Here is a 67,500-nt window from a genome sequence, read left to right as displayed (position 1 = left end):
TGGGTCATGTAAACGAGGAATACTTTTATTCAGTTTATAAAGTAAATAGCCGACTCTCCCGTGTAATGAATAATAATAATAAATAACAATAATTCCTTTTAACAGGACGTTCATGAAAGTCCTTGCGGGCTTGTTTCCAATGAGGGCTGTGAGCAATTAGGGGTTAAGAGTCTTGCTCAGGGACAAATTTCATTTCATCGACACATATGCTGGCGTGGCCTGGAATCTTACCTGGGGCAACCAGGGCCTCTGGCTCCCCTAGGCGGGCTCACTAACCACTCAGCTATGGCCGAAGAGAATAATACGTTTGTTTACAGTTTAACCTCACGACCAAAGGCTAATAAAACTTGGAATGGATATCATATTGTTACGTCCCCGTCTAGGGGAAAAAGAGATGCAACATAAAGTGGGAGTGAAACCCGTTTTTATTTAGAACTTAATGTATATTTACATGAACTTAAATAGACTTGAACACGTGTGTGCGGGGCTGCGGGCAGGGGTGATGGCCTCCATAAGATGAATCTGAGGGCGGAACACACATGCGTTGCATGATGAACTACATGTAAAAACGTCAGAGGCTTGACATGTTTGACATTTCAAATCCGTTTCAATATGCAAATAACTCGACCTGTATTGTTAGAAGGTGCATTCCAGTCAGATAATTTAAGGAGTGCAGATGTGGGAGTGCATACATCCCTAGGTATGTGCAGAAACCGGTTTATACTTAATTGCATGGTACAGTAAATTATATCATGACGCGAACATGCGAGCACAATGCACATGCAACGGCCACGTGCCATGTGAATGGCAATGACGTGCCTACAGCACGTTAAGTTACAATTCTTTGATAAGACTTTCCAGAGGTTCTCTCTCTCTCTCTCTCTCTCCCTCTCTCTCTCTCTCTCTCTCTATGCCAGGAGATAATAAAACACCTTTCTATCTACGCAGATAACGCCCAATACAAATCCATTAACATTGATACATAATTGTTTTCTTTTAAATGTTCTAGCCTTGACGACCATGCAGTCTTATGCAAACGTTAAAATGTAAATTAGATTAGTGCATAGTTAACCGTTAATAAATGCATGATAAACTATGTTATAAAGTAACAACACAGCTTAATAAAGGTTGAACACTGACATGATAGGTAAGTTAAAGAGACTGAATAAATGTGTTTGTAAGGCTATTATAAACAACTTCAAGAGACTTAAGGCTTATATTTAAGTTGCTTGATTCAATATAGATATTTGATATTCATTTTTATCATAACATAAACCAATTGTAACTCCATTTTAACCATGTTAGACTCAATAAAAACATGATATTTCCTGCTAATGCGTGAGGACACTCTATAGCAATTATTGTCAGAAAATAGTGTTTTAACCTTTAACAAACAACATTTTGTTTTAGCAAAAAAATATAACTTAGAGCGCCTTTATGTATAAACCTGTCCATACATTTTTTCAAAAATGTAACCTTTTATTACATGCCAAGTCTATTGTCACACTCCTTTTGTAGGATTTTAAACGGTTCCATGGCCCATGTAAAAAATATGTCTATCACTTTTCTTTGTATCTTGCTAAAAATATCTCATGACAGACAGGAGCTAAAATGTTACCCCATTTTACCAATCTGAGGGAACATAGGACTGAGGGAACATAGGGTCTAATTTGGGATGGGGGATAAGGCTGAGGGAACATAGGGCTGAGGGAACATATAGGGTCTAATTTGGGATGGGGGAACATAAGGCTGAGGGAACATAAGGCTGAGGGAACATAAGGCTGAGGGAACATAGGGCTGAGGGGGCATAGGGCTGAGGGAACTTGAGTACGCTCCCGGTTCATTGGCAGCAAAATTAGTTAATATAGCGTCACAATAATTTACTTTAACCATATATTTTATACCTTGGCTATTCAAAAATTAGTAAATCTACAAGCTCATAGTGCATGAGCTTGTAGATCTGCTATGTTTGTAAAAATCCCTGGCACAAAATGTTTTGAGATGGGGGTCCGCAGCCAAATACAATTCATTTTGGGGGTCCTTGACATGAAAAAGATAGAGAACCACTGGTTTAAGTCAAGGAGCATGGTTTCATATATCGTAAATAAGAACTTTGGCCAAAGTCTTGCGTTTATAATCCACGTGTTCTTGTTTACATTTCCTCCGTCATGCTGTAGCCCATGGGGCCAGTTGCACCACCTCACACTAAGTTCAAACTTAGCCTAGTTATGGCTTAAATGGCTTTTAAAAAAGCCATTTAACCCATTTAGCCGGGAAAGTATGGGTCATTTTTAGATTTATTTGGCTATTCAATTTTTTTTTTTTATCGTGAAAATGTGTGCAAATCTTTGGGAAAATATTTTTTTAACATTTGTAAAATATTTTTGTTCCAGGGACCCCCAGAAGCAAAGATTTGGGTTACAAATGTTTTCTTTAAAAATATATATTCAAAGATTTGCACTCATTTTCACGATTTTTCAAAAAATAGCAGATCTACAAGCTCATAGCACTCGGTGCCGCGCTATGAGCTTGTATATCTGCTATTTTTGAATAGCCAAATAAATCTAAAATGACACAGACACTTTCCCGGATTGAATGTGTTTAAGCTATAACTAGGCTATGTTTGAACTTAGTGTGAGGTGGTGCAACTGGCCCCCTGGTCCAGAGCGTTAGTGAATTCTCTCTGACGTGCCAGGCGCTCGGCTCTGCTCATAGACAAGGAATTCCACTGCCCTATGAGGACTCCAACTGTAACTTTTTTGGGCAGAAAAGAAAATATTTTACCGGAAGGAAAAAATATTTTTGGTTGCTCCACTGCGCCCTCTACAGATCTGGTCAATGGAATTTTTATATTGACCAGATTTTTCCTTCCGGTGAAATATTTTATTTAAAAAAAAAAATGAAATTTGATTAATTTGAAAATGTAAAATTATAAATAAAAAATAAATCAAATAATTTAGCCTAGCCACTTAGCCGGCTATTTCCTGCAGAGACTAAACGTCTGATCAGCACAGCTGATCTTTATATTTTGATTAGTTTCATAGTATTTTTGAGCAAAATGCGAAGGAAAATTAAAGCCTGGAGAACGAGGCTAGTTTCATAGAGAATGGCTAGGTGTGCTGTCATGCTCGTTGGAGCACGGGTAGAGAGCCTATTTCAACCGGTTAATCAGATTGCTTGAACTGCCTATTATGTAATGGAGTTTACTCCTCGCTACTTGGGATCTCATCTTAAACAAGCTCAGTGCTTAATGAGACTCCCAGTTTAGTAGACCTTGTATTGTGAATTTGTACTTCCATGTACTGCCATTCTCATGTCTTACTAAATAAAGTACATCAATCAATCAATCAATACTCTTCACAGGGTGTCAATTTACTGCATGCGTTGAGTGTTCATTCAGTAGGCAAACAATATTTAAAATCCAGTAGTGGTGTGTGAGATGGCACACCTGGCCTGAGTCAAACTATAATTGGGACTCGTAGACGTTTATGATTCTGACGTTTTCAATCTACAAGAGTTGTAGGGTTGATCCCCCATGGCCAGCGGGACTTTCAGCACTATACCCCGTAGACGTAGACTCTCCAAAAATGTACAAATTGAAGAATAAAGGTGCTTAACCCACGCCTCAAATGTTAACTCTTTCTACGGCATAGTAGTTTAATGTAATAATCCATATCTTTCAATAAAGAAGTGTGTTAATGCTGTCTGTGGCCGATTCTGTCGGAATTTTCCAATGGGTGGTATTGACGGGGCGTATCCGGTGAAACCCAGAATTACACTCAATGTAAACAGGAAGTAAACGAGGGTGAAAAAATGGCGTTCGGCCACAGACGGCATTAAAACACTTCTTTATTGAAAGATATGGATTATTACATTAAACTACTATGCCGTGGAAAGAGTTAACATTTGGGGCTTGGGGGTAAGCACCTTTATTTTTCAATTTGTACATGTTTGGAGAGTCTACGGGGTATAGTGCTGAAAGTCCCGCTGGCCATGGGGGATCAACCCTACTAACTCTCGTAGATTGAAAACGTCAGAATCATACTGTAAATACGTCTACGAGAGTTGTATTCTACAGCTAATTGGGACTCAGACCTGTTGTGAATCAGAACACAGGAGCTCCACCTTACATTTCTGATCTTGATTGATTGATTTTGTCACTAAAAGTGACCTGGGGCGCCGCTGACCTAGCGGTCCAGGCGCATACCGGCTGGTCATCCAGCCTGGCAGCATGTCGCGGGTTTGACTCCCGATCCCGACGACCTATGCTGCGTGTCACCCCCAGGGGTCATCACCATGCCAGCTTGTGATGGACATTTTTATCAATATTTTGTTTTTGCCACAGACGTACAAAATACGTGATCAATAATTTGACCACAAATACATAATGAACTCCTAATATGCCATAGTGTCTATGCCAATGTGCTGCACATTTTACAATGATAGTATTTCTGCATTAATCAGCCACAAATAAATATACGTTTTTTCTTTATTTATACAACACATTAACACCATGACATGTTGAGAGCTTGTAGTTTTCAAAACATTTCAGAAATTGTTCTGTTTATTTACTTAGCCTATAACGCCATGCCCAAAATGGGGATGCCAGGTGTAAAAGAGTTAAGAGGTTACCTAGTCTGAAGAAAACCTTAAGACTGGCAGGTGGCTAAGACAGGCATTAAATGTGGCATGGTGAAAGTCTATTCCGTATTTAGGGTTTCAATAACTGGGTCTTATCAGTACAGTTAGTGCTTCCATCGCACGTTACATGAGCAAAGGGCCATTTAGGTGCAGAGGTGAGTGGGTGCGTGTCATGTGGTTATTATAGAGATTGCTGGCTTTTCGGGGGACAGGACAGTGTTACTTGAGGTCAGGAGGAGATCAAGTTCTACCAGTTCTACCGTACCAAACTGATAAGGAGCTTCGATAGTTTGATAAAAAAATAAAGATGAGAGTGAAAACCATAATGTACCGCACACAATGAGTAGATAATGATAAATGGCATGACAGGATTTAAAGGAATGCAGTGTCACAACTAGGTTCATGCAAGGGCTCCTAACTTTGATCAGAGGTGAGCAAATTCTAAGCTGGAGGTCTGATGGTGATTGTGGACCCCCAGGCTGTGGATAAAGGGTTTCCACAGATTATGATTGTGGAGTGTTATTATAGTTATATATTGTTATTTTTGGACACTTTGAAACTTGTTGAAAACGTTTCTGCCCTCCTTTGCTTTTGTACCAAATAGATCCTTCTGAACAGATCTCTTTTCCTGCTAAAAATAAAAATGGACCACGGACATAGACAAGTCTTGCCACGGACTAATTTGTCCGTGTACGGACATGTTGATGACCCCTGGTCACCCCCCCAACTTTCTCCCCATTTCCTGTCAGCCTACTTTCCAATCAATAAAAAACTACAGGTGACCTTTAGGGTATTTTCTGTTGTTGCAACCCAGACTCTGGAACAATCTCCCATCACATATTAAAGTCCAGTCCCACCATTGAAATGTTTAAATCCAACCTAAAAACTCACCTCTTCTCTATTTCTCTTAGCTCAGTCTGAGGGCAACTAACTCATTGTCTGTTTTGACCACTGAATGACATTAATGCTTGTGTTTAGATCATTGTATTGCTTTCAACTATGATGTTATTTTGAATGGAAAGCGCTTTGGGTCAACTTCTGTTGTTTTTAATACATGCAAATAAAGGTGACTGGACTTGACTTCACAGGATAAATCAGTCATCTCCACAAACATTCAGGAGAGCAGATCCAAAGATTTAATATTTAACTCGTGTACAGGAAGTGTTATGTCCACATAACAGTTGTAAGAATGCCATTGAATGTGTTGTGAATTAACGCAGTGACAGTGAAAGGGAGAGAAAGATAATTACTTTCCCTGTTACAATTGTTAGAGGAGAGGAGAGGAGAGGAGAGGAGAGGAGAGGAGATTGGAGGGGAGGAGAGGGGAGGAGAGGGTAGGGTAGGAGAGGAGATTAGAGGAGAGGAGGGTAGGGGGGGAGAGGAGGAGACAATATGAGACAAGAGGAGATTGTTTGGAGGTAGGAGAGGAGGGGAGGGGAGGGGAGGGGAGGGGAGGGGAGGGGAGGAGAGGAGAGGAGGGTAGGGGTAGGGGGGGAGAGGAGGAGACAATATGAGACAAGAGGAGATTGTCTGTAATGACATTTACACAGCTGAAACACTGCAAAGTCTTCTTCTCCTCCATGTGGGGCCGTCTGGGTAGTGGTGACTTTATCACGTAGGAGGCAGGAGTGCAGCCCCTCTACAGCTCTTTTTTGACCCCTGAAAACCCAACGCAAAGAGAGAAAACACCCTTTAGTTCACTCTAACGTCGTGTCTCAGATGTCAGAATTTAAAATCCTTGTATTTCACATTGTTAAAATAGATACAGTACTCACAGAAGCCATCTGTCCGCTGTGGGCAAACCTGTGGATGGCGTAAGCACACAGGAGAACAGGAATCACTACAGACCTTCAAAAACATCTATATTCACAGTACTTCACTGTGTTGCCAGTGTGGGTAACTTACAGGAGAACAGATGGAGGCTGTCGGGTCACACAGGCCGATTTGGAAGACCTGAGCAACTTCTGGGCCTGGCAGGTCTGCCGGGAACAGGTCTGCTCTCCTCAGGACAGAGAAACGAGCTCGGTGGGAAGAGCCGTTCTCCAGCATTGTCACCTCAGGGATGGCAGGACACCTGGAGAAAAGAAGGCCCAACCTCACTATTTCATCCTTCAGTCTTTCACTCTTACTTAACACTGTGTGATGGCATAAAGTCCACCTACCACACAGACATACTTTCGGTCAAATTGACCTTTTTTTCCTGCGATTTCATTGACCGCTGTCTCTGAGACAAAATGATTTCGGTCAATGAAATCGCAGGCTCCACACATTCTCTGTCAGCGACGGGGCCAGACCTGAAAAGACTGCTGGACTGAACATGAAACCTTCCTTTGGGAACATAGATGTTTGGGAAGCACATGTGTATAGGGCACACAATTGACAGGTGCGTTGCGATTGGTGTGGGGTAATTAATCACACCACCTGCCAATTGTGCAGCCCATACATTTGTGCTTCCCACAGGACGTCTTGATATGTTCAGTCCTGCACTCATTCCGGGCCCCACGCCCGGAGAGAATGTTGTCCGTGTGAAGCTCAAGCTCGTGGAAAAGTGGAGATATTTTACTAAAGCTAAATTTCTGCCTGAACTTTCAAAAATAATTTGACTTGAAATGTAGCGTTAGTTAGAGTTAAAGTTATGTGCTGGCAAAAAAAACTAAACAAACAAAAACAAAAAACTTCAAAAATGTGCTAATGATATTCAAGTAAATGGGTAACCGGAACGCTCGCCCCCAAACACGCTCGCCCCTATTTTTTTCCACGGACCGCTCGGCCCCAGCGGTGATTGTGTTTTGGGCGAGCGTTTTGGTATATTCAAATGTACTTAGTTTACTGTCCAGCACTGCTAAAGCAATCATCTCTTTCAATTATTGTGGACAGACTGGACACACACAACACAAGCCATCTGCTCTGCAGACATATAGACCTACTTGTCTCGAATGAAGTAGAAAAGTGCGTCCGTGGGGTCGTGGGAGCCGTAGGGGTGAGCTCCCCAGCAGTCGATCAGCACGAGCACGTACCCAGCTGGAATCACTTCCTCTGCATTCAATTGGACTTGGACGTACATGACAGAGCCACATGGGACCGCCATTGATGGGTCAATAGGTTCAGTGAAGCCAGGGTCTCGGAAGAAGGTCACCTTGGTGATGGAGCCATCTTCATTCCCAAAAATATACAAGATAAATTTGGAAAATAAATTAGTAATATAATAATGATGATAATAATAATAATAATAATAATAATAATAATAATAATAATAATAGTAATTTTTATTATTATCATGATTTTGACTACATTTTACCAAAATATGTAATTACTGTATTTATTAAAATAGGCTACTGCATCACACAGCAACACAACAGACAGTGTGGTGTCTCCATAGATAGCCTGACTTGCCCAGAATGCCCACAGGGTGGAGCTGTTGGCCAGCCAATAACACAAGACACCATGTATAAGCTGTTGTTCACCAAATGCAATATTTCTTTTCACATATATGCTTGTATTCTTTGTACAGTAAGGTAGTCATGCTGTTCAGAAACTGTACTGTTCGGAACTCTGCACTGAACAGATATGTGGTATCATGAAAAATATTAGAGAAAAGTAAGGTTGTCTAATATGAACTATGCCAGCATTTAAAGTTTGATGCAAGTCTTATGGTCACTGAATAAACAAACAGATGTTCATATGAGGACATGAGAGACAGTTTACCTGTGCTGTTGTTAGGATCAACAGTTGGTATGAACGCCATGAAGAGAACAGCTGAAACAAGTACCATGGGCTGCATCCTCACTAACCTGTTGAAAATGTAAAAGTATAAAAAATTAAGTGTTTAGTCTGACTGCAGCATTGTAACACAGAAACACACAGAACCCAACATCACAGGTTCATTGCAAATGTAACAGATTGCATTTTCAAGATGTTATAGCACACAAATGACCACTTCAAACTTTGAAGGCCAGAAAATACTCTTACCTGGCTTGCAATCTTCAAGTTGAGGTTCTTTCCTCTGCTTAAAACGTTAAGGCCGGATACTGCAGGATTTCCGCAAGTTCTGAGATTTTATAAGACTGTGTTTCAGTGAGGAATGGGAGGTGTGGTGAGAGTGTGAGAGCATGTGAGAGGGTGAACGTCATCTCCTACACCTTGCAAGCATGTACTGTAGCCTTTTGCCGGGCAGGGCTGGCACAGGAATCTCACCATCAAGGCCATATCGCCACCGTGGGCCACGTTTGGCCTCATGCCCTTCAAAAACGGATCTGTACTGATGAACTTTGTCACAGGGACACATTAAGACTTAAGCAGGCCAAAGACCCCTTTGCCGAGAGAGAGATGAAGCAGGGACCTCCCCCCACTCACCACATATTGCATAACATTGTGTTGCAGATTAAACTTTTTCATAGATTTCATAGATGGCTTCATAGACTTAATTTGACAGCACTATCATCAGTGTTGTGTAAATTCATGTTTTTTGTTTTTGTTTATTTCAGACATTTAACCACTTAAATCGCCATTACTTTAGTAAACATGACCTTTGGCTCTGTACTTGGTTTGGCTCCGTTTTCCCTCTACACCAAACCTCTTTGTCGAAAATAGTTGATCTACAAGCTCACAACACACACACACTCTAAAAACGAACACAGGGTTAGTTTAACTCTAATAAGATGTACAATTGGAAACCCCCCCACCTTCCTTCTCTCTCTCTCATTGGCCGAAACTTCACAGCCAAAAAAATGTCATTTACATTCTGAGGATTACCGCAAAGGTAAAAATAAAATGAGCATTATAACATTTGTACACTCTCAGAGTTTACGCACGGAGTACGGACACACTGTTCTTACTTTCCCCAAACGTGGTTTCCTGGGGTAATGTAGGTGTAGCGAAACATCATGCCCCCTCCAACCAGCGGGCTAGACCTGGGCCCTGCGGGTGGCAAGTGCTCTGAAGGGGGGCAAGGAGGTATGTACTGTTAGTTTAAAACAGTCATTCTCAACACTTTTTCATTCCCAGGACCCCCCAGTTTGATGTACAGTAGGCCACGGACCCCCATTTCTATCTCTGGGACCCCAATCTATACGGTAAAATCCTCTGTGTTGATTTAACTCTGCGAGTGTGTACACATTGGTTCCATTTGTACACTGGTACGTACGGGTCCATTTGGTTCCTAACCATCAATCAACCCCCTCAAGGATCCTTGGGGGGTCCCCGGACAAACAAGTGCCTTAAAAGAACAGCTAGAACATAGAAGGTGAAAAGTGCAGTGTTGTGGTTTCACCCTGTGACTCTTTCTAGACAGATGGCATACACAAACTGCCCCCCCCCCTCATACCTGAATGTTGCAAATAGAAGACATTTAGTTCAGCAAAAGGAGACATACTCCCTAATTTCAAATAGAGATAACCATTGTTCATTGTCCGTGAACTGGTTCAAGGTCTCTCCCTGCTCAAACCATGACTCAGCAATTTTTTGCACACTGTATGTGAACTGCCAAACACAAGTACAGCACATCGAGGATAACTTTATGTAAATTGTGATTTACGTTGTTTGAATACGTAGTGTATGTATATATATATATATATATATATATATATATATATATATATATATATATCCAACAACAGTATATAATATAAACCCTCCCACACAAATACAGAACAAAAAGAAAGACAAAAAAGCCAGTGTTAATTTATCCATCTGTATCTCAGAGTTAAATGAACATCCAACATGTTACTGTAAACACTGTTTATGCAACATTTTATTCTAAATTAAATAAATTAAAGCCTGGGAGTTTCTTAGCGTCTAAATCACAGTTTCTCAACATTGGGCCTGGGGACCACCAGGGGTCACAAATAGACCCTTTTTGTTGCTTTGGTCTTTGTTTTGTAAAGCAGTGTGAGTTGGCTTTAGTTTTCTTTTTTTTAGGGTTATGACTTATCAATCACAAAGTAAAGCAGCCTACAAGTCTAACCTCTCTCTATAGTTTAATCCAGTGGTTTTCAACCTTTTTCATGCCAAGGACCCCTAAATTGATATACATTTGGCCGCGGACCCCCATCTGAAAATGTTTTGTTCCAGGGACCCCCAGAAGCAAAGATTTGAGTTAAAAATGTTTCGCGCTATGAGCTTTTTTTTTATATAGCCAAAGCTAAGTGGTTAAAATGATTGTGACACTACATTAACTAATTTCGCTGGGGACCCCCTGGTACCTACAAGCTCATAGCGCGGCACCGCGCTATGAGCTTGTAGATCTGCTGTTTTCCAAATCCGTTTGTTGCTCAGTGGTGATCCAACCTTTCCACGTCAAGGACCCACAAGATCATATGTACATGTATTTGGCTGCAGACCCCCATCTCAAAATGTTTTGTTCCAGGGACCCCCCAGAAGCAAAGATTGGAGTTACAAATGTTCGCTTTAAAAATATATATATATTCTCATAGAAAAAATATATGCTATTTTTTTGTATAGCCAAAGATATCAAAAAAATTACACAGATGCTTTCCCGGACTCTAATAATCTAATCTGGAACCTGGTCTAACCTAGTCTAACCTAGTCTAACCTAGTCTAACCTAGTGTAGTCTGGAACAGCTCTATATAGTGGCTCCTCAACAGGCTCTGGTTCCAGTCCAGATCCTGAGCTAATAAAGTCTTTGAGTTGGTTTTCTGCAGCGACATAGTAGACCGTATGGCAGGGGTCATCGCCATGTTGGCTTGTGGTCAGTGGTGTAAAGTAACTAAGTACATTTACTCAAGTACTGTACTTAAGTACAATGTTGAGGTCTTTTTACTTTACTGGAGTATTTCCAATTTTCAGTAGGCTACTTTTACTCCTACTCCACTACATCTCAAAGGCAAATATTGTACTTTTACTCCACTACAATTATTTGAAAACTTTAGTTACTAGTTAGATTTTGATACATTTTATACATTTGAAAACTTGGGAAATGGGACATTCTGCACAATGAGTACTTTCTACTTTTGGTACTTTAAGTACATTTTGATACCAATTATTTTGTACTTTTACTCAAGTAAAGACTTTTACTTGTAACAGAGTATTTTTACATTGCAGTATTGATACTTTTACTTAAGTAAAAAATTTGAGTACTTTTTCCACCACTGCTTGTGGTGGACATTTTTGTAAAAATTTAATGTTTTGCCATGGACATATAAAACGAGAGGACAACTAGAAAAAGTGCTCCTCGGAGCACAGGTCTCCGCCAGGTCAGGTAGGTTATTGTGGCCTCCTGGTGGCGCTATAATAGGCCAATGTGAAAAGGATGCGATTTGTTCTTAGGCTTTTCACTGCAATCGGACACATTCATCGCATCGGCATTCATGATTTTTGCGTTTTGCAAAATTAGACCTGATGGTGGCGCTATAACAGGCCAATGTGAAAAGGGTGGCATTTCTTCCTCGGCCTAATAGAAATGTGCGTGAAATTTAACGGAAATCGCAAGCTGCGTTCATGATTTGAGGCATTTTGTTGAAAACGGACCAATCCTGCAAACTTTGGAAGCCAATCTTAGGCAATCAGGATGGAATATGGGAAATCGGATAGATCGGTGTTGATCACATGAGTATAGAGATACTGTGTACCGATTTGTGTGATGTTTGGACAAAATCTGTAGGAGTAGTATCAATAAATGTGTTTTGCACAAATCGGCCTCCTGGTGGCGCTATAACAGGCCAATCTGAAACATTTGGGCCAAAGGTTCTGACTTGGCATCCAGGGAGTGTGTGTGCACAGTAACTCTGAGAGTGTACAAATGGAACCAAATGGACCCTTACAGGTGTGTAACTCTGAGAGTTTACGAATTTTTGTACACTCTCAGAGTTATGGGGGTTCATGATAATAAAAGGTGTGAGAACCACTAGTAGTGGACTCATAATGTGTCATATAGTGTCGTAGTAAATCAGTGTCATACATATTCTGAAGAAAACCTGGAGACTGACATTCAGTAATTGGTTCTTATGATCAAAATAAGAACAATAATGTTATGTAAAACAGAGAATCTAAACTTTGCCACGGACACATTGATGAGCCCTGCTCCAACGTAGTTATTATACATGACCAATGAGCTGTGGCCATGTTGTCATGACAACACTATGAATATCAATACACAGGAACAACGACAGACTGTCGAGAATACATTTATTAAACTATTCATACTTCTACACATGATCATACAATAACATGTGAAGAATGAGAATAATATCACATTCATATTCAATGAAAACACAATAATGGAATGAGTGAGGAAACAATGATGTAATAATGAATCAATGAATAAACAATGATTGATTTGAGTTAATTAACACATTTAGTAGATGTTTGAATCCAGAGTGATTGACAAAGTCCAAGATGAGAGTCAATGACATGAAGTCTAGTCAACCAACAACATGTTCACAGCAATAGGAGAGCAGAGAGAGTGAACACATCAACCCTACAGTCACTATTCTGGACATGTCATAATAGATGAGAATCTAATGAAGATAGCAGATGTACAAGCTCACAATCACTGTTATATTTGTCGACTAAAACTATGACAAAAAAATGTCCGTCGACGGAAACTAAATAAAAACTAAATAAAAACTAAATAAAAACTAAACAAAAACGAAATAAAAACGAAATAAAAACGAAATAAAAACTAAATAAAAACTAAATAAAAACTAAACAAAAACTAAATAAAAACTAAATAAAAACTAAATAAAAACTAAATAAAAACTAAATAAAAACTAAATAAAAACTAAATAAAAACTAAATAAAAACTAAATAAAAACTAAATAAAAACTAGACTAAAGTGTATTAGTGAGGGACTAGTGGAGAAGAGATCCAGTAGAACTAAAAGACAAATCATTTTATGTTTGGTTGCGCTCGGGTGTTGCACTCTGAAAATAGCCAATCAAAAAGCTCACAACGCGTCACAGACACATATGTGAGCTTGTAGATCGGCTATTTTCGGCACACAGCTAAGTATAAATCAGGCATTACGACGCTATCAAGGCCCTCAAATTACATTTTAGTCGACTAAAATGTATTAAACTAAATCTATCTAAATCTAAATGCATTAGACTAAATCATCTGTAGATTTAGTCGACTAAAATCTTATGATATTTAGTCAACTAACACTAGACTAAAACTAAAATATTTCAGAATGTCTAAAATATGACTATAATTTGCTGTATAAATTAACACCCTGCTCACAATGTGTCGCTTTGTGACGTAGATCTTAGCTAGTACATAGCTTGTAGATCTGCTATTTTCACTCAAGAGATTTGGTGTAGAGAGGGAAAAAGCAGGGGACCAATTACAGAACCCTGGGGGACCCCAGTCAATAAAGTATATGGGGTTCAAGTGGTTAAAGTATAAAGGTTTATATATACAAGAAACAATATCGATACTATGAGAATTACATGATCAAATATACAGTTTTTCTAGGTTCATTGTGTAAAAATGTCAAAAATCAATCAATTACATAAAATATGAGTTTGTATCATAAGAGACACACTATGACACTGATATTTACATCATCATCATCATCATCAGTGTTGATGGACAGTATTTATGATACATATTTATAAATGTATGGAGTGGAGGTTTGTTCACTTCTATCTAATCTAAACTAAGATCTAAAGCTCCCTGTGGTGATGACTCATTTTATACCAGAGTTTGACATTAATATTGATTTGACCAGGGACCCCCATTTGAACATATTTGTGCCAGGGACCCCCATTTGAACATATTTGTGCCAGGGACCCCCATTTGAACATATTTGTGCCAGGGACCCCCATTTGAACATATTTGTGATCTACTGGAGCTTTAATGTGTGACTGTCACTGTGCTGCTTATTACATCATCATGATGATGTCACCGTGATGTCATGATGAGTCACTCATGCCCAAATATGGAGTCCATGACGTCAGCTATCAGCTATCATGGAAACAGTGGTAACCATGACAACCTGCACTCACTCAAACATGTTGAGTAACCATGGTGACCTGATGTCATCCTCACATGGAGACTCTATCTCTGCTCACACAGACACACTGAGGCGGAGGGGGACCAGACCCTGAACCCAGCATAGAGAGGTTCAGAGAATGTGTTCTGGAAGGTGTACAGGTGTGCCAGTGAGTCAGAGGACCCTTTATAGAAGGACAGAGTCCCAGCAGGCCAGTCCAGATACACTGCTACTCTGTTGGAGCCAGAAGGACTGACAGGGAGGACAGTCTCCTTCCCATTGTGTCTGACAGTGTAACTGTGACCATGGAGAAAACCACCTCTACAGTCCAGACTCCAGGACTTGTCATTGGATCCAAGCCTACAGTCATCACCACCTCCTTTCCTGCTGATCCCTCTGTAAGTCACTGCTATAGAAACCTCTCCACTCCACTCTACCTCCCAGTAACAGCATCCAGTCAGACCCTCTGTACACAGAACCTGAGGGAAGAGACCATCAAACCTGTCAGGATGTTCAGGATATGATTGATAATGTCCCCATGTCACCTTTCTGTTGTTCTCAGACAGAGAGAGGGTTCCGTTTGCTGTGTTTGTGTCCAGTGTGAGAGGATGGAAATCTGATGAGAAAAACACCACAGTAAACATTAAATACATCATTCACTGACACACACACACACACACACACACACACACACACAAGTTTATGTGAAATTACATCAACTAGACCATACCCGGTGAGGTGCGCAGGCAAAAGTAGTTGCAAACGTGGGGTTATTGCACGTCCTGTTGCGCGTCCCGTCCCGTAGGCCCCCCCCCTCCTCTCGCGTGTCCCGTTGCGGCCCCCCCACCGGAGCCGTCCCCCGTCGCCAACACACACACACGCGCAACCCGTCGCGAGCACACACACACACACACGCGCACACGCACACGCACACACCCTCATGCGGCCAGAGCTGTCCCCCGTCGCGAACACACATACGCGGCCGTCGCGCGAACACAAATAATGTACATTTTGACATGTGCCTCCCCAACGTGCATACATGGCCGCGGAGGCGAGTGTTCTGTGTGTGCAACAGTGTAACGCTGTGGGGCTGTAGATGCGACGCATGCGCACACACAGAGCCAGCGTGTGTGTCGCGGCTGGATTGGATGCGACGCATGCGCAGTTTGATCGGGCACAGGCGACCCAAGACAGACAGACAGAGGTTACTCAAATTATAGGAGGATGTGGAAAATACACAGTGGTGGAAAAAGTACTCAAATGTTTTACTTAAGTAAAAGCATCAATACTGCAATGTATAAATACTCTGTTACAAGAAAAAGTCTGGAATTCAAAATGTACTTGTGTAAAAGTACAAAAGTATTGCTATTAAAATGTACTTAAAGTACCAAAAGTAGAAAGTACTCATTATGCAGAATGTCCCATTTCACAAGTTTTCAAATGTATACATTTAATAAAAATCATTTGAATAGCAGAATATATGAATAGCAGATCTAAAAGCTGAAAATGCCTCGCGATGCGACACATTGTGAGCTTGTAGATCTGCTATTTTCAAATGGCCAAAATGTATATAGGGCTGAAGTGGTTAATGTATGTTTTGTAAAAATAATCAAAATCTACAAAGTAACTAGTAACTAAAGTTTTCGAATAATTGTAGTAGAGTAAAAGTACAATATTTGCCTCTGAAATGTAGTGGAGTAGAAGTAAAAGTACTGAAAATTGGAAATACTCCAGTAAAGTAAACTCCAGTACTTGAGTAAATGTACTTAGTTACTTTACACCTCTTAAAATACACACATCTGTTACATCAAAGGTTCCTAAACTTTTAAGGCCGCCCCAAAATAATTCTAATTGAACTGGGGACCCCCCAAAATAATCATTTGAACTGGGGACCCCCCAAAATAATCATTTGAACTGTGGACCCCCCAAAATAATCATTTGAACTGGGGACCCCCCAAAATAATCATTTGAACTGTGGACCCCCCAAAATAATCATAATTGAACTGGGGACCCCCCAAACTAATCATTTGAACTGGGGACCCCCCAAAATAATCATTTGAACTAGGGACCCCCCAAAATAATCATATTTGAACTGGGGACCCCCCACCCTGACAAGCACTTGTCAGGGTGGGGGGAGTTGTAGGAGTTGAGGAGTCATTTAGTTTGACTCGGTTCCAAAGATAAATACTGTGAAAATAGCCGATCTGCAAGCTCACAACGCCTCAGCGTTGTGAGCTTATAGATTGGCTATAGCCAGGTCATTTGACCGGCCATTGACCGATAAAATATTTAATTGGCCGTTAATTATAAAGATCACCACCGTGGCCGATTGGGAAAATGCTGTTATTAGTGTATTTCTGTCTGCAATGGATAAAGTGGTGAAAGTTGGTGACACACATACATTGCAGGCAAGTAATGAACCTTCCTTGCGCCATCATTCATGATGACATAATTAACATTAACAAAACAGAACAAAAGCTATAGGTTTTGCATATTAAGGTTGAATAAGATGTAGGGCCCAAAACATATATGAATGTGTTTATACTGTGTGACGTAGTCGCGCTAACGCCCACTTTATTCAGTTATTTTTAGGAAAGCGACTCCTCTGCATGATAGAGTAGATAGATATTATTTAGTTAACTATCAAAACAGAAACAGATTGCATCTGTGATAAAGTGGAAAGAAGCTCAGCGCTAACGTAACAAGGTGTAACTATCAGGTGGGTGAATGTATCTGCAAACACAGATGTGACGTTAATTATAATATGGCCGATTAATGTATTCTATTCAAGGTGGCTGGCCCAAACATTGCCTTGCGAAAACCCTGGTCATGATAACGTATTGTGAGTTTGTAGATTGGCTCTTTTTATGTTTGAAATACAGCTGATCTACAAGCTCACAACCTGTCTTAATGTGACTCGTTGTGAGTTTTTAGATCTACAAATTTTGTTTCAAATATAGCTGAACTACAAGCTCACAACCTGTCTCAATGTGACACGTGAGCTTGTAGATCGGCTTTATTTTAAATATTGCCGATCTACAAGCACACAATGTGTCACAATGTGAGGCATTGTGAGGAGTTGTGAGGCATTGGGTTTCATTCACTAAGCTCAGGTCCTCACATATTTTATACTTATGTGCATATACGTGACTTCCCACGTTCAGTATTCAATCTTTTTTTGACCGTGAATTTGGGAGGACACTCAAACTCACGTCTAACAGACTTATATTATACAATCAATGACAATAGTGCCAAACCTCAAATAATGTTTTTATGTGCTCATAATGTGTCAACACATTAAACAAACATATGTCAAAGATCTACTGCTTGGGTGCATATGGTAGACATGATGCAAATTCAACCAATTTGTATTTCTTTTCAGTTGACACATTTAGAGCTGAATTATTAGGTCCCTCTGCGTGTTTTCCGTTTCTGAAAATGTGGCCACAGTTTCACATATTGGACTTTCATGCCAACATGTCGTGCTATTAATTTATAATATTGACCACATCACATCATGTTATGTCTTATCATCTGATGAGGATACAGTATGGATGAAATCTAGCTGTGTCCATAATATCCATTCACCATTCTGACTAGGACAGGATATGTTGTTAATCCAAAGGACAGGTTTATCCTCAGTAATTAATAAAGTGAGATCTGGTCCATAATCTATCGAATCTCTGTTTCCTCAGTCAAATGTGAGCATTATTTAAAAGAAAAGGCTTCTATAATATCCTTTCCACGTTTTATTAGCCTATTATTTGGTGGTGTGGTTAAACATTGTAACTTCTTATTCTCATTATGAGAGCATTACTTTATTAACGTTCAGCTGATCCATCGTGCGATCGAGGGACTCACTTCCAGACAGAACAGATGTACAAGTTGTCAATGCGGTGCGACTTGACACGTTTGTAATTTTGCAGATCAGTTTTTTTTTCTTCACGTGGGTTATTTATGGTTGCCTTTTATGGTGTTAAATGGGGCGTGGAACAATACAAAGGATCTACACGGGAGGCGGGAGCACACTAGGGACTTTAGAACACAAATGAGATACACCTGTGATCCACACAAATCATGGCTCTGAACCCTCTTTCATGAATCACACGTCAGAATTGACTTTCCCAATATACATGTGTTATTTATGACCAGGATATACACCTTATTTATGACCAGGATATACACCTTATTTATGACCAGGTTAGTGAATGAGGCCCATTGTTTATGTCAACCCACGACAACTTTTGTTTTATTCAACAAAAATAAAAGATTCATGTTGCTATATATATATAACAACATGTAAAATGGCACAGATGCTTTCCCGGTTTTAAAGGTATAACAACGTATAGGCTTTCCAGGTCTTAATGGGTTAAGGAATTGAATTCCCTGGAAGCTCTACTGAAGAGTTTTCAGGACAGTATCTGGGGAGGGGCCAACCCACTATAAAACAGTGTATAAAATGTTAATGTGTGATATTGACACAGACAGACAGATACTCACATTTCGGAATCTTGTAATTAAGCCAATCTTCTCCTCCATGTTTCACTCTGTAGGAAACAGAACAACAATGCATCAATGTCTAACTGTCTAACACAACGTCTCCACTACCTGACACTACAGTGTTTCTCCTATCATTATCTTGGCCCTGCAGCCCATCCAGACATACTCACTGCTGCCCAGTTTGGATCTCATCACCTCCTCAGACTCCACCTTAACCCCTAGTGTAACAGGAGTGTAGCTTATGTAGCTTATTGACAACATAATGCACCCTCTAAATATTTTGTTCATGCTATTTTCTCTATAATACATTGTCTGAACAACATCGCCCTCCGTTGGTAGACCCACAATTCACTGTGGTCAAATGTGCGCACATGAAGTTGCTCTTTCTTCCGTGTTGGATTCCATGAGCAACGGTATGCTGGTGTTTACAACTCCAATCCATTTCTATGATATAAAGTATTCTAATCCTGTATTAACTGTAATCTGTACACACTGTTTCACATATGAATGTGCAGGAGTTGATTTAAGCTAACTTGTAACATTTGACTCATTGCATTTAGCCTGTAATAATTCAATGTTATTGTGTTTGTGTACAGGAGCTGGAGTATTGTACCCATGTTGCCATGTCTGACATGAACATGTTGTCTGTCCCCACCAGGTGTGTGTTGGGAGGGGTTTTGTATTCAGAATGTATGAGAAACGTTTTCAATGGGAATTTAAATGTTACTGTTTGTTGGGTACAGTGTGCCTATATTTACATTTACATTAATTATGTGTGTTTAATTAATCCTTCTTCCGTGTTGGAGTCAATGAGCAACAGAGCTGGAGTATTGTACCCATGTTACAGACATTTGACATGCATGTTGTCTGTCCCCACCAGTGTCTACAAATAAATGGTGAACAGAGGCGAAGCATTGTATGGTTCTTCTGAGCAGCAGACCGAACTAGAGGGTTTCACTAGCACTTCACCCTCCCTTTATCCCTTCTTAATGCAAGTTTACTATGCAGATATATCTTGGATATGTCTTGTTATTTCCCAACCACAAATGTACAGAATGTTATTTAGATAGCATGTTGTTTAGACATACATATACATAGACCTGAACCCCACAGATAATAGATGTTGTATTGTCAAGAGGAAGGTGTGAGGCACTAGACTCAACAATACAAATGAGCTTAAGGCTGCTATCAAAGCAAACCTGGGCTTCCATAACACCTCAACAGAACCACAGGCTGATCACCTCCATGCCACGCCCCTTTGATGAAATCATTAGCTCAGACCAAGTATTGAGTGCATAAATTAACATACTTTTCAGATGGTTGGCATATCTGTATTATATATCTTTTTTTCATGCGCAATGAATCTAGAATATATGAAAGTTTCACGTTTTGAATTATATTACGGAACAAAATGAAAAACTTTTCCACTATACTCTTATTTTTTATATATATATATATAACCTTATTTGTTTGTTGGTTAAAGTATTAACTCATTCTCTGCCAGACTTATTTCTGGCTGTGTTTGCCCACTGCCAGCGATTTAGTGTTTTTTATAACTTTAAAATGTTCACAACATTTTTCTTTTCATTATGATTGCAAGTCCAATCGTTTATAAACACACCGGCGATACGTGCACGCCGCTCAGACAACAGACATTCCGATCGGGGCGGAATCTCTGTCCACCAGCCCAGCGTAAAAACACCATGTTTCGCCATGTGAACGGAAAACGCACATACTTTTTCACCTCGCCACAGACCTCGCTATGATCGCATGTTCAACTGTTTGTAGACACACAGGGTAGTTGTGTGAGTGGCCCAGAGAAGAAATTTTCAATCGGCGACATTCCATTTTGCAGTAGTAGCAGTTTCTAAACAGCGTTTCTAAACAGCGTTCCACGGCGGAGAAAAACAAAGCCGAGATAATGGCGATTTAGCGGAAGGTTTAGAGCGGCGGCAGGCGGAAACGGAAATCTTCGATTGACATCATTTCCGTATCCGGGTGTGCTACAATGAAATGTGTCACTTCGAGAGATGAAGGACGGTGAGATCTTTTAACTAAATCTGCACACATAATTTGGATCTATTTGTGACTTTGTGTCAGAGTGAATACACCGTTAAGGGACACATGAGGTAAACACCAACATGGACACAGCCCAAGTCTACTCACATGCAGTTCTCCAGAACTGAATCATTCACCATGTTGAGACTCAGGTCCAACTCTCTTAGGGAGGGATGAGACTTTACAGCTGAGGCCAGAACTTCACAGCATCTCTCTGACAAGCAGCACTGAGCCAGTCTGAATGAAGAATGAAACACCAGATGAAAAAATAATAAGAATAAATGAAACATGTTATTCCTGGATTGAGAACCTGGACCTGGCCGTGATGGACTGTCAGGGTTTTGGACTAGTGACCCAAGAGGTGGAAAGGAAAAAAATAAAGGAAAAAAATGCAACAACAAAACAAGAAAGAAAATAAAGACAGATTCTTAACATAAAGTTCAGTTCACTTGTCCCACTAATGCATTTGCAGAGTTTAATACAAGGCTGTTACTAACATCAAACAATCATTGCAAAATCATCTGCAAATTGCTACAAATGAACAAGGCTATCCTAATGTTTCTCACAATGTAATTTTAAATGTTTGAAGATGTTCCTGCTCTCTGTGCCTCATAGGTCTTTGTCAGGTCTTGCTTGAGTTATTTGATCCTTTTTAAACTTTAGACCAAATAATAAACTATATCAATGAGAAGTTCATCAACCCTAAATGTTCTCTCCATCACAATGGTGAGAATTAGGAATTAAGATCTAGAGTTCTGAAAGATGTTTCATAGGAAGGAGAAAAATACCACATGCTCATCGAGATCACCTTTGTACCTGCAAAACGTTTTAAGGGTGGTCATCTAGTGAAATGCGTATTATTGAAATGAACGCTTGCACCCATTAATATCAATATAAATAATCAAAACTAGAAGATGATGAAGATCTGACAAAATACATCCAACAACATCCAGCATGGCAGGACATGAGGTAGGCTTGGGTTCCCATTATATCAATCTTATTAATGCATTCTCACCACATCATTCATATTATATTCACATAATACAGTACATAATACAACAGAATTGATCAAAATAAATAAGGTGAATTAATCTTACTTTAGAATCTCCAGTCTACAGTGCAGACTCTTCAGTCCAGCAGAGAGCAGCTCCAGTAGTCCTGATTCCTGCAGGTTGTTTTTGCTGAGGTCCAATTCTCTCAAATGAGAAGGATTAGAGCTGAGAGCTGAAGCCACAACTTCAACCTCTGTCTGTCTGAGGTTACAGCCAACAAGTCTGTAAATACAGATTAAATAAGAGACTATCAAAACAAATTATACCTGGTTCACTGTCACGGAACTTAACTAAGAGATCTTCTACTGTATCTAGTTATACAGACATAAACAGTTTAAGTATGATCAGAGAACAGGGAAGTAAACAACAGATGAAAAGTTAATGTAATGTACGTAAATCTAAGTAACCAAGCTCCTGTTGTTCTGTGTGTACTAAGGTTGGGAGGTTGGGTTCAAATATAGCCAAATTAAATGTAAAGCACAATACAAAGCGTGCGTGAAATGTTAATCAATTTGGGCCATTCTAATAATGATTGATGATGATGATGAAGGAACGCTCTTGTCGCGCTTATTTCCGATGAGTCTAGTTTACAAAATTCAGCCCCCTCCCCGGTAGGTAGGTAGGTAGGTAGGTAGGTAGGTAGGCAGGCTACTGAATGGAGCGGAGGGAAAATTGGGCTTTGCCTATGGCCCATTCTGAACCCTGAGTGTCAGTGGAATAAGATGTTCTGAAACCAATTTGTATATTTGTTTTCTTTCTGTGAGATACTTTTCGATCCAGCGCAAGTTGAGCCGGTCTGAACGACTGACCAGCTCCCCTTAAAGTTTAAACCATAAAATGGCATGTTGTATGGATCTTCAGCCAAATTATTGTGATTGAAAACGTAGGCCTGCATTCTCAATGTTCTCACCTCAAAGTAAACACTAGATTATTTCTTCAAAAAAACGTATCACAGAGGCAGTGGGCAGTAGCCTACGAGGTAACATGGGCGATTCACATCCAGGTGTTTATATTGGATGTGATTTCTCCATCACAACGCTTTCCCATCAAACAAAGTCATCCAAACTTTGCTCTTTTTGCAAACCGACAGTGTCCGTCTGTAGCTTGAGTAGCTAGATTCACTCACTGCACTGGGAAGTGAACGATGCCAGCTGCAGGTGACCAGCACTGTGCAGATCAGAGGGACAGGCCCCGATAATCACCCTTCCCTTGGTAATACTTATTGGCATACCGTTATAAATGTGTTCGCATATCAGTGCACCCAGCACCACAAACAGCTACGCGACCAAGTTTAACCCCTTAATGAAGAGACTAGAGTGTTTACTGTGAGATGAGACCTTTTCGGACAGGCGCTAACCTCTCTCACTCGCTCTCTCTCTCCCTCTCTATCTCTCTCTACGGCTTTGAGAGACGGGGAGAGAGAGAGGCGGGGAAAGATGTTTCAAGTTGTAAAATTGTATTATAAGACTACCAGGTATCAGTGCACATGTTATAAAGCATTTTAACCGTCCGACCAGCGCATTCCCAGTGGGTGCTCGCTGTCTCCCGTGGGTGCCCGAGCCCTAGTTGATCGGCCCCTGCTTACTTAGCTTGTTAAAAGCATCATTTTATTAAGACATGACAGCAATATGGGAAAAAACATATATATCTCAATTAAACATATTAAATACAATAACCAAATATTATTTTGAAAACGATTATCTGAGCACACCCCTAATAAATCGGGTAAATGTATCTTACCTTAGAATGTGCAGACTTTTCAGTCCAGCAGAGAGCAGCTCCAGTAGTCCTGATTGCTGCAGGTTGTTTTGGCTGAGGTCCAATTCTCTCAAATGGGAAGGATTAGAGCTGAGAGCTGAAGCCACAACTGTAACCTCTGTCTTTCTGAGGTTACAGCCAACAAGTCTGTAAATACAGATTAAATAAGAGACTATTAAAACAAATTACACCTAGTTCACTGTCATGGAAGTAAACTAAGAGATCTCCTACTGTATCTAGTTATAAAGACATAAACAGTTTAAGTATGTAAACAAGTAAGTAAACAACAGATGAAAAGTTAATGTTGTGTAAGTAATCTGAGTAACCAAGCCCACTGTTTAAAAAGCCATCCTCTGTACACCCCTTCACTAATGGTATGGTCCATTTCTCATTTGGTATGGTCTGTTTTCATGGTAGAATAACTCATAAAGAGGACACATATGAATAGTTTGAGGACTTGAGTTCTCCTGTTGTTTTGTGTGTACTAAGGTTGGGCGGTGGGGTTCAAATATAGCTAAATTAAATGTAAAGCACAATACAAAGCGTGCACAAAATGTTAATTAATTTGGGCCAGTCTAATAATGATTGATGATGATGATGATGAAGGCACTCTCTTGTTTGTGTTTATTGCCAGACCCAGGGGGTCGGCCTACAGGAGGCTTTGTCTGTCGGTCGGTCTGTCTGTGCCTCTTTTCCTCCCCAGCCATTCAGGAACGCTTCAGATTTCAACCACCAGGGGCAACAGAACAGGTCTGGACAGGTGAATGTAATCAGACTGGAAGGTTTGCTGGTCTAGCCTATACACAAATCTACAACTAAATACCCCTGTACAGAAAATGATACACACACACAAAATGCCTAAAATGATTTATACTTTTAACTTATAAAGTGGTTTGTAGGTGTGTTGCCTACTAGGAATTTGTTCCTTCTAGGTCTGGCAGAACCAGGTCTCCTGGTCTTGTTTCCTACAAGTCTAGGCTACAAAACTCAGCCCCCTCCCCGATAAGTAGGTAGGTAGGTAGGTAGGTAGGTAGGTAGGTAGGTAGGTACTGTAGGTAGGTAGGTAGGTAGGTAGGTAGGTAGGCTACTGAATGGAGCGGAGAAGAGCATTGCTTTCCTAGTTGTCTGTTTATCTTTCTTTCTTTCTTTCTTTCCTTTTCCTTTATTTATTCAGGGAAACCCATTGAGAGCAAGGTCTCTTTTTCAAGGACGCCCTGATAACAAACATTTGAATCACGTTACAATGTCACAACTTTGACAATAAAGCAAAAAATCACACCCAGTGTGAAGTGGGCGGTGTGGTCACAGTGGTCATCACAGAGATGGAAGTTCACTTAAAGAAAAGTAATATTGTGGACCAACACCCCTAACTTAAAAAAAACACATAAATGTGTTTTTTTAAGTGCATAGTCCTATTTATAGGGCTATGCACAATTGTCATGTTTCCCTAGCCAATCACAGTCCTGAATAGACTGTGATTGGCCAATCACGGTGCAGGGTTAGGGGGGTACACTGGTGGCCAATCACAACGCAGGATTTGGTGTGCAAATATCCAAACCTCACATATAGGGGCGGTTTCACCGCCCAAAAAGAAAAGCAGAAGCATAAAACAACATTAAAACTAGAAAAAGTGCTCCTCGGAGCACAAGTCTCCGCCAGGTCAGGTAGGTTATTGTGGCCTCCTGGTGGCGCTATAATAGGCCAATGTGAAAAGGGTGCCATTTCGTGCCTTGCACGACAATAGGACACTGCATTCATGATTTGAGGCATTTTGTTCCAAAAATGTGGTTTGCTAAATTAGACCTGCTGGTGGCGCTATAACAGTCAATGTGAAAAGGGTGGCATTTCTTCCTGGGCCAAGTGGGAATCTCTGTGGAAAATTTCACGGAAATCGAATGCTGCGTTCATGATTTGAGGCATTTTGTTCAAAATGAACCAATCCTGCAAACTTTGGAAGCCAATTTTAGCCAATCATGTTGGAATATGGAAAATCAGACAGATCCGTGTTGATTACATGGCTATAGAGATACTGTGTACAGATTTGTGTGTTTTTTGGACAAAATCTGTAGGAGTAATAGCAAAAAATTTGTTTAGCAAAAGTCGGCCTCATGGTGGCGCTATGACAGGCTGATCTGAAAAATGTGGCGCAAGGTTCTGCTGTGGCATCCAGGGAGTGTGTGTGCGCAGTTTCACAGCGACTGGACCAACGGTGGTGGAGATTAGCTGGTCACAGACAGAAGGACGGACACACACACACACACGGACGGACGGACAGGGGTAAAACATACTCTCTCGCCATGCCTTTCGGCCTGGCGGAGACAATAATCGCAAAAGGCGGTGAATCAGACAATACAGTGAGGACATGGATAACAACACAGAGATTTAAAAATCAGATGCAAACTAGAAAAAGTGCTCCTCGGAGCACAAGTCTCCGCCAGGTCAGATAGGTTAGTGTGGGCCAGCAATGTTCGGAATTCAAAAATCAGGCTGGAATGTGTAAAATCGGACGGATCGGACGGATCCGTCTTGATCACTTGCCTAAAGAGAAAATATGTACCAATTTGCGTGATGTTTGGACAACATTTGTAGGAGAAATATTTAAAAGATGTTGTGTAACAATTGGCCTCCTGGTGGCGCTATAATAGTGCAGTGTTGAAAGGGTGGCATTAGTTCCTCAACGTAGTGCGAATGTGCGTGCAAAGTTTCACCGCAATCGAACGCTGCATTCATGATTTGCGGCATTTTGTTCAAAACGGGCCAATCCTGCAAACTTTAGATGTCAATCTTAACCAATCAGGATGGAATATGAAAAATCTAACAGAACCGTCTTGATCACATGACTTTAGAGATCACGTGTACCGATTTGTGTGAAATTTGGATACAATCTGAAGGATTAATATCCAAAAATGGGTTTTACATAAGTCGGCCTCCAGGTGGCGCTATAAAAGGCAGATGTGGTTTTTCCTTTGTGTCTAGGGAGTGCACATACAAAGTTTTACACAGATTGGTGCAATTATGGGTAAAAACACGAATCGGCCTGTTATAGCGCCACCATAAGGCTGATTTGAAACATTTAAAGTAGCATGTCTTCCTCAGCCTAGTGGGAACGTACGTGCAAAATTTCACAGAAATTGCATGCTGTGTTCATGATTTGAAGCATTTTGTTCAAAACGGAGCACTCCTGCAAACTTTGGAAGCCAATCTTAGCCAATCAGGATGGAATATGAAAAATCTGAAAGACCCGTTTCGTTTAATGACTAAAGAGATACTGTGTACCGATTTGCGTGACGTTTGGCCAAAATCTGTAGGAGTACTGTCCAAAAATGGGTTTTTGCAAAAAACGGCCTCCTGGTGGTGCTATAACAGGCCCATGTGAAAACTTTGGGGCAAAGGTTCTGAATTGGCATCCAGGTAGTGTGTGTGCACAGTTTCGCTGCGATCAAGCCAGCGGTGCCGGAGATTAGCTGGTCACGGACGGACACACACACACACACACACACACACACACACACACACACACACACACACACACACACACACACACACACACACACACACACACACACACACACACACACACACACACACACACACACACACACACACACACACACACACACACACACACACACACACACACACACACCTCTCTCGCCATGCCTTTCGGCCTGGCGGAGACAATAAACAGTGTTACATGAAACAGGTACAGTCACTATGTAGTGTGTCCTCAAGAAGCACCCTGAATGTCTCTATGTAGTGTGTCCTCAAGAAGCACCCTGAATGTCTCTATGTAGTGTGTCCTCAAGAAGCACCCTGAACGTCTCTATGTAGTGTGTCCTCAAGAAGCACCCTGAATGTCTCGATTGAGACCAATCGCACCAGTTTCAGAGAGTCCTGAAGTATGTTCCATTTGTCCATCCATCATCCATCCATCTTCAACCGCTTATCCGGAGTCGGGTCGCGGGGGCAACAGTTCCAGCAGAGAGCTCCAGACCTTCCTCTCCTGAGCAACATTAGCAACTTCCTCCTGGGGGATCCCGAGGCGTTCCCAGGCCAGTGTGGAGATGTAATCCGCCCATCTGGTCCTTGGTCTGCCCCGGGGTCTCCTCCCAGTGGGACGTGCAGCGAGGACCTCCCTAGGGAGACGCTCGGGAGGCATCCGTACTAGATGCCCGAACCACCTAAGCTGGCTCCTTTCCAAGCGAAGGAGCAGCGACTCTACTCCGAGTCTCTCCCGGGTGACCGAACTTCTCACCCTATCTCTAAGGGAGATGCCAGCCACCCGTCTGAGAAAACTCATTTCGGCCGCTTGTACCCGCGACCTTATTCTTTCGGTCATGACCCACACTTCATGACCATAGGTGAGAGTAGGAACGAAGATTGCTCGGAAGACCGAGAGCTTTGCCTTCTGGCTCAGCTCTCTTTTCGTCACCACAGTGCGGTACAGCGACTGCAATACCGCTCCTGCTGCTCCGATTCTCCGGCTGATCTCCTGCTCCGTCCTCCCCTCACTCGTGAACAAGACCCCGAGATACTTAAACTCCTTCACCTGGGGCAAAGCCTCATTCCCTACCCGGACTGTACAATCCACCGGTTTCCTGCTGAGAACCATGGCCTCAGATTTGGAGATGCTGATTTTCATCCCAGCCGACGCACACTCGACTGCGAACCGATCCAGTGAGAGCTGAAGGTCCCGGACCGATGTTGCCATCAGGACCACATCATCCGCAAAAAGCAGTGACGCAACCCTTAGCTCACCGAACCGTATACCCTCTCCGCCACGACTTCGCCTCGAGATCCTGTCCATGAAAATCACAAACAGGATAGGTGACAAGGCGCAGCCCTGTCTGAGACCAACCCCCACTGGAAAATAATCCGACTTACTGCCGAGCACACGGACACAGCTCTCGCTTTGGGCGTACAGAGATTGGATGGCCCTCAACAAGGTCCCCCTCACCCCATATTCCCGCAGCACCTCCCACAGAAACTCCCGGGGGACCCGGTCATATGCCTTCTCCAAATCCACAAAACACATGTAGACCGGATATGCATATTCCCAGGCCCTCTCCAGGATCCCTGCCAGAGTAAAGAGTTGGTCAGTTGTTCCACGACCAGGACGGAAACCACATTGCTCCTCTTGAATCTGAGGTTCGACTATCGGCCGGACCCTCCTTTCCAGTACCTTGGCATAAACTTTCCCAGGGAGGCTGAGTAATGTGATACCTCTGTAATTGGCACACAACCTCTGGTCCCCCTTTTTGAAAAGTGGGACCACCACCCCAGTCTGCCACTCCCTCGGTACTGTCCCAGACTTCCACGCGATGTTGCAAAGACGTATCAACCAAGACAGCCCCTCAACACCCAGAGCCTTCAGCATTTCTGGACGAATCTCATCAACCCCCGGAGCTTTGCCACTGTGGAGTTGTTTAACTACCTCAGTGACTTCCTTCCGGGAGATTGACGCCGATCCCCCATCATCCTCAGGCTCTGCTCCTGTCAGGGAGGGTGGGTCTGATGTCATTGGGTTTAGGAGTTCCTCAAAGTGTTCCTTCCACCTCCCTACGACTTCCTCACTTGAAGTCAGCAGAGCCCCATCCTTGCTGTATACAGCTTGGATGGTTCCCCGCTTTCCCCTCCTGAGGTGCCGTATGGTCGTCCAGAACAACTTTGGTGCCGCCCGAAAGTCCTTCTCCATGGATTCCCCGAACTCCTCCCACACCCGCTGCTTAGCCTCCGTCACAGCTGTGGCTGCCGCCCTTCGGGCCTGTCGGTACCTTGCAACTGCCTCTGGAGTCCCCTGGGATATCATACCCCGATAGGCCTCCTTCTTCAGTCGGACGGCTTCCCTGACCACCGCTGTCCACCAGGGTGTTCGAGGGTTACCGCCCCTTGAGGCACCTAAGACCTTCTGACCACAGCTCACAGCCGCAGCTTTAGCAATAGAGGCTTTGAACATTGCCCATTCCTGTTCAATGCCCCCAACCTCCACAGGGATGCCAGAGAAGTCCCGCCGGAGGTGGGAGTTAAATTCCTTCCGAACAGAGGTCTCCTCCAAACGTTCCCAGTTCACCCGCACTACACGCTTGGGTTTGCCAGGTCTGTCCAGAGGCTTCCCCCGCCATCTGAACCAACTCACCACCAGATGGTGATCAGTTGACAGTTCCGCCCCTCTCTTCACCCGAGTGTCCAGAACATGCGGCCTCAGATCAGCTGATACGATTACAAAATCGATCATTGATCTTTGGCCTAGGGTACTCTGGTACCAAGTACACTTATGAGCATCCTTATGTTTGAACATGGTGTTTGTTATTGTCAGTCCATGACTAGCACAGAAATCCAATAACAAGCCACCACTCAGGTTCAGATCAGGGAGACCGTTCCTCCCAATCACGCCAGTCCAAGTATCCCCGTCATCCCCCAGCAAGACTATGGAATCCCCCACCGGAGCCCCATGCAGGACCCCATGCAGGGTATCCAAAAAGGCCGAATACTCTGAACTCTTGTTTGGCGCGTACGCACAGACAACAGTCAGAGTTTTCCCCCCATCAACCCTTAGGCGGAGGGAGGCGACTCTCTTGTCCATGTTCCATTTGTGTGGAGCATAATACATGAATGCAGTTTTTCCATGTTCACTGCTCTTACGTGGACTGGTATATCTAATGTGTGTTTGTGAACGTGTTGAGTGACCAGTAACCGTAGGTTCCAAAAGCGAGGTTAGGTATAAAGGAAGTTTACCACACAAGGCCTTATAAATAAATAACATACAATGTTGCTCTCTACGAACTGCGAGCCAACCCACTTTATCATATAAAATACAGTGATGGGTGAGATAATCATCACCAGTAATAAAACGCAAAGCACTGTGGTAGACTGCATCCAGAGGCTTCAGTGTGGAGAGTGAAGCATGCATATACAGTGTATCCCTATAATCAAATACAGACATTATTACAGATTGAACAATAGTCTTTCTGCTGGTAAAAGAAAAACAGGACCTGTTTCTGTAAAGGAAGCCAATTTGACCTCTGAGTTTGGCATCTAGCCAAATGCCGAGGTATTTATAAGATGTGACCAGCTCAATTTGTTCGCCTTTAAGAGTGTAAATACCAGTAAAGGGATTTATATTTGGAGACCTAGTAAATACCATGCATTTTGTTTTGTTGGAGTTTAAAACAAGCTTATCAGCTACTGTACGTTTGATGATATCTGTATATATATATTTATATAAAAACTAAATTGAAACTACAGCTCTAGTCTCTGCAAATCCTCGCTGTGCATTTGCAAGCTTGATGACACAGGAACGCATGTCCCCCCGGTCTAGGTCTAAGTGAGACAGGTGCATGTCAGTGAGAGAGTGAGACAGGTGCATGGCAGTGAGAGAGTGAGACAAGTGCATGTCAGTGAGAGAGTGAGACAGGTGTATGGCAGTGAGAGAGTGAGACAGGTGGTGCATGTCAGTGAGAGAGTGAGACAGGTGCATGGCAGTGAGAGAGTGAGACAGGTGCATGGCAGTGAGAGAGTGAGACAGGTGCATGGCAGTGAGAGAGTGAGACAGGTGCATGGCAGTGAGAGAGTGAGACAGGTGCATGTCAGTGAGAGAGTGAGACAGGTGCATGTCAGTGAGAGAGTGAGACAGGTGCATGTCAGTGAGAGAGTGAGACAGGTGCATGGCAGTGAGAGAGTGAGACAGGTGCATGGCAGTGAGAGAGTGAGACAGGTGCATGTCAGTGAGAGAGTGAGACAGGTGTATGTCAGTGAGAGAGTGAGACAGGTGCATGTCAGTGAGAGAGTGAGACAGGTGCATGGCAGTGAGAGAGTAAGAGAGGTGCATGGCAGTGAGAGAGTGAGACAGGTGCATGGCAGTGAGAGAGTGAGACAGGTGCATGTCAGTGAGAGAGTGAGACAGGTGTATGTCAGTGAGAGAGTGAGACAGGTGCATGTCAGCAGAAATACATGTCGTCTCATCTTGGTTTATTCATTGACAGCGTTCAGTCACGTTACTATAGTAACCAGACACTGCACACGTTACAGCCCAATGTATACTCCGTTGTACGAGGGTCGTGCAACGAAAATAGTAGATCTACAAGCTCACAATCTGTCCGACCAGCGCATTCCCAGTGGGTGCTAGGTGATCGGCTCCTGCTTATTTTAGTTGTTAAAAGCATCATTTTATTAAGACATGACAGCAATATGGGAAAACACGTATATATCTAAATTAAACATATGTTAACCCATTTAGACCTGGAACGCATCTGTGTCATTTTTGGGTTTCTTTGGCTATTCAAAAATAGCAGATCTACAAGCTCGGGTAAATGTATCTTACCTTAGAATTTCCAGTCTACAGTGCAGACTCTTCAGTCCAGCTAAGAGCAGATCCAGTAGTCCTGAGTCCAGGTCGTTTTTGCTGAGATCCAATTCTCTCAAATGAGAAGGATTAGAGCTGAGAGCTGAAGACACAACTTCAACCTCTGTCTGTCTGAGGTTACAGCCAACAAGTCTGTAAATACAGATTAAATAAGAGACTATCAAAACAAATTATACCTGGTTCACTGTCATGGAAAAGATCTCCTACTGTATCTAGTTATCCAGACAAACAGTTTAAGTATGATCAGAGAACAGAGTAAAACAGATGATAAGTGAAAGTAATGTAATTAATTATATCTGAGTAACCAAGCTCACTGTTTAAAAAGCCATCCTCTGTACACCCCTTGACTAATGGTATGGTCCATTTCTCATATGGTATGGTCTGTGTGAATGAGGCCCATTGAAAATAACAATTATCTTGTCATTTTTATTTTAAGTTCCACTAATGAGAGGATGACAATGTCAGTGGGTTCAAACCACTGGTCTAGTGGGGGTAACCAGCAGGGCTTTTAGACTCTTAGTTTTGTTTTATGTGGTCTGGCCTTTATTTGGACATACACACAATACCACTAGTCACTATTTGAGACAGACAGTATTATTGGAACTTTTATGTAAACCTTCATTTCTAATTATAGTGTTAACTGTAATGGCAGATTGACTCTAGGATGTTTCTATTCACTTGACTACTAACCGAGCCTTTCTGCAGTTCCTCACAGCTGGGATCAGTCTCCTTCGCCCCCCCTCTGATGTGTTGTATTTGTCCAGGTCCAACTCTTCCAGAACCTCCTCTGACGTCTGCAGCATGACGGCCAGAGCTGAACACTGGGTCTCAGACAGTTTCTGTGTTCTGTTCTCTGACTTCAGATACTGTTGGATCTCCTGATGTACTGAGTGATCATTCATCTCCATCAAACAGTGGAAGATGTTGATACATCTGTCAGGAGAGGCATCGTTTCTCAACTCCTTCAGGTTGTTGATGGCTCTCTGGATGCTCTCTGGGTTGTTCTCTTTCTGACCCAGTAGGCCTCCTAACAGGCTCTGGTTGGACTCCAGAGAGAGGCCATGAAGGAAGCGGACAAAGAGGTCCAAGTGGCCATTTTTACTCTCCAGAGCTTTTGTGGTGGCTTTGCTCAGGAAGTCATCCAGGGAACTGACTTTGTTCTCATATTTAACATCAAGAAATGTCTTCAGTACCTTCAGGTTCCTCTTCTTTTTGAAACAGTTGAGCAGGTAGACGGCAGCCAGAAACTCCTGGATGCTCAGATGAACAAAGCTGTAGACCGTTTTCTGGAACAGCACACTCTCTCTTTTGAAGATCTTTGTGCACACTCCTGAGTACAGCGAGGCTTCTTTCACATCAAGGCCACACTCTTCTAGGTCTTCTTGGTAGAACATAATGCTACCTCTCTTTAGGTGCTCAAATGCCAGCCTTCCCAGCTTCAGAAGAACATCCCTGTCAGTCTTCATGAGGAGCTGTTGAGTCCCCTTTTCTTTTTCTTTCTTTTTCACATCATGGGTGTCATACTTCTGCTTCTTTCTCTTTGTCTGGACCAACAGGAAGTGGCAGCACATCTCAGTCAGGGTCTTGGGCAGCTGTCCTATCGTGTGTGTCCTCAACATGTCCAGCAGAACGGTAGCAATGATCCAACAGAAGAGTGGGATGTGACACATGATGTGGAGGGTCCTTGATGTCTTCAAGTGTGAGAGGATTCTGTCGGCCAGCTTCTCTTCACTGAATGTGTTCCTAAAGTACTCCTCCTTCTGGGGGTCTGTGAACCCTCGCACTTCTGTCACCATGTCAACACATGCAGGAGGGATCTGATTGGCTGCTGCAGGTCTGGTAGTTATCCAGAGGAGGGCAGAGGGGAGCATATTCCCCTTGATTAGGTTTGTCAACAGTACGTCCACTGATGATGTCACTGTGACATCAGAAACAATGTCATTGTTTCGGAAGTACAATGGAAACCTGCTTTCATCCAGACCATCAAAGATGAAGCCAACCTTCCAGACAGCGAGCTGCTCTGCTGTGACCTTCTTTAATGTTGGGTGGAAATCATGGATCAGTGAGAGAAGACTGTACTGCTCATCTCTGACCAAGTTCAGCTCGCGGAATGAAAAGGGAACCAGGAGATGAATATCTTGATTTTCCAAACCCTTTGCCCAGTCCAGAGTGAACTTACGCACAGAGAATGTTTTTCCAATGCCAGCGATGCCCTTGGTCAGAACTCTTCTGATGGGTGTCTTTCTGCCAGGGAGGGGTTTAAAGATATCACAGCAGGTGATTGGTGTGTCATGGAAGGTCTTCATGTTGGAAGCTGTCTCAAGCTGTATCACCTCATGTTGGCTATTAACCCCTTCACTCTCTCCCTCTGTGATGTAGAGCTCTGTGTAGGTGCTGGTGAGGGAGGTTCCAGACTCTTCTGTCATGTGGTCTGTCACATCATCAAGACTGTTCAAACTGATCTTATAATCATTCAAATCATCCTGCAGACTGACATCTGAAATGAGAAGAAAATGTATGTTTTAAACATTCAGGTTAATATAACTTTACATCTTTACAGAACACATTGCACATTACTAATCAAATGCCCTCAAGACGATACGCAATTTGTCAAGGAGCCAACAGCCAAAATATATCATATTTAATCAGTTATTGATAATAATTTGTATATTCAGCAAATTCTGTCCAGTCTTACTTTGTCCAGGTGTGGTTTGACTGGGTGTCTTCAGTCCAGGTGTGGTTCTGGATCTCTTTCCACACTGGGGACAGCCATAGTGTCCTGTTGGAGCAGACTGGTCCCAGTATGAGGTGATGCACTGTCTGCAGAACCAGTGTCCACAGCTGGTAGAGACTGGATCTGTCAGAACCTCCTCACACACTGAACACCTGGACGCCTGCTCTGTCACAACAAAACCACTCCTCTTCCTCTCTCTGTGGAAATGAAGGCAATGCATATTTATTTGGCTTCAGATCCCCTTCTGAAAATATGTTCTGCCACGGAGAAGAGAAGATTTGTGTTTGATCATTGTTCAAGTTTTTGGAAAATGATTTAATTTTTTTTCAAAAAATGTTCAAGATTCAACAAAATGTTTCAAAATGTACAGATCTACAAGCTCAAAATAGGCCGCAATGTGATATGTTGTGAGCTTGTACAACAGCTATTTTGGATTATCCCAAGTATAAAATAGGTTAAAGTAGTAAATGTTCCTCATTTTGCTGGGGACTCCCATAACCCCCTAAAGGAGCCCTGGGGATCAAACCCCACTTTGACAACCACTGCTCTAAAGAGGACAATTACTAAAATAAATATATCCTCCAATCCTTCAATAATTTAACAAATGTCTCTTCTGCCCACTTCTCCTCAGTGGCTGCAGCAATTGATCTGCAATTGCACACGGCCATTGACCATTCGCATGTGCACGGAGCAGCAAGGCCCGTTTTTCACTTTCCCCAATTGTAAGCTGTTTTTTAGCGTTTTTATGTAAAAGAATTTGGGCTATGGGAGTTAGCATCGCCATGCTTACGGCCGTCGCCATGGTTACAGCCCCCACGTTATGGGATGAATGATCAAACTGCGCATGCTTCGAATCCATAGACCCACTCTGTTGCTGTCTGCCACGTACGGCGACGGCCGTGTGTGTGTGTGTGTTCGACGGCGTGCGTGTGTGTGTGTGTTCTCGACGGGTCGCGCGTGACGGCCGTGTGTGTGTGTGTTCGCGACGAGGGACGGCTACGGCTGTTGGAACTGTTTATGAGCGGGTGTTTGTGTGTGTTCTCTGTGGCTCCGTGTCACGGCGACGGGACGCACACTTATGCGTGCGTGTGTTGTAAGTGTTGCAGGTACCAAGTACAAAGTCACTTTCCATCCCTGATATACTGTCTGTGCACAGCGCATAACCCAAACTGCACATACTTTGGGTGCACATATCCCCTGACGGGTATGGTCTAGTTAGCAAAATATTAACTGCCCAGAAAAAGTTTGGAAAATTAACTTTGGTCCATTATTTCTCCCCTTCTCCCCTATATTTTATATACGTTTTATTGTTAATTAGTCACCTTTATAACGAGGTATAACTTGCAATGATCGTGCAATCGTGGAATGAGCAACACAGCTAAACGTGTAGGTAGCGCCCCCCCAAAAAATTAAAAAATTCCCCAAAATATGCTTCTGTTGGTAATCGCTCTCGTTTTGAGCTACCTGCCAGCACACGACTGCTGGCAGGTGTGTGACAGTCACAGGTGTGTGACTGACACCTGTGGGTCTGGCAACTTTGTTGAGATTGTGTATGCTCGAAGCAGCAACACTGCCCCTATGGAAAGATGCCATGTTTGTCCCTCCTATGTGCATGTTCAAGATAATTCCATAATCATGTAGTGTGTGATGCTACCAGAATTGCACATTGTTTAAGATTTAGAAAATCCTGTAGAGTGAGTGCAGCTTTATATTGTTGTGTATATTGTGTAGGACGAGTCACGTACTTAGTGTGTGGAGTTCCAGGTTCATTACTGAAGTTAGGAGGGTCATCTTTAGACCAGTCACTCTTGAAAGACACACAGCTGGGTGTTGGAGACTCTGGTCTGTGGTACAGACTTCTGGAATCATATAAATGTTTCTAAAATGATCATGTGCATTCAATTTGTTCAATATTTGTTATTGTTAGTCCATCTTACATCTACATGGATTAAAGTTCTCAGTCGCACAACTGATTTCAGTCATTTGGAAGCATGTCAAGCACCGAAAATAGCTGATCTACAAGCTCAACAACACGTCACAGCGCTGTGTTGTGAGTCTGTAGATCAGCTATCCTGATCAGCCTCCTGATCTGCTCTCAGATGTTTGAAGCCGTTACGGCAATTTTCAAACATGGTTGATATTTATCTGGATCGCTACTGTCCGTTATGCTTTATATTGTTGTGTATATTGTATAGGAGGATTCACATACTTTGTGTGTGGAGGTCCAGGTTCATTACTGAAGTAAGGAGGGCTTCTTCTAGACCAGTCACTCTTCAAAGACACATGGCTGGGTGTTGGAGACTCTGGTCTGTGGTACAGACTTCTGGAATCATATAAATGTTTCTAAAATTATCATGTGAATTCAATGTATTCAATATTTGTTATTGTTAGTCCCATTTTACATCTACATGGATTAAAGTTCTCAGTCGCCACAACTGATTTCAGTCATTTGGAAGCATGTCAAGCACCGAAAATAGCTGATCTACAAGCTCAACAACGCGTCACAGCGCTGTGTTCTGAGCCTGTAGATCAGCTATTTCCAGTTATTAGTTATGATTTTTTACGACTTTATTCGCACGCACACACACACACACACACACACACACACACACACACACACACACACACACACACACACACACACACACACACACACACACACACACACACACACACACACACACACACACACACACACACACACACACACACACACACACACACACACACACACACACACACACACACACACACACACTAGATATACTTTGACCAGGGAGGATATAACGTTAATAGATCCTATGTCTACTTCTTGAATGTGCATTGAGAGGAGAAATGGGGCATGGAGAGGAGGGGCATTTTGTTCCTTCAGCCTAGATCAGTAAAACTATGGATTCACATACTTTGTGTGTGGAGGTCCAGGTTCATTACTGAAGTTAGGAGGGTCATCTTTAGACCAGTCACTCTTCATAGACACATAGCTGGGTGTTGGAGACGCTGGTCTGTGGTACAGACTTCTGGAATCATATAAATGTTTTTAAAATTATCATGTGAATTCAATTTGTTCAATATTTCAGTCGATCTACAAGCTCAACAACACGTCACAGCGCTGTGTTGTGAGTCTGTAGATCAGTTATCCTGATCAGCCTCCTGATCTGCTCTCAGATGTTTGAAGCCGTCACGGCAATTTTCAAACATGGTTGATATTTATCTGGATCGCTACTGTCCGTTATGCTTTATATTGTTGTGTATATTGTATAGGAGGATTCACATACTCTGTGTGTGGAGGTCCAGGTTCATTACTGAAGTAAGGAGGGCTTCTTCTAGACCAGTCACTCTTCAAAGACACATGGCTGGGTGTTGGAGACTCTGGTCTGTGACTTCTGGAATCATATACATGTTTCTATAAATATCATGTGAACGTCAATGTATTTAATATTTGTTATTAAGTCTCATTTTACATATAGAAGGGAAACTATTTTGAGTTTTGCCTAACGACATTGCAGCAAGAAGAAAACAGCAAAATAATAACCACTAATAATAATAAACAGTAATATTTGACAGCAATACAGTGCGAGTATTGTGTATATTGTATAGGAGGACAGACATACTTTGTGTGTTTCATTGCTTCTGGATGCTAAGCCCATAGAGTGATCAAATGTTTGTGTTTTGCATCACAAACTGTTGTGAAAGAGCCTGTCATTGTATGAGGAGATGTTGAATTTGTCTTTGGCTTGTTGGGGAGGGACAGCTGTGTATGTATTGGAAATTGTGAACAAGATGGAACTGATACAATTACAACCACTCAGTCATCACTGAGCATCGACATGTTCAGGACATTTCCCGATGGCCTGCCTGTGTAATCAAAGGTGTCGCCTGCAACCTGCCTTTCATTCATTCATTCATTTTTATGCTGTGCTGACTACCCACCAACTGTCAGAGGAAGAATAGACACCTGCCTGTTGTCACAAATAGTGTGTGTGTGTGGGTGCGTGCATGCGTGCGTGCATGTGTGTGTGTTGATAATGTGTATATTCAATTCCAAATTTTGATTGGCTATTATTGCCTTCCAAAGTTTGCGGAGGGGCCTATTTTACAAAATAATTTCCAAAATCATGAATGCAGCATCCGATCTACCCCAGTTTTTGTATCACACATTGAGGGGCCTTAAAACAACACAAAGCCAAAAGTAATTTCACTTCCACCCATAAGGGGCGCCACACAAGCTACAAATGCCACTGTTTGTTGCAGAAACATAGTTGACAACCAACGCAACAACCAATTAAATCACTGCATATTTTTTCTTTTGCAATAGTTGCAAGTCTCATAAGTTTTGATTGATTGAATACTTTATCAATCAGAAATGTTAAAAGCACGAGGTACAGTCAGACATTAAGGCTAAAAGGATAACACTAAAAAGTCATGGGGACTTGTTTCCATTGTGGTCCTATGTATTAAATTCATCAACATAGTATAAAAAAATAACACAAGAATACATGTCATCAACAAATACAAAACACTATATTATGTACAAAGGAGAAAAAAGGAAAATGTCTGCAGTGAATGACACCTCCTTTCTATGTGAGAAAGGAGTTGACCTCCTTATGGTCTCCTGATGAGGGATTTACAGGCCTTTTTGAAAGAAGCCAGTGATCCACATGTTTTAATGGATGGTGTCAGGACATTCCACGTTGTGGTGGCAGAGTAGTAGAATGAGAATGTTCCCATGTTTGTTCTATATTTGCGTAGATATATTTAGTACTCTCTGAAATACCAATCTATTTTTTATTGCTTAACCTTGCCTTCTACCCTGAGCCATCCCAGACTAGAGGTAGTCAAATCAGTTTGTTTTGGGAGGTCTGAAAGTTAGTTTTTAGTGATATTGAGATGTTGGCAAACCAAGAGGTCCAAGCATAGTTAAAGTGGCATTGAATGAGGGCTCCAGCTAGTCTTGAGAGCACTTTTGTTGACTAAAACGTTTTTTCCCCCCTATCTGATACTATCTGATATGCCCATCCCTTGTTGTGATATAGTGTTGTGTATATTGTATAGGAGGATTCACATACTTTGTGTGTGGAGGTTCAGGTTCTATACTGAAGTTAGGAGGGCTTCTTCTAGACCAGTCACTCTTCAAAGACACACAGCTGGGCGTTGGAGACTCTGGTCTGTGGTACAGACTTCTGGAATACAAATGTTTGTGTGAATGAAAAAGTCAATTCGTTTTTGTATTGTTACATTCCATTTACTTCTAAAAGGGTATCACATTTTAGTTTCCTCACACACCATTGCAGCAACAAGAGAACTGAATAAAATAGCAACACAATAATAGAAACCATAACATTTGACTAAATATACAGTGCAATAACAGGTGATGGACAGATTTGACATAGCTTGTTGCATACTATACATCCACACAAGCAGCCAGCCTGTCTAATGCCGCATCACCACTGAACACCTCTCTGTGATTTGAACGACTTCATACACAAACTGCACACATAGTAACTTACAATCTATCGATAAACATTGAACAGGGAGGATACAACATGATTAGATGCTATGTCTTGTTTTTGTCATTTGCACGTGACTTAGCATGAGATCACGTTGTTGTGTTATAGTTTTGTTTATATTGTATAGGAGGATTGACATACTTTGTGTGTGGAGGTCCAGGTTCATTACTGAAGTCAGGAGGTTCATCTTTAGACCAGTCACTCTTCATAGACACAGATGGAGGCTCTGGTCTGTGGATGTGCTGTTTGTCAGTTCCCTCCTCCTCTCTCTCCTCACAATGACTCATCTTTGGTCTTAATTAAACCTGTCAAGATCACAGTCAAAATAGACCAGAAAACAGTAAATGTTTGCTGCATATGCACAATGTGCATGCATGCATGCACACACACACACACACACACACACACACACACACACACACACACACACACACACACACACACACACACACACACACACACACACACGGAAGTGCAGAGAACGTTCTCTGCAACATTTGGGCTAAATAATGTAATAATTAGTAATGGGCTAACATTTCTAAAGGGGCACTTGTGGCAAAAATAGCCGATCTACAATTTTACAATGCGTCGCACTGTGACACGTTGTAAGCTTGCAGATCGGCTATTTTTGGTGTGCGACACATCGCTCTCAACTAAGTATAATCAAGCCTTTACTGGAGATGCGGTGCACAGCGTTGATTTTTACACGTAGGGCAAAACATGTAATTGAATAAAATGCTGCATTCAAGATCATGAGAGTTTGGAAAAGGCAATCCTCTTGAATGCTGCCTTCGGGTATCAGTCTGGCAATGCCAGGCTAGCCTTCTGGTACAGTAATGGAGAGAGGACATTTAGCATTTCTTTCACCATAATAAAAGCTACATTCATGGTCTGGAGAGAGAATTTTTTACAGACAGGTAAAAGGGCTCAAGCCCCCTTTGATGTCTGTGTGCACGTGCCTTACAGAAACACAGTAAATAAATAGTTCTAAAATAAAGAACAATAACAGTTGCACAGATAGATTAATAATTGGGATCAACATTATAAATGGCCCACAGCCCTGGAAGTCCTATTTAAACCCTCTGGGCCGGCAGAACACATCTTCCACTTGACTGTTTGGGCCAGGCACCTTACAATAACATTTAAATAAATCACCACAGAAATATTTTACGGATGCCACTTAACACATTGAGTGCCAAAACCGAGAATCTACGGTTTTGAAAATACACCCGTTGAGTTCCATAACCGTAGATCTACAGGAGGAGATTTATTTAATTTTATTTAATTTTTCCACACGGGGCGCTCTAACGCAACTTTGGGATGGTTCACGGAGTCTCTAAAATGGAAAGGCCGGATGTGGATCCGTGCCAAAAAACCTACCTCTCGTCCACTCCCATTATATAACATATCTCAAAGCTTCATATCTCCATATCTTTTTTACCGAGGTGGAAACAAGCCATTTTCGATGGGCAATCACTTTGTAATGGCGGATCCCAAACTAGAGAAAATAGACGATCTTGTAGATCGGCTATTTTCACTGCTTCTTAAAAATAATGTATTTTATGTATTTATTTATTTTATGTATAAAAAATAAAAAAAACGTATATTTGTTTCATTTCTACACATTTTATCGAAATAATTGTCCTGGACCCACAAATGGGTCCTGAGCCAGTGTTTGGGAACCACAGCTCTATTAGGTAAACGTTAACGTTAACAAACACACTTGAGGATTATTAGTCCAGCATGGAGGGATGGATGGAACTAGAGACAGACAGACAGAGGAGAGGGATGGATGGAACTAGAGACAGACAGACAGAGGAGAGGGATGGATGGAACTAGAGAGAGGGACGGACAGACAGACAGACAGACAGACAGACAGACAGACAGACAGACAGATGGAACTAGAGAGAGAGAGAGGGACATAGAGACAGACAGACAGATTGATGGATGGAACTAGAGAGAGAGAGAGGGACATAGAGACAGACAGACAGATTGATGGATGGAACTAGAGAGAGAGAGAGGGACATAGAGACAGACAGACAGGAACTGAAAGCAGCAAGAACCAACTTCCTCTGTGGTCACATCACATGATTTACAGTAAACTGCTGCGGAGACTCTGTGACTCACTGTGAGAAATGTCAGAGTCATAAGTTAATTCTTATCGCATTATTTTACAAGGCTCCACACACACACACACACACACACACACACACACACACACACACACACACACACACACACACACACACACACACACACACACACACACACACACACACACACACACACACACACACACACACACACACACACACACACACACACATTAAAGTGTGTTGTAACATGATCTAACTCACTGGTTCTCAACATGGGGTCCAGGGACCCCCAGGGGTCGGTTCTGGACCCCACCTAGTTTCTCAGCAAAATGAATACCAGTTTAAAAACTTGAGCCCTATTTTATTTTACAGCTTTTTTTAAATAGCAGATCTACAAGCTCACAAAGCATCATATATTGTGACTCATTGTGAGCTTGTAGATCTTCTATTTTTTTAAGCATGTTGACTGTCTTCTCTTATGGGGGCCACTGAAACAATGTTTTATGATTATAAATACAAATCAGTTCATGGCTTCTTGACATGAAGATGTTTCAGAACCACTGATCTATCTAACTCACATGGACTTCTGTTCTGCTCTGCTCTTCTAAATATGTTGCTGACCAGTGTTGAACTCCACTACCTTTTTAGTAATCTCTCTGCGCTACTGAATCTGTCGGGAGCCTCGTTCAGAACGTGTCAACAGTGGCCTACGAGTGGGCGTGCCTTCAGATCAGGAAGCGGGCCGCGCTTTACCCAATCAAATGAAGTGGGCGGGATTTACATCTGTGCACTCGCTTCTCACTGGAAACAAACCCAAACTCATTTAACAATAGCGTCCTCGGAGCCGACAAAACCACGGAAAGTTAGTAACATTTTAACTTGTTCTTCCATTATAGAAACAACTGGGCTTATAACCAAAACGATCCATGTTACGTGGGAGAAATGTTGTTAGTGGGAATGAAAACATTGAGGCAGAAACCAAAAGCCGGTTTCCAGTATTCGTCTGTCTATGTAATCACTCCTCCCAGAGTCAAATGCAAAGGTAATAACAGCAGAGGGTGCTGTTTTCCCCTTTTCTTTGACGATGAGTTCCCAGATAACTAGTATTGTAACAAATTACTTTAGCAATTCAACAACATGTGTTACAGTGACTGAGATTAAAATAGGCTTCAGAGGATTATAATGTTTATTATCATCCAGTGATCTACTGTCACTCTAAACTCAGCACAGCAAGAGACATGACCCGCCCTATTCTGCCTCTGATTGGTTTAGGTTTAGACACGAGGAGGGATGATTGGTTAAGGTATAGGGTCAGACATCATGGTAAGCCAATCTGAGGCAGAGCTGGGCGTGGCTTGCCTCTGTCTCCCTGGTACAAACACACACAGGGAACACTCCTCTCTGCAGGCACACAGGTGTGCGCACGCACACACCTGATCTTTCTATCAGTGTCTATGTTACAGGACGATTGAATAACCAGGACGATTGAAGAAGGAGCGCTTGTTTTCAGGCAATTCTGTAAAACCAACGCTAGAGGGCAATGCAAGCCAGACTAGAGGGAGGGTGTGTGTGTGTGTGTGTGTGTGTGTGTGTGTGTGTGTGTGTGTGTGTGTGTGTGTGTGTGTGTGTGTGTGTGTGTGTGTGTGTGTGTGTGTGTGTGTGTGTGTGTGTGTGTGTGTGTGTGTGTGTGTGCGCGCACACGCATTCACACACATGCGCACGCATGCACACACACGCGCGCATGCACGCGCCCGCGCACACACGCATTGTTTTAGTTTCTCCCTGAGACACACACACACACACACACACACACACACACACACACACACACACACACACACACACAGTGATCCATGAAAAGAACTATTCTGTCCCTATCGGTTTACAACTCGGACGGCGCTGTGTCGACTATCAGAGCATCGGCCGGTCAGAGCGCGCCTCCTCGGCCTCAAGCTCTGCTGAGTCGGCGCGCCTCCGTCATGGACAATAACTATTATCACGCCATTATTCAGCGTTCCCCTAGCGTAGCTTCCTGGTTGCTACAACAGACAGGTCCGCGTCGCAGCAAAGCCCCGCCCCGCCTCGCCCCGAAGCCCCGTGCCTAAAAACGAGCGCTCTGTCTTCAATCGTCCTGGTTATTCAATCGTACTGTGACATCTATATTCCAGGCAGAACTAAACAGTGATCTGAAGACATGCTTCCTATATCAACAGTACAGGTTGTGTTTATAATACTTTTACTCATTCAGATTCAGACAAACTTTTACATATTAAATACCAAGTGGTTCTAGTATAATGTATAAAACACTTCAACAACATTAACCCCTTAATCCCTCTATTCTTAGTAAAACACACCTGGCTCTGTACTTGGACAGCTTTTTTCCCTCTACACCAAATCTGACAAAAATAGCAGATCTACAAGCTCACAATGCGTCACAACGCCACACGTTCCCCCCTAGAATAGAGTGTGTGGGGTTCAAGTGGCTAACATTCTTAACACAGACTAGAGAGATTATTGCTATAGTCAGTGTATTGTTTAAAATCTACCCTGCAATAATCTTTATGCTTTGATCCGACGAGGCAAAACAATCCAGACGGTTCAGTTGGCTGTGAATCAACACACTGACAGTTCTTGGGCACAGACATGAAAAATTACACCCTTATCTGACAGGGCAGGTACTTTGACCTGCAATCAACAGCTCAGGCAGGCAGGCAGGCAGACAGGCAGGCAGGCAACAAAGCATCACATGACCAAACTCCCCTGAGGTCACATGACTTACTGTCAGCTGTGGAGGTGAATGCTTTACACTTGTAAACTGTGATGTGATTCTAATTACAACACCTCACTTCTAACAACTTTTTTTTTTAAATAGCAGATCCACAAGCTCACAACGCATCATATCGTTGTGAGCTTGTAGATCTGCTAATTTTGAATATTTTTTATGTATTTATATATTTTCAGATGGGGTCCACCACCAAATACATATAAATGATTAAAGAAATATATCAGTTTAGATCTCCTTGACATGAAGATGTTTCAGAACCACTGATCTATCTAACTCACATGGACTTCTGTTCTGGTCTTCTAAATATGTTGCTGACCAGTGTTGCACTCCACTACCTTTTTACTAACTAGTATTGTAACTAATTACTTTAACAATTCAACAACATCTGTTACAATGACTGAGATTAAAATAGTCTTCAGAGGATTATAATTTTTATTATCATCCAGTGATCTACTGTCACTCTAACCTCAGCACAGCAAGAGACATGACCCGCCCTATTCTGCCTCTGATTGGTTTAGGTTTAAACAAGAGGAGTGATGATTGGTTAAGGTATAGGGTCAGATGTCATGGTAAGCCAATCTGAGGCAGAGCTGGGCGGGTCTTGCCTTTGTCTCCCTGGTGCAAACATATAGCCTGGTAAACCCCGCCCCCCTCCGGAAATCTCATTTGCATTTGATTTCAGGAAGTAGGCTGTGAAACAAAATGTGTGTCGCAAGCTTCTTCCATTTGACGGAGTCAGGTTAGCAAACATACACAGGAAACACTCACTCCTCTCCGCAAGCACGCAGGCGTGCACATGCACATGCACGCACACACACACTTCATTTAAGTATATTAAATACCAAGTGGTTCTAGTATATGGTATAAAACAACATTAACATTAACCCCTCAACCCCTCTATTCTTAGTAAAACACAGCTGAGTTGGCTCTGTACTTGGACAGCTTTTTTCCCTCTACACCAAATCTCTTTGCCAAAAAATAGCCGATCTACAAGCTCACAATGCGTCACAACGCCACACGTTCCCCACCAGAATAGGGTCTGTAGGGTTCAAGTGGTTAACATTCTTAACACCAGACTAGAGAGATTATTGCTACAATGCTACATTATTGCTATTATTGTTTAAAATCTCTTACCCTGCAATAATCTTTATGCTTTGATCCGACGAGGCAAAACGAAATGGAGTCCAGACGGTTCAGTTGACTGTGAATCCACACCCTTATCTGACAGGGCAGGTACTGACGTGCAAACCACACACACACACACACACCACATTGTGTGACTGGAAGCTCTAAACTGGTTCAACTGGTTGTAGGTAAGATATGACTAGCCTGGTAAAGGATATCAGGAGTGAGTCTGGCCTGAGGGCTTATCTGGGCGTTTCTTGCTCGTCAAATGGACCTGCCTATCAGCGTCCTCGCTCATTGTTCTGTGATTGACAGCGGAGGTAGGCCAATCAGGTGGAACCCGAGTGAACCCGAATGGAGCCGAGTGCAGCCGTCAAAAATGGATCTTTTGAAAATAGCAGATCTACAAGCTCACAACACGTTGCATCGCGACGCGTTGTGAGCTTGTCGATCGGCTATTTGACTATTTTCAAATAGCCAAAGTTTAAATAGGGCTGAAGTGGTTAATGTAAGTTTTCAAATGATTGTTGTGGAGAAAAAGTACAATATTTGTCTCTGAGATGTAGTGGAGTAGTGACCTGTGCAGCCAGGCGGATGTAGCATCCAGACAGGAAGGCCAGAGCCAGCACACCAAACACAACCACCAGCAGCATGAGGCTCAGCTCCCCTCCAGAGCCAGCACACCAAACACAACCACCAGCAGCATGAGGCTCAGCTCCCCTCCAGAGCCAGCACACCAAACACAACCACCAGCAGCATGAGGCTCAGCTCCCCTCCAGAGCCAGCACACCAAACACAACCACCAGCAGCATGAGGCTCAGCTCCCCTCCAGAGCCAGCACACCAAACACAACCACCAGCAGCATGAGGCTCAGCTCCCCTCCAGAGCCAGCACACCAAACAGAACCACCAGCAGCATGAGGCTCAGCTCCCCTCCAGGGTTGTGGTTCAGGTAGGCCAGCCGGTCCTCCTTACTGTGCTGCAACCAGTACACCTGGTGGAGGGAACAAGGTACTACGCTTTAGATGAGTGGTTCTCATATGGCTGAGTTTTTTTTATATCAAGGACCCCCCCTCCCCATAACTCTGAGAGGTCACAAACTGTTGTGACCTCTGAGTGTACAAATGGTTTTTTATCCAACTGTCAAATACCGGTGGTTCTTGAACGTTTTTATTTCAAGGACCAGCATAACTCTTGAGAGTGTACAAATTTGCACACTCTCAGTTACAGACCTGTAAGGGTCCATTTGGTTCCACGTGTACACTCTCAGAGTTAGAGACCTGTAAGGGTCCATTTGGTTCCATTTGTACACTCTCAGAGTTAGACCTGTAAGGGTCCATTTGGTTCCATGTGTACACTCTCAGAGTTACAGACCTGTAAGGGTCAATTTGGTTCCATGTGTACACTCTCATAGTTACAGACCTGTAAGGGTCCATTTGGAAACCCCTCAAGTAACCCAGGGGGTCCCCGGACCCCACTTTTAGAACCTTTACAATAACATGTATCAATGCAGTATGTATGATTGAATTTGTGTTAAGACCCATTAAGACCAGTGATGTATATTTCTGGTCGAGAGAGTGGCTGTAATCAGTCTCCTGGAGAAAGGTTCATGAAGGGAAGTTCCAGTCCAAGGTTTTCAGTTAGGTATCATTTTATTCCACCCAACAGGCAAACTGCCAGGTTAAGGTCTGAATAGCAGCGCCCAGCATTCACATACAAACACAATAATTATACTGTCCCAAATCTGGCTCACATGGGAGGGTCAAAGAGTTAAGTCCCGCCCTTACTCCCTTTGTCAGCCAATCTCAACACAATACATGATACTGGGGAGTCGTGGCCGAACCCCCGCAACACGAAAAACATTTGCATGCCTTCACAATGTACCAACTTGTGTTATGTCTAATTATCAAACTTTACTTTTGCACAAAACCTGGTTTAGTAATCCTTGTTCAACATCTCTTAAGCTTTATAATAAGCCCACACACTATATACTTTCATGATTGCAAACAGCAGTTTAAGAATACAATGAGTCAAATAAAACCCCAGCAGTCACTCTAAGACTGACCACTTCCTTTAAATGATATTTCTCTTTGTTAACAGCACCAATCTTAGTTATCAAGACTTTACTCATTTTAACTACATACTGCAGACCTAAAAGAGAAGAATAATTAGTGGGTAAACATTTTAGCTGGTTACTCCTCCAACCACACAGAGATCTTTTTAGAGATGGTAGAACAGATGCCTTCACCTCAGCCATCTCCCTTGCATAAAGACAATAGTACTATAATCAGCTCGAACCAAAACAAAAGAATGGCTCTGTTGGACTCCAGGGGGCTTCAAACATTCTGTATACAATAGGACAATAGTATTATAATCAACCACTTGGTAACAAAAGGTTTGGCTCAAAGACTTGTTTTGGGTTCACACTTAAAGCGGGGAGCTTCTGCTCCAGGACAAAGACCAGGATCCGAGCACCTCTAACGCTCACCAATTAGGTTGTCTTTTTTTGGTTTATTTCTTATAGCTTGCACTTTCACCATCACCTGATTCCAACCTAACCTTTTCTGTTAGATTAAGTTTTTTCATTTCATGCTTTATTCTTCAACAGGGGATTACAGAGAGACATGAAACAAGGGCAGAGAGGAGACATGCAATACATTATAGGAGTTGGATTCAAACTCTGTACTATATGGCTCACAAAGAGCATAATTATGTTCTGAATCACCATCAGTCACACCTCACTCCCTAAACTAAAGCTATTAAGTAGTTTGCAGGGGAGGAAACTCACCAAACATGCAGTCTTGTATTGCTGTTTCCTTGAATGGCCCCTGCTGCTGCAACACTTGTCTTTCTTTCCAGCCCAGTTGTACTGACAGGCCAAGGCGTTAGTATTAGTAGTAGTAGCATTTATTTTGTCTTAGCAGGATACATTCAATATATTCAACATTATGTTAAGTTCCCTCGAGACATAGCTTACTCGTTATGTACTAAAAAGCCAGTAGTGTCTATTGTAGGTTTCCTGATGAGATCGTGCTGACTCGTGCTGAAAGAAGACACGGTTTCAGATGTTAGTTTTCAGTGACATAATCTTTATTGAGCTTCAGAGATGCAGGGCTGTTGTCTTTAAGTCTAAAATCACACTTTTACCTGTTCATTTTATTTTTTATTTTCTCAAATTTCTCAAACATTTCGTTTCATTTCGTTGTATTTTACAAACTGGAGTAGAAACCTATTGTAGATAGATGCAGACATAGAGACAGCCTGAGGAGGCATGAATATCTTGGACTCACACACAGGAACAGAAGCATCTGAACATGTCCGCTCTGCTCTGTCAGATGGATATTTATCATGTTGTATTCAATTCCTTTAGTTTTTTTCCTCCCACATACAAAGGTCAGAAAAGGATTATATCAATGACATGGACAATGTCTGACTCTGGCGTCATCTCACACACTGGTCCAATACGTTCACCAGGGAGGGCCTGTATGTCAGAGCCTCGTTACAAGACCAGAGGTTCTCAAAGAGGGGTCCAGGGACCTTGAGGGGGTTCCAAATGGACCCTAGCAGGTCTGTAACTCTGAGAGTGTACAGATGGAACCAAATGGACCCGTAAGGGTCCATTTGGTTCCATTTGTACTCTCACAGAGTTATGGGGGGGTCCTTGAAAAAAATAAAAAACAGTTTGAGAACGACTGGATAAGACAGATGAGACAGTGCTCTGTCTGACAAAGGACACGGCTATCTGCTCAATATATGACTCTCTCAGATAAAACGGTTCAGAAAACAAGATTTTAAAAGGTCCTTTCTCCAGATTTCCTTTAAAAAGCATTAATATAGATGTATAACACAACTCTCTCTCTCTCTCTCTCTCTCTCTCTCTCTCTCTCTCTCTCTCTCTCTCTCTCTCTCTCTCTCTCTCTCTCTTTTACAATTAAATGACAGTTTCTTTACAAAACACCAGTCCATACATTCTCCAGGACTGTTGAAATGTGTAGCTGGATGGAGATCCGTTGTGATTGCTGTGACTAGAGGCTAAACTCCTAAAATCCTCTCTTTCTCTTTGGAGACAAATAAGAGGACCCTAGAGAGGGCTGTTTTTTTTTGCATATACCTGCAGTAACGAGTCATTTTGGGTGACACCCTCCCACCCCTCCCACCCCCCACCCACTGTGTTTCTTGGTGGGTGTAGTAGGCTACCCCATAGTTTAGAAGCAAAGGGATTTTTAACATCGCTTCTCAAGAAAAACTGCAACAACTGGGTCAGGTGCTTCCCTGTTTGAGCAGCAATGCCATGGATGAATGTGCACAGAGAAAACAGCTTGTTTTAGCTATTTCTTCCCAAAACAGGGATGCCAGTTGAAGTTGAAGCTCTATCATGATTCATGTCATAGTTTTAGTGAATTAAATGTTATGTTGATCAAGCTGTATGGTAGAGTATAATACAATGTAACTTAAACAATTGGGGTGATAGTATCTGGTCTCTCTGCTCTTCTATTGAGACATTTAGATCCTGTGTCTATGTTGGACATGACCTTTGACACGATCCTTTTTCTGGTTTGACACGGGTTTTGACCTGAAGGTCAAAATTCTCTCTCTCCCCCCCAGAGCAAGCAGGCAGCACTTGCTCAGGAGACCGGGGTAGAACAGGACATTTACATAGTGCAGCTTTAACTGAGGTTCAAATGGAGAGACAATAGCTAGATCCTAACATTCAAATGTCGCCCTCTCTCCTCCAGCATGGTGGTGTTACAGAGTAATTGGTGACCTGCCGAAATATGTGACCTTGTGGACTTCACATGATGTACATTGAGGACTCACAATATGTGGGCTAAATTCCACTAGGTTTAACTCTGTTCATACACAAACAGCTGACACTGACGCGAAGTCCACAAGATGGTCACACATTTCGCCAGGTCACCAATTTCACCGTAACACCTCCACGCTGGAGGACAGAGGCAGAAATGCGAGTGTTGGAATTTTGGCTATAACGTGACGCTGACGCGACCATTAAAAAGTGACCAACTTATACATATCCTTTTGATCAATAAACTCCATCCATTCTAACGGCATCATTTGGAGTCTCAGGGGATTTATTTTCCACCCCCTCGTGTTCACATTTAACCTCAAATTCAATTATTTCCCCCCAACTATATATATTTCCATCCATGTGACACATGTTATAGATACCATATGCTTTTTCTTTTTACTAGCCACTTTCAACCTGGCATCCCAATTTTGGACAGAATAGGCAAAAAAATATAATCAACCCCCCCCCCCCCCCAAATGGATCAATACAACACAATGCGACGCACTGTGATCTTGTAGATCCACTATTTTGGTAAACAGGTGGCATAGGTGGTAAATGATTGTTGCCATCCCCTATTTTATTTCTGAAAAGACGCCTCTGCATTCTAACACTCTACCAGCACTGATATAAAGAATAACCTTTAATAAATGTCAGCACTCAACAGGTTAAAATGGTGAGCTCTGTAGAATTGTAGGAACAACATGCGTGTCTAGACTGTATGTTCAGCGACATGGTGGCAGCAGTATCCAGGTCTGTTGTGACTGTACAGTAAAGCAGTGGTTCTCAACCTTTTTTAGGGCCAAGACGCCCCAAAATAATCATATTTGAACTGGGGACACCCCCCCCCCCCCACCCCCACCCCCACCCTGACAAGCACTTGGAATTGTAGGAGTTGAGGCATTACATTTAGTTTGACTCGGTTCCACAGATAGATAATGTGAAAATAGCAGATCTACAAGCCTACTGGAGCCTTGCGTTGCGAGGCGTTGTAGAGCTTGTAGATCGGAATTTTTCAAAAAATAAATTATATTATTTGTCAATTTGGCAAATGTTTGACCAGTTCTTATTAGTTTGTTGATTACTTTTGATGCCGTATAATCTTGGTCTACTTTTTTGTTTGTTTTTTAGGCATTAAAAAGGTCTTAAAAGTCCTTAAATGTCACTTTAGTCATCTGAGGACCCCCCTCCCCCCAAAAGAAAATTCACGTGGGAACCCCCCTAGGGGTCTCGACCCACAGGTTGCGAACCACTGCGGTAAAGGATCACAGTTGGACTGTGGTGGATGTACTTGGTCCCATAAAGAGTACATAGTATGTATGAGTAGTACAGATACTGGACCCATCTATAGATTCACAGTCAGAAACACCATTTAAAGACGGCGAGCTAAAAAACTGAACCGTATGAGTCAACGTCGTCATCGTTCTGCACAATACAATATGCGGTATATTGTCATTTGTGTTTATTCATCCATTTGTAACTCTGAGAGTGTACACAATGTTTGAAAAGGTGTACACTCTCAGAGTTAACATTAATGCAAGGGATGTTTTTTTGGGGGGAAAAAAAAAGTATTTGCTTACTTAAAGGTAGGGTAAGTGATATTTTTGGGTTAAAACAAAAAGTATTTTGTTAAAAGGTTAAAGCACTATATTCTGATAGTAATCATTGCTATAGAGTGTTTGTTCAGTAACAGGAGTCTCCATGTCTCTCCAGCTCTTTAATAAACAGAAAATACATTTTCCGGTAGGTGTCAAAAGCTCAGCCAATCAGGAGAAAGTACCAATTTTTATAGTGTTCCAGTTCCAATTTTGTCTGCTCATTCTTTAGTGTCATCACTTCCAATTTCACTTGTTTAATCTATATCCTGATTGAGTTCTCTATCCTGATTGGATAAAATTGGAAACTGAAACTGAACTGAAAATACATTTTCTGTTTAATAAAGAGCTGGAGAGACAAGGAGACTCCTGTTACTGAACAAACACTCTATAGCAATGAGTACTATCAGAATATAGAGCTATTTAACACTTATTTTAACCAAAGAAAATCACTTACCCTACCTTTAAGTTAAAGCTCTATATTTCCATAGTAATCATTGCTATAAAGCGTTCAGTAACAGGAGTCTCCAGCTCAAAATCAGGAGGGGGCGCCCAGCCCACTGGCCTATAGCGGTCCAGGCGCCTACCACACATAGGCTCTATTGCAGCCTGACAGCGTGTGGTTCCCTGTCTCCCACTATAAACTGTCAATAAAGTCCAAAAAGACACCAAAAATATAAATTAAAAAAAATCAGGAGGGATAACCCACAAGATCTTTATCAGCCCCAGATCCAGCTTTGTCTGCTCATATATTTGTGCCATCACTTCCAATTTCACTTGCTTATCCTGTAACCTGTATGAGTTCTCTCTCCCTATTGGATGAAATTGGTATCCTGACCTAAAAAAAGGGGAACATTTTCTGTTTATTAAAGAGCTGGAGAGACAGGGAGACCCCCTGTGACTGAACAAACGCTCTAATGAGCTATGTAACATTTTGTTTTAACAAAGGATTATCATGTACAGTCAGAACCCACATAATGGTCTGTGCTGTGAGGGTCAATATATGGTTGGGGCTCCGACTGAGGCTTCCTATACAAGCAGTCAGGGTCCAGGTTTCATTCGTTTTAGCTCTCTGTCCCAACGTCACGCTACTGACTGCATAGAAGTATCAGCAACTATGTACAGGAGTATTTACACTATAAGAGAAAAGTACTACTATGATACATAAATACACATGGATAGACAGACGGTATGATGAGCGAAGTACAAGTACTGGCATTAATGGCCTAGTATTACAAAGACATTGTAATAGCATTGCAATTACAAATTGGCAGACAGTATAGTAGCATTATACGCAAAGTCATAGTTAACAGCGGTCGCCATGGTAACAGACCCACATCCTGCCTCCCCAGTGCAACAGTCTGTGATTGGCTCACAGACCGTGCATTGTGCTTTCTGGTGGGGGGAACATCTAACTGGGGGGTGGGGGGTGGGGAGGAGGTCTACAAGCTCATTACAAGCTTGCGGATCTGCAATGTTTTTGAAAAAGTTACTCTCATCAAAGTATATTTTGATGCCAACACTTTTGCATGTTTACTAAGTACAAATCTCTGAGTAAGAGGAGGGGCTTGTTCCCATGGTTACCACTGTTCCTCCATACCACTATAATGCAGATGGTGTGTAGATAGATTGTGACAGTATATTATGGTTCATATATTTAAAGGGATAGTTCACCACTTTCCGATCTCACAGTAGACTGTATGGCATTATTCACACTATACATTCTTAGAGCGGGGCTAGCCCTATAATAGTCCCATGATGAGTGAGCCACTCCATCACCCTTTTAACCCTCCTAGAGTCTTAAGGCCACCCGAAGACCCTAGGGAGGTCAAATCTGTGGTTCCCTAACCTGTTATCCTTGGAGGCCCCCCTCACACACACACACACACGTGCACGCACGCACACACAAATACACAATATACTTCTTATTCGACGCACAACGGAAATAGCTGATCTACATGTTGTGAGCTTGTAGATCAGCTATTTTCTGTATTTAAGAAGATTTTTTTTTAAAATGACAATTTCCACATTAGTTAATGAGTCCATGTGGACATTAATGGCAGGCCAGGCCTGGCTTCTAGAATGAGTCCATGTTTAGCCCAGGCAGGCCAGGCCTGGCTTCTAGAATGAGTCCATGTTTAGCCCAGGCAGGCCAGGCCTGGCTTCTAGAATGAGTCCATGTTTAGCCCAGGCAGGCCAGGCCTGGCTTCAGAATGCACTTTGCTGTGTCTACTCTACTATTACAGTGATCCTCATTATGTTCATGACATGTATTTGGCTGAGGAGGAACATATTTAGTGCCAGGGACTCCCATGCAGAACAGAAGATATGCCTTAAAAATTATTCTAAATTATTCGAAAATGTTCAAATTCTTTCCCGATTTTTCTAAATGTTTCAAAGATCAAGCTCACAGCACGTCACAGTGCGACACATTGTGAGCTTGTAGATCGGCTATTTTTGATTGGCCTAAGTATAAAATAGGGTGAAAGTGGTTTTAACAAATTTAGCTGGGGAGCCCCTGGACCCCCCCCCCCCCCCCAAGGACCTCTGGGGGTCCCCGGACCCCAATTTGAGAACCACTGTACTAATAGAATACAGTATAGTCTATAGGCTGCAGAATTATTTATATTAACCCACAAATAAACTCCAACAAAAAAAATCAAATAATACATGGAAAATAAAAACATACATTTGTCAAGAAAAGGCATCATATAGTAGAATAGAATAATAAAACTACATTATTGTACAACTTACAGTATGTGTGTGGTTGGTAGTTGGTACAGACACTGGTGAACTGGACAAAAAAGCTCTCAATGTTAATTAAATATTGCTGATATAATCTGAAATGATGTATATTGTCTTTTAGCAAACAACAAAAAATATAAAACAAAAAAGGACAATAAAACATGTTGATCAACTAATGCAAATGCTGTGTTAAACACTTAAACCCTCTAGTCTTCAGAGAAACGGACTTGAGCTGCAACTGTACTTGGACCACTTTTTTTTCCTGTCTGCAACAAATCTCTTTTGGAAAAAAAGATGTGTGCAAATCTTTGAATATATATAGATTTTTTTTCTTTGCTTCTGGGGGTCCCTGGAACAAAATATAAAACTGTTAGGATTTAAAAATGTAAAAAAACACATATTCAAAGATGTGCAAAAACATTTTTCAAAGAAAATAGCAGAACTACGAGCTCGCAGTGCGGCACTCGGTGCCACGCTATGAGCTTGTAGATCTGCTATTTTTTTAATAGCAAAAGAAATCTGAAAATGACACAGATGCGTTCCCGGTCTTAATGGGTTAAAATGAAACTCAACTCAACTGTGTTGAAATTGACTTAATGTTTATCTGGTTAACCAGTGTTTAACTAGTTAACTAGTGTGATAAAGGAACAGTTCGTACATCACACATCTCCGGTTTTGTCTTTGACTTCACCTCAGCAGTGGTGGAAAGTATATTGTCTCAAGTACGTGCATTTACTTTACTTGAGTATTTCCATTCTTTGATACTTTATACTTCTACTCCACTACATCTCGGAGGTAAATATGATAAACGTGATTGACATGATGGTCGTAACAATACAAATAATAAGTGCACTGCTTACATACAATGATAGCTTTATGGCTGAAACACACACATCTAAAGCAATATTTAAAAGCACTTTGAAGTTAAAGGCTATTGCACATTTTAAGTTATGATACAAAAGGTTTGATAGTGGACACACACATGTAAAAAAAACAAAAAAGAAGAAGAACATTTTTAAGAATGTACTTATTCAAATAAAATATTGATATATAAAGCAGGGGAGTGTCTTTAGTCTCACAGACTGATTGCTCTAAAAACAATCCATGTTTTACATGAACAGATGCTGCTGTCCATATTAACTATTATTATTATTATTATTATTATTATTATTATTATTACTATTATAGCTGACTTTCTGATTCCCAACTCCTGCATTGTCTTTTATTTTCTCCTCTCTGTTCCTCTCCTCTCTTTTATAGTTATTTCTCTCCTTTCCTCCATAGTGCTCTCTAACAAGAGCTGACACAATGACAAAGAGCTACATAAAGTGGAAATAAAATGAAATAGTGCTGTACAACACAATGCATAGCTAGAGTTAAAAAAAAAAAAACATTTTGGAAAAAGAGCCAAGATCAGCCTTGCCACATGAGCACAGAAGCATCGTGGTCATTCTGACCAATCACAGCCTGTGCTTTTCCAAACTGTGAGTAGGAGAGCGCCATCTGTTGACCAGGCGTCTACAAGGCAGTTTGTCCACCAAGAAGAGACTTGGAATACAGATTAAACTGACTTAAATAACTAGTAAACTAGCTACCTAGCTACCTAACTAACTAACTAACTAACTAACTAACTAACTAACTAACGGGCCACAGTTGAACTTTTAGGCAACATGAGCCATCCACAGCCTATCACCTGCTAGAGTTGCTGCTGTCCTGCTCACCAGCATGACCCACTAGCTCTCACTGGCCAATAAGCAGTGAGAGAGGGGCGTGTTTACCATGGCTACGCTACGTTGGCCTCCCATTGGCTGGGTGGAAGTGATGTGCACCCCCGCTCGCAGTGGTGGGAAGTAAGTAGATTTACTCAAAAGTGTTGTACTCGAGTACACATTTGAGGTACGTTTACTTTACTTGAGTATTTTCTTTATACTTCTACTGTATTACATCTAAGAGGCAAATACTTTTTCCGCCTAAAATAGGGAAGCCAGGTTGAGAGCGGTTAAAATCAGCCTATTGACCCATTGTCAGCCTTCTGATTGGTTCCTGAGTGACCAACCAGCAGGCTCCTTCAGCCTTGTTCCGCCCTGGTTACGCCTCCTTCTGGTTGTTTTGCAAAAAATAAAAAATCCAGTTTTTGTATTCAAAATAAGAATTGAATACATTAAATGTCAATACGAGGCAACTGAAAAACACGTTTTCGCGACGATAGTGGATGGAGAGAGAGGATTTCTGTCCAACCGAGCAACAGCAACCAATGGGCGTGAAGAGGGGCGGGAACATGGGGCGGGGATTGACAAAGGGCCAACCCCCCCCCCCACCTGTGAACTGAATGAAAAGACAAAACAATAAAAGAGGAGAAATGAAGCAGCTCTCCTTGAAGAAATAAAAGTAAAAAAACAAAACAAAACATCAGACGCTATAAAGGCTCAGAGGCAGGTCAATCCGTCCGGGTCGGAGGAGGAGGAGGTCATGGTCGCTGTGGCGGCTCCGCCCCCGACCAAGAAAACAGCCATGCTGGATTTCGATTGGTTGATTCTGGACACGCCGCCGGTACTTGCCGGTCTGTGGTGGTGGTGGTGGTTGGATGTGAAGTGGCCGTGGTCGTTGCCGACGACCTCAAAGTCTAGGTCCAGGCTGGTATCCGTGGAGACCACCCAGGAAGCGGGGCGCCATTTCTTCAGCGCGTACGGCGTCTTGACCCGACGTTTGATCTTCTCCGCAGACACACTGAGACCAGAGTCTGCTGAGCCACACAGACCACCTGAGAGAGAGAGAGAGAGAGAGAGAGAGAGAGAGAGAGAAAGAGAGACATTACATTATTATTATTACATTTTCTTATGCTTTTTACCCCTTTTTCTCCCCAATTTCGTCATCATGCCAATTCCTCCACACACACATTTCTGTGTGCTGTCACTGCTGTTGTAACCTACTGGCTCACCTGCCAGTGAGGAGCCCCCGCCGGGAGGACGTATAGAGCCTTAGTCCTACTCCTCAACACTCCCCACAGGAGTGGCCATATACTACACGCACGCACAAAGGCCCTCCATCTTCTTCTGACAGGATTGTTTGGTCTGCTAATAGAAGATAGCATCAGATGTTTTCAACTCATCGCGTGTGTGTGTGTGTGTGTGTGTGTGTGTGTGTGTGTGTGTGTGTGTGTGTGTGTGTGTGTGTGTGTGTGTGTGTGTGTGTGTGTGTGTGTGCACACACTGTGCACGTGTGCGTGTGCATACACGTGTTCATGAACAATTCCAAGAGAAGTGGGTGTTTGTGTTCCTGTGCTGTAGAACACACACACACACACACACACACACACACACACACACACACACACACACACACACACACACACACACACACACACACACACACACACACACACACACACACACACACACGTCGGCCATGCATTCTTATCTCTAGTCTCCAACTGAATTCCGACATTCAACAGATTCTTATCTGCGTGGAATTTCCTTCCCTTACACACACATGCATGCACACGCACACGCACACACACACACACACACACACATTTTTTCCCTGGACCGCACAGTCTTACTGAAGAAAGAAAGAAAGAAAGACGTTTTTTGGATATCATGTCCATAGTGTGTTTACTCTGCTCAAACGTCATATCTGCATTGTCAGCTCAAATAGCCTAGCTGAAACAACGGTAACCATGTTCTTCTTATGGTGATAACCATAACGCCAGAGGGAGCTCCACTGATCTCATTCCCCCCAGATTCGGCATAAACATGGGGATGAATTCATTCTACTATTATGCCACCAAAATGTGGAATGCCCTACCACCACCAGCCATCAATAAGTGTGATTCCATACCTTCAAAACCACCATAAAAGAGCACCTGTCTGTAATTTGCGACTGGACTGTTGTCCAGTCTTCTAGCTTGCCACCCCCACTGTTTTTCTGTGAATATTCTTGTACTGCTCCTGGTATTGATGATTTCTTGTATAGCATGTCTTTGTATCTTTTTATGTCTTGATGAATTGAATACATAGTACCACAATGGAAACAAGCCCCACAGGGCTTTTTGTGTTATCTTTTTAGCATTATTGTATAACTGTACCTGTACTTTTTGCAAACTCTTAATAAAGTATTCAATTTCTAAGTCAGGTGGTAAATGACCGAGATAGTTTATCTGCAATTTCCGGGTTCAAAACAAAGCCGAAATGTGAGCCTGCCTTTAGGGGGATCCCCAGTTGATAATCAACAATTTGGCCAAATCATCAAATAAGACACATTGTGAAAATAGCCGATATACAGAGCGAGGCGTTGTGAGCTTGTAGTTCTTCACAATATATTTATCTGTGGAACAGAGTCATGCTAAATGTAATGCCTAAGCATGACGGACAGGCACACAAAAAAAACAAGCAAGCAAGCAAACAAACTTCTCACCTGACGATGATGAAGAAGATGAAGAAGTGGATGAAGAGAGGTCCAGGGAACAGGGTCTCTGAGGCCGACTGCCTCTGCTCTGCCTCAGCTGGACTTCACACCGGACTGGGACTACTGGGGCTACTGGCTCTACCGGGACTACTCCGGTCTGGACTGGACCAGTGGAGCTTACTGGTTCCGGACTGGTGTGTGAGACCAGTCTGCTGACAGCGGCTACAGGCTGCACGATCCGGTCCGGGTTCTGACCAGCGGGATGGGTCTGATGGGGCTCTGGTTCGGGGTCTGTGGCCACGGCCGCCGTTGTCAAGGCGTCGTCATCCTCTCCTCTGACGGTCGTCGCCCCGCCTCCTTGGCTGTTGTTGCCCCCTGTTGCCCTCGACGACGACGACGACCCTGCGACCTCCGCGCTGACCTTTGCAGCGTCCTGGCAGATGATGACCCCTGACCTCTGCGGCGGTCGGTTGTTGTTGTTGTTGGAGTTGGGGGGGCGATGGAGCGCCTCCTGGTGGTAGGACTGGAACCAGGAATTAATTTTAGTTCAACAATCATTTTGTCAAATGATTGAACATTGGGACACTGTAAATCAGAGGTTCTCAAACTTTTTTGTGTCAAGGAGGACCCCAAATTTATATGTATTTGGCCGCCATTGTGACCCCCATCTGAAAATGTTTTGTGCCAGGGACCGCCAGAAGAGAAGATTTATGTAAAAAGAAAAATCTAAATTATTCAACATTTTCCAAACATTTTCGATATTTTTCAAATAATCATAATAAAAAATAGCAGATGTACAAGCTCAACTCAACTCAAGCTTCAAAGCATACTGTACATAGCCTGCTACTTGAAACTTGAAAATGAAAATCAAAAAATATATTTTAAATATATTTTATAATATATCTTTGTAGACGGAAATGACGAACAGATGCAAAGCTCAGCTTTTGGGAGTTGTAGTTTCAGACTTTAGCAGTGGTTCTCAGAATCTTTCATGTCAAGGAACCCCAAAATTTGGCAGCGGACCCCCAGAAGCAAATACGTGTGTTAAAAATATTCCGCTTAAAAAAAAAGAAACACCCAAAATGTTCAAGATTTTTCATCATTTAGTGGCGTGCTGATATTTTTTTATAGCGAAAGAATAAAATATGGTTAAAGTGGTTAAAATGATTGTGTGATGCTATATTAACTTATTATTCTGGGGACCCCCTGGAACCTCCCCAAGGAGCCCTGGGTGGTCCCCGGACCCCACTTTGAGAACCCCTGCTACCGTATAGTATGTAGGAGATTGTGGAAAACAGTTGACTGATGACAGCAACGTTACAGTATGTCCTAATGGTGTCAGACCTACCTGGCGCTGCCGTCGCCCGGTGCTCAGCAGGGGTTGGTACTCGTCAGGACTGCAGTTCAGGAGGGGGACACTGCCCTCTTCACCTCCATCTACACCCCCACTCATCCCTCGCTCCTCCTCCACCTGACGCAGTGGTGGAAGAAATATATTGTTTTCTTTATAACTTAAAAGCACCCATTTTCAACCTTATCTTCATATAATTCTGTCCATTATAGTCTGTGTCTCAGAGGAGGGTTTTGGGGACAGTTCAGAAACCCGCCTACCAGTGACATCATCATCGGTAGGCAGGTTTGGTCATGTCAAACAAGATTTCAAAAATATGTTAATGCAAGAACAATGACTTCTATTTCAGCATGCCAACTGTCCAGGAAGAGAAAGCCTGTAGTTTCTATTAATTAAGCAATATTACACGAGAGGGTGTGCTTTACCGTCATTATTGGCACGCCTGTGATGCGGTCAGGAACGAGGCGAAGCCGAGTTCCGCAAGCATCACAGAAGTGCCAATAATGTAAGGTAAAGCACACCCTCGAGTGTAATATTGCGATTATACAACAGTTACCAACAAAACACATCCAAATGTATTCATATTGTGGAGCAATTCATAAGAAAAATGTTTCGCTATTATCCGTTTCCCTGTAAAGAGAAGAGTTTTTCACTGAGACATTAAATAGTCCCTGTAGCAGCGCTATGAGCCTGAGACACCGTCTCATCAACACAGCTGAGCTATCAATGCTTGCGCAGTGGAATGAATTCCAGTAGGCTATATGCTCCGTCGTACGACGTGTCACGTTGCCAAATTAACTGATCTACAAGCTGACAACGCGTCGCGATGTCGACGCGTTGTGAACTTGTAGATCGGCTATTTTCGCCGTGCGATACCTGGCGACGCGTTGTGAACTTGTAGATCGGCTATTTTCGCCGTGCTGTTTGTTTTCCTACCGTGGGACAGCGTGACGTCAGAGCACAGCTGTGCCATATATGGTCTAATCAGGTGCGGACTGCAGTGCGGAGTGAATGTGATTAGGCCCGTGCTATGATGCTGGTTTGAAGCGCGGGTAGATAGCTATTTCAACCAATCAGATTGCTTGGTCGGAACTACCTGTTGTATAACTTGGAATCCCCCATCGATGATGTCAAAATACTGCCCTTGAGCACAGTACTTGAGTAAAGTACTCACCTGAGGTCCCGCCGGATTGGTCCGTCCGCCACCTCCTCTCATCCCATTGGTCACCAGGGTGGGGACTCCGGAGCTGTAACCGTTGGCGACCACCGTCACCGCTCCTCCCACACCCGGGATGTTGTTGGTTACCGCGGTGACCATGTGGGGCTCTGCCGCCCGGGCAACGGACACTGTGTTCACCCTAGCAACGCCCGTCTCCACCTGAACAACAAAGAATACACTCAATATGTTTTATACATGTTATATATATTACACGTATATTACAACCCGCTTAAGTTTTGAAAATATTGGAGGGGGTCCTTGGGCCCAAAAAGGTTGGGGACCCCTGGCCAAGGACCCCCATTTGATTTAGTGATATTTTGCTTTTAAAATAAGTGTTAAGCTCATTATTGTGATAGTAGTGGTATTAATTGCTATATAGTGTTTGTTCAGTAACAGAGGTCTCCCTGTCTCTCCAGCTTTTTTAGAAAATGTATGTTATCCAATCAGGAGAGAGAACGCACACATCGCAACGAGATGTGTTGTGAGCTTGTAGGTCGGCTATTTTCGTATAGGTCAGGCCCCAGAACTGGGATGATGGTATAGTACCTGTAGGTATAGGGTTGAGGTACCTGTAGGTATAGGGTTGAAGTACCTGTAGGTATAGGGTTGAAGTACCTGTAGGTATAGGGTTGAGGTACCTGTTTGACGTTGGACTTGTGCTTGGTTTTGGGGTTGAGGGACAGAGTACTGGGTCTCTTTGGGACGTTGTGCTGTTTGGGGAGGGGGGGGCAGTGTTCCACCTGGCCCGCCGTCACCGACGCTGTCATCTGCTCAACAAGACAACAAAGAACAACACCAACACGTCGGTAGTTATTGCATTTGCAATTTCACTAATGCAAATGCGGTCTTGGCGTATGTTAATTTGGGACGTCGAGTGAGTCACAGACATTTCTCCATTCTAAATAGTGGCCTGCATTAGAGTTTTAATCGATTACTGTGTTAATTAACGAGTTTCGGTAAACGGTTGTGAAAAAAGGCCACATCGGCCAAAAAGGTTGTTGTTTTTTTGACTGCTCTATTTGTTAAATTATGTTGGTAGCATCAAGACGGTGTGCGGATCTTTTCCTTTTGTTAAAAAAACAAAACAAAATGGCCATCCCGATGCCAATTGTACAACCAACGATCAAACAATTATATTTACATGTATTTTTACATTAGAATATGGAATGTTCCAAACACTAACCCCCCCTAACGAGGGGTTAGTGTTTAGGGTCTAGGGTGTCTCACCTTAGCAGTCAGTGTAATCAGAGGGTAGGGAGTTAGGGTTTAGGGGTTAGGGTATAGGGTTTAGGGTCCAGGGTGTCTCACCTCAGCAGTTAGTGTAATCAGAGGGTAGGGAGTTAGGGTATAGGGTTTAGGGTCCAGGGTGTCTCACCTCAGCACTCAGGGTAATCAGAGGGTAGAGCAGCAGGTTGCTGCTCCCAGCAGCCAGTGGGTCAGGAGCACAGAACTGTTTCTGAGAGTGTTCCATCAGACTCTCATCAGAACTCTCTCTGAGGTTCTTATCAACCTGACAGACAGACAGACAGACAGACAGACAGACAGACAGACAGGCAGACAGACAGGCAGACAGACAGACAGACAGACAGACAGACAGACAGACAGACAGGCAGACAGGCAGACAGACAGACAGACAGACAGACAGACAGACAGACAGACACAGGGAGAGACAAAGAGAGAGGACATTGATTGATTGATTGATTGATTGATTGATTGATTGATTGATTGATTGATTGATTGATTGATTGATTGATTGATTGAATACTTTATTAACAAGTTTGCTAACAGTACAGGTAGTACAGTCAAAGGTTATGTGGTCCATTGTACACAATTCATCAGTAATAATACATTACAATATAATACAGAGGAGGAGACAAAAGCTAAATTCCGATTCTCTAATTTCTGCCTCATCGGCCCTCCTTCCTCAAACCGTGACCCAGAAATATGTCTCGTCCTAAATCATTCTTTGCTTGTCGAGGAGCCGTCAGTGAGGACAGAGAGAGAGGAGGCTGCCCAAGCTGCTTGGAGCGAGAACGATCGAGGATACATGAAGTGTATCCTCAGCAATCGTTTTTTGACAGGAGTGACTTGCTATCCGTTTAGTCATTGAATGCTGCAGCCGACTTCTCCTCAGGCTATGGGATGTTAACTACGCTGTACGGGAGATTCGATCCAAAACTCATGCCATGTTGTGGACTTCAAAGAGATGATTTAGAGCAGACAAAACGTTTGATCTGCTCGTATTCTCATAATGTAAACATAACATAGTGCACACGTGTATCAACGGAGGACCCTAAAGATAAGCCTTGATTAAACCAGAAGATAGGCTACTGCAATGCACTATATATATATATCTCTGAATAACAGTGATCAAATCAGTTCTTTCAAGTTTCAGTCAACCAAACCTCTTTAGGGTCCAGCTTAGTGGCCTCCAGATCCTCTTCTGTCAGCTGCAGGAACACTGGAATACTGGGAAGAGCACCACCTGCAGGACAGGAAGGACAATTACTGGTGAGTGACAGACAGGAGTAGTTGTTCAGAGGAAGAGACGTGAGGGAACAGTCTTCCAGGGCAGTGTTTCCCAACCCGGGGCCCCAACGATCACATTTTACAATTACAATTTAGGAAATTAGCAGACGCTCTTACCCTTACAATAAGCAAGGTAAACACATACATAGAATGCAGAGAGTAAACCAAGGACCTAGCATCAGTCTAAACCAGTGGTTGGGTAAATAACATGCTAAATTACTGTACATTCTTAACATTGTGGTCAAGAAAACAAACTTAAGTAACTGAAACATGAGAAGGGGTGACCAAGATATGTCTGCACATAGTAGCCATCACATGAGGCCTTGTCTGGTTGGAGGTAGTCCAACATTGTAAACGTTTTGCACAAAATCATAACTTGCATTTCTGGGACATTGTATTGTCAAAAACAGTCAGAAATCTATTACTGTAATAACCGATCTACAAGCTTGCTTGCTCCAGCTTGTAGATATTTTTGCTATTCACCGTACGAGAATCATATAGGGCCTATGCGGTTAACATGTCTGAGAAACAAGAGTGTGTGCATGCATGCATGCACGCACGTGAGTGTGTGTGTGTGTGTGTGTGTGTGTGTGTGTGTGTGTGTGTGTGTGTGTGTGTGTGTGTGTGTGTGTGTGTGTGTGTGGGGGGGGGGGGGGGTTGTCAGATGTAAGAAGGGAGGAGTCCAAGGATAAAAGGCTGGGAAGCAGTGCTCCAGGCGACATATAGTTGGCTGCATGTGTGTGAAACTATGTCTAGCGGATGACAAAGAGAGAGAGACAGGTTCATGTGTGTGTGGGACTGTGTCTATAGCAGGATGAGAAAGAGACGGGTTCAAACTCGTTGAGGAAAACCGGAGACATTTTCTGTCGGAGGTGAGATGAGATGATATTAAAACTGTCAATCTTGTGAGTAAAGAGAGTTTAAAATGTCTTCAAACACATGTCAGGGAGTTGGATGTTTGGATGTGGGACTAAACACGTAGACAGACAGACTGTTGACTCACACGGTTTTCAGATGCTTCCGTTATACAGCCTGTAGCCTAAACGGTTGATTTTGACAGCAAATTTTGATTCAGTCTTTTGAATAAAATTCCATTTAGTTTTAGTCATGTTTTAGTCATCTGAAATGTTTTAGTTTTTGTCTAGTTTTAGTCGACTAAATATAAGATTATAGTCGACTAAATCTACAGTTGATTAAGTCGACTAAAATGTATCTTGGCGGAACCTTGATGGCATCCTAATGGCTGATTTTACACTTGATTGCATGATGAAAATAGCCGATCTACAAGTGAACTTGTAGATCTGCTATTTTCAGAGCGCAACAGCAGAGCGCAACCAAACATAAAATGACTCGTCTTTTAGTTCTACTGGATCTTTTCTCCACTAGTTCCCTCGCTAACATTTTAGTCTAGTTTTTATTTGTTGACGAAATTGTCAGTATATTTAGTCATAGTTTTAGTCATCATAGCTTAGTTTTTATTAGGTTTTTATTTAGTTTTCGTCTGTGAATAAAGGTAGTCGACGAACATTTTTCGTCATTGTTTTAGTCGACGAAATCAACACTGCTAAATGGAAGCGCTTGAAAATGCGAATTTTAAGTCTGCCCGAGTTGGCATTTTTCCGTCTACACCAAATCTCTTTGGCCAAAATAGCCGATCTACAAGCTCACAACGCGTTGCATTGCGACGAGTTGTGAGATTGTAGATCTCAGGGAGTGTTGGGCGGGAGGAGTAGGACGAAGGCTCTACGTCCTCCCGGTGGGGGCTCCTCACTGGCAGGTGAGTCAGTAAAATCAGAGAGAAAAGCTAATAAATGCTGAACAGAAATGATGATGATAACTTTCTTTGTGTGCGTATTTAGCTTAGTATCTATTACTCTATTTAGCATGTATATCTATACAGCAAAGATTGTGTAATATCTGTCTGACTTGACAGACTGGAAGGAGAGAGAGAACAGACAGTCCACTGAACTACAGTAAAGCAGAACTGTGGGAATGTTTTGAAATGATATTAGACAAATATTTGGCCTTTGTTGTTTTGACAGAGTGCTGGTATGTATGTTGTGTTGTTGTATATATGTACTCTGTGTGTGTATGTGTGTGTGTGTGTGTGTGTGTGTGTGTGTGTGTGTGTGTGTGTGTGTGTGTGTGTGTGTGTGTGTGTGTGTGTGTGTGTGTGTGTGTGTGTGTGTGTGTGTGTGTGTGTGTGTGTAATGTGTGTATATATACCAGTGTGCTCAGATTCTGAGATAGAGGTCATAACAGTGTTGGGGGTCAGGCCTGCAGACA

General features: G+C 42.5%; 2 protein-coding genes across 2 annotated transcripts in view; both read right to left on the bottom strand.

Moving 5' to 3' along the window:
• Positions 1–12,769: 12,769 nt before the first annotated feature.
• LOC308105899 (NACHT, LRR and PYD domains-containing protein 3-like) lies at positions 12,770–46,644 on the bottom strand. Its single transcript, XM_080456860.1, has 16 exons — positions 46,578–46,644; positions 40,704–40,867; positions 40,122–40,235; positions 38,331–38,438; positions 37,959–38,072; positions 37,265–37,378; positions 36,801–36,914; positions 35,017–35,252; positions 33,012–34,818; positions 32,280–32,453; positions 23,942–24,106; positions 22,247–22,423; positions 21,258–21,386; positions 19,092–19,138; positions 13,392–15,207; positions 12,770–13,173 (listed from the first exon to the last, which is right to left on the bottom strand). The coding sequence occupies exons 2-15, from the start codon at positions 40,847–40,849 to the stop codon at positions 14,657–14,659; spliced, it is 3,996 nt and encodes a 1,331-aa protein (XP_080312986.1). The 5' UTR covers positions 40,850–40,867; positions 46,578–46,644; the 3' UTR covers positions 12,770–13,173; positions 13,392–14,656.
• Positions 46,645–56,583: 9,939 nt separating this feature from the next.
• The window catches only part of LOC308105851 (bone morphogenetic protein receptor type-2-like), a 40,096-nt gene continuing 29,179 nt past the window's right edge, over positions 56,584–67,500 (bottom strand). The window contains exons 11-18 of the mRNA XM_080456775.1: positions 67,441–67,500; positions 65,091–65,170; positions 64,061–64,195; positions 63,324–63,452; positions 62,641–62,844; positions 61,464–61,586; positions 60,125–60,638; positions 56,584–58,472 (exon numbers count right to left, since the gene is read on the bottom strand). Coding sequence (XP_080312901.1) covers positions 58,138–58,472; positions 60,125–60,638; positions 61,464–61,586; positions 62,641–62,844; positions 63,324–63,452; positions 64,061–64,195; positions 65,091–65,170; positions 67,441–67,500 — 1,580 coding nt within the window. The 3' untranslated portion in view covers positions 56,584–58,137. The remainder of the gene's footprint in view (positions 58,473–60,124; positions 60,639–61,463; positions 61,587–62,640; positions 62,845–63,323; positions 63,453–64,060; positions 64,196–65,090; positions 65,171–67,440) is intronic.

This window comes from Gymnoscopelus braueri (assembly GCF_963280865.1).
Source record: "Gymnoscopelus braueri genome assembly, chromosome: 18".
Lineage (NCBI taxonomy): Eukaryota > Metazoa > Chordata > Actinopteri > Myctophiformes > Myctophidae > Gymnoscopelus > Gymnoscopelus braueri.
This window is presented reverse-complemented; position numbering and strand designations above follow the sequence as displayed.

Coding starts and splice junctions, on each gene's coding strand:
- LOC308105899 (XM_080456860.1), bottom strand. CDS start 40,849: ATGAGTCATTGTGAGGAGAGAGAGGAGGAGGGAACTGACAAACAGCAC. Junction 36,915..37,264: donor CCTGGACCTCCACACACAAA/GTATGTGAATCC, acceptor ATATGATTCCAG/AAGTCTGTACCACAGACCAG. Junction 24,107..32,279: donor TGTAGACTGGAAATTCTAAG/GTAAGATACATT, acceptor CTGTATTTACAG/ACTTGTTGGCTGTAACCTCA.